Source organism: Xiphophorus maculatus, chromosome 5, assembly GCF_002775205.1.
Source record: "Xiphophorus maculatus strain JP 163 A chromosome 5, X_maculatus-5.0-male, whole genome shotgun sequence".
In the NCBI taxonomy this organism is placed as follows: domain Eukaryota; kingdom Metazoa; phylum Chordata; class Actinopteri; order Cyprinodontiformes; family Poeciliidae; genus Xiphophorus; species Xiphophorus maculatus.
In genome coordinates, this window is record NC_036447.1 from 29,292,465 (window position 1) to 29,343,866 (window position 51,402).

General features: G+C 40.0%; 3 protein-coding genes and 1 long non-coding RNA gene across 10 annotated transcripts; 2 read left to right on the plus strand and 2 right to left on the minus strand.

The window, feature by feature from the left end:
- Positions 1-285: 285 nt before the first annotated feature.
- Positions 286-12,648, minus strand: tmem154 (transmembrane protein 154). 3 transcript variants are annotated; one of them, XM_023333047.1, is made up of 8 exons: positions 12,476-12,648; positions 10,829-10,921; positions 9,069-9,107; positions 8,941-8,970; positions 8,615-8,746; positions 4,676-4,730; positions 4,381-4,457; positions 286-1,287 (listed from the first exon to the last, which is right to left on the minus strand). In XM_023333047.1, exons 1-8 carry the CDS (start codon positions 12,546-12,548, stop codon positions 1,283-1,285), a joined length of 504 nt encoding a protein of 167 aa, XP_023188815.1. In that variant the 5' UTR covers positions 12,549-12,648; the 3' UTR covers positions 286-1,282. The 3 variants fall into 3 exon arrangements, with proteins under 3 accessions (XP_023188815.1, XP_023188814.1, XP_023188816.1); XM_023333046.1 differs by having other exon boundaries at positions 8,615-8,785; XM_023333048.1 differs by lacking the exon at positions 8,941-8,970.
- A 4,327-nt stretch (positions 12,649-16,975) lies between these two features.
- tma16 (translation machinery associated 16 homolog) lies at positions 16,976-19,358 on the plus strand. The gene is made up of 7 exons (XM_014472648.2): positions 16,976-17,146; positions 17,231-17,334; positions 17,418-17,455; positions 17,578-17,662; positions 18,028-18,176; positions 18,272-18,314; positions 18,967-19,358. Exons 1-7 carry the CDS (start codon positions 16,991-16,993, stop codon positions 19,163-19,165), a joined length of 774 nt encoding a protein of 257 aa, XP_014328134.1. The 5' UTR covers positions 16,976-16,990; the 3' UTR covers positions 19,166-19,358.
- Positions 19,359-19,483: 125 nt separating this feature from the next.
- Positions 19,484-43,449, minus strand: march1 (membrane associated ring-CH-type finger 1). Of its 4 annotated transcripts, XM_023333044.1 has the most exons (8): positions 41,754-43,447; positions 32,921-32,971; positions 31,744-31,799; positions 28,811-29,626; positions 27,820-28,000; positions 26,006-26,150; positions 21,899-21,943; positions 19,484-21,804 (listed from the first exon to the last, which is right to left on the minus strand). In XM_023333044.1, the coding sequence occupies exons 1-8, from the start codon at positions 41,838-41,840 to the stop codon at positions 21,479-21,481; spliced, it is 1,707 nt and encodes a 568-aa protein (XP_023188812.1). In that variant the 5' UTR covers positions 41,841-43,447; the 3' UTR covers positions 19,484-21,478. The 4 variants fall into 4 exon arrangements, with proteins under 4 accessions (XP_023188812.1, XP_023188810.1, XP_023188813.1 ...); XM_023333042.1 differs by having other exon boundaries at positions 19,484-21,943; positions 41,754-43,449; XM_023333045.1 differs by lacking the exon at positions 21,899-21,943 and having other exon boundaries at positions 41,754-43,445.
- Positions 43,450-44,792: 1,343 nt separating this feature from the next.
- Positions 44,793-47,177, plus strand: LOC111608532. 2 transcript variants are annotated; one of them, XR_002752728.1, is made up of 4 exons: positions 44,793-45,071; positions 45,160-45,296; positions 46,783-46,870; positions 46,970-47,177. It is a non-coding gene; the product is annotated as an uncharacterized LOC111608532 (long non-coding RNA). The 2 variants fall into 2 exon arrangements; XR_002752727.1 differs by having other exon boundaries at positions 46,783-47,177.
- Positions 47,178-51,402: the final 4,225 nt, after the last annotated feature.

The following is a 51,402-nucleotide window of genomic DNA, read 5'->3' on the forward strand; positions in this document are numbered from 1 at the left end:
CTGTTCGTCCATCCATCCATCCATCCATCCATCCATCCATTGATAGATAGATAGGTTTGGATCATTATGGAGCCAGAGGAATCTATCCAATGGGATTATAGGAGGGTTTTGTTGTGGAGCTATAGCAAACTGAAGGTCATCTTGGGAGGGCAAAGAGCTAAAAGCACGAGCCAAACGATGTGGAACCAAAGCCAGACTCAGGCTTGTGGGATTTATGTCACGAAACTCTATATAATGAAAGATCCATCCAACCAATAGTCTGCATGAAGGACAGCACAGCACATCGTCTCTTCATCGGGACACTTTAATCATGGAACTGAAGAGCTTCACAAGCCAAACAAAGCTCCACACGTTTTATATTTACAGAAATGTCACAATAACACATTTTGGCAGTGAAATATTTACAGTGCGAGTTCACGTCCGACACTGCCTGAATCGGAAAGAACTCACATCTGCATCAGTGTTTACTCGTTCACATCCGACAACTTTTACAGGCAAAACCGGCGGGGAAGAAAATCTGTGAGAAGCATCAGGCGATCGGAGGAATTTAGTCCAGATATTCATCTGGTACCTCTTATCTGATCAACAGTCGCTGTTTAGCGGGCCGCTTCGGCGAAGTGGCCAATAATTTATCAAAAGCCTCGGAAGCCGGAGTCTCATCGCTTCGACGACTCAGAGACTTAGAATAAAAACGATCTCTGTGTAAATCCAGAGCTGTTCTGCAAACGATAACAAACAGATGTTCTCCGTCATGCCTGCCCACAGTCATTACAACCTGCAGCTGGAGGGAGTCATGTAACATTTGAGCAAGAGGAAAAGCCACCGGGGGAGCAGTGAGCAGTTGTCTGGAAGGGTTGGGGAAGGTTATTTTCCCATTACACGCCGAGCTGAACACACACAGACCAACTGTGTGAATCTAGAGACACCGAGGACACATTTGGTTGAGATTTTTTTTTTCATCCCCTGTGTTTTATGTGTAAAAGATCAGTTGAAATGTGCATTGAAACACTGTGCGTGGATCTGAATGAAACACATTGAACAAAGCGTAAGTAATGACATCGTTAGTAGCAGTTTATCTCCACCGAGGGACGACCAGGAGGCATTGCTCCATCCGAGCTCTGAGGTGCAGCTCCTTAGAGACGGACGCTTCGCTGCGCCGTGTCCAGCGCATCACTGTTGTCTCCTGACTGGAAATGAGCACCTCCGGATTGGGGAGAAACGGTCAAGAAAGAGTTAGAATATGAAAGATGGAAGCAAAGCACGGCCTGGGATGTGTCATCCTCTAACCTGTAATGGAGAAACAAAAGGAGCAAGAGTCAGACCTGGACTGAAAGGTTAAAAACAGGCATGTGGAGTTTAAATGAGCAACAAAAACACCCGCATCCATAAAAAAATTCCTGGTAATTCACATTGGAGGTTATTTGGTCATTGAATATCTGGGAATGGCTAAAATTAGCGATTACAACAGGCATGCACACTTGCAAGTGTGGTGCAACCTAACCCTGGAACGGTGCTGCTTTACTGGAAGCATAATGGCTAATTTTGAGTATTTGAATAATAGAGTATCTGGTGAAAGTACAAGTATCCAAGTACTCTGGTGACAAGTACAGCTTTCCTCTGACTACAGATCATTTCCACCCATCGGTTTGATGGAATTTTAGGAATAATTATGATAGAATTATGGGATATTATTAGATGAACAACTTTCTCTTAGATGGAGAGACAGGAAGCTCAGTCTGTGGCAGTGGCAGCTAGTAATGGTGCTTCAGGTGGCAGCTGCTGGAAGCTGACACAGCTTAGTAATGTCAGCATGTGAAAACTGCCATTTACTCCATCAAGTAAGAGCCAGTGAAAATAGTACAAGTCTTAATAACCAATTTGTGACCTCTTTATTTTTTGCTTTGGTTTTGCAGTGAACAGATTCTTCGTTTTCTTCCTGCTCAACACATTTTCGCTTCAGTTGGCGGTTCGGTTCCCATCGAGTGGAGGGAACAGGTTGAAACTCGACCAGTTTGACTCTGAAATACTCAAACGGAAATGTTTACCTCTGGTTTTTAGGATTGTCTGTTTATGAGGTTAGTGTTGGACTGAAGTGTTTCTTATTTTGAAAAAAATTCTCTTGCTTAACTTGCTTCGGGAGGGGAAAAAAAACACCTTAAAAGCAGGTTCAGCCACAGTTGATTTGCTTCTTTTGCTCCCTAATGTGAAGCTCTGTTTTGCATTTGCTCTGCATATTAGGGCCATTGTAGATAGAAAAAGAAGAGGAGTGAATTTCCACCAAAAATCCCAGAAATGTTTAGATTAATCTCAGAAAGTTTTGAGAAAAAATAAGGACATTTCCAACCTTGAAAAGTTGAAAATTTGCTACAAAAAAAACCAAACTTTCAATTTCAAAAGTCAAAAAAATGTCTTAGAAAATTCTGTTTTTTCCAGAATATTTCTGAGATTAATCTAAAAATTTGACTTACTCCTTTTTTTCCCCTTAGCTACAAGCAGTCGTAGTTTTGCTTGAGTATTTCCTGGGTACTGGGTATTTCCCAGGTTTGACCAACAGAGCACAGCTGCTGCAGAGGATGGCATCGCATTGTGCAACAGCGGCAACAGCATCACGTATACTTCTGTTTTGAGATCTGTTACATAACCCCGTGTGTGTACAAAGAGGCGGCTAACCTTTAGTCGGCTTTGGGAGCAAAAGCCTGGGAAAAAAAACAGCCTGTAAACGAGATTGGTCAACAGTCAGCCGACTGGACCTTGACCTCACTTCCCAGCGCTTCCAGTAAAGCAGCACCGTTCCAGGGTTAGGTTGCACCACACTTCCAAGTGTGCATGCCTGTCGTAATCGCTAGCAGATGTCAGGAGGGCTTGTGCTCCCAGACACAAGAGATGACGAAAGTGTCCACAGTTCGCTGGTCACAGCCAGGCCCAAAAGCAGCAGTGTGCATCACAACAAACACATCACAGTGACAGTGTGGGTTTATTGTGCCAGAACCTGCATGTTATTAATTCGCTGGGACATGGGGAGTGCTGCTAATAGTCGATATTTAGGGCTTCTGGGGCTGCAGCTTGTCGCTTCATTGATCATTTTTCACTCTGTGGCTGTTCTAAATAAACCGCTTTTCCATAAGGACTAGAGGAATTTGAAAATGTCCATAAATGCATTTTTATAATATCTATCCATATTCTCTATTATTTGGATTAGTAAATACATTGGAAGTCTCAAGTTTGACCATTCCTTCAGCTCTGTCCTTCAAGACGTCAGACTGTCTTTCAATGATTAACAGTTTCTCAGGCTTTTAGGGTATTTTTGTGTTTTTCCGTTCAGTTTTACTGCTTTTTAAAATCATTTTCAGTTAATTTTCAGAAAATCATTTCTTTTTTTACTATTTGTTCAGCTTTCTACCTCCGTCATTCAGAGATCAAGTAAATTTAGACTTTTAGGCATTCTCTTTTTGATTGGATTAGGCATTCTTTCCAGTTTTTTCAGTTAAAGCTGCAGTAGGGAACTTTTATGAAAATGTTGTGGTTTTTTAATTTTTTTTTACAACTGTAACATGGAAAGATAATCTATGACAACACACATGGAGTTCCTGTGTCTCCTCCTCGTGGTCCCTCTCTCACATTACACCCACATGCAGATGCTGAAGCTCGCAGCTCCGCCCCACGGAGAACCCCCCACCCCCCCGCCCCACCCCCCCCCTTAAGAATATGACATATAAAAAGACTGAAATAAAAACGGAGTTACAGAAATAAAACTCAAAATAAAATAAAATAAAACATCATTATGAAATAAATTAATGAATAAATAATAATAATAATAATAATAATAATAATAATAATATATAAATTCTGAGATAAACAAATAAAATAAGTACAACTGATTCCCATTAAAATATATTTTTAATATAATTTTTTTTTATGTCATAAATGTTTTTGCTTATATCTTTGATTTAGTGATCAAAACCAGGTCATTGTTTGTCATTTGCCTGCAACGCAATCACTTTATCACAGATTGATAAAGATATATAAACAGTTATTTATAAAGAACTAAATGTTTAACTGCATGTCCAAGTTGTTTTTGTTTTGTTTTTTTTACATGATCGCAGTTTTTACAGGTGGCAGATGCCTCGGAAAGCTGTGATCAGTTTTTACAGAGCAACACTGACCTCTGCTGGACAAACTATTTCATCACACAGAGCTGCCAGAGAGAAGCCAGGAAAATATTCCCCACCATAAACATTTCCTTCATGAAGTCCAGGTTTACATGGAGAAATAGTTAGGTGAGTAAATGTGGTGATTTATTTTTGACAGGAAACGCTTACAACTATAACCTCTCGTTTATTTATGACTCTTGTTACTGTAACAAAAATAGATGAAACCTACTGTTTTTCTCCATCCACTGGTCCAGTTCGTCCATTTCCAGTTCCAGCACAGATGGCACGTCTTCTTCGAACATTGGCCTGACACACACACGCACACACACACACACACGCGGTTTGCCTTCAGAAAACCTCGGAGGATTGCGAGAAACATTTCAGACGTTTATTCTGACCACAAGAGTAGCACACCAGCTAGGTTGCATTAACAGGAAATTACAGCACCAGGGTAACGTTTTTGCAGAACCGTGGACAGAAAAGATCTTTTTGCCTGATAGCCGACAGCAGACGGTTCAACTTACATAGGGACCTTCTCTGAGCTTGGTCCGTCTAAGTGTGGGTCTTCTTTTGTAAGCTCTGGAAGAGAGGCCAAAAAGATAAGGTCACTTTTAGCACAACAAAATAAAAAAACAAAAACAAAACAGAATTACTGTCACAAATCTAGAAAAGTTACACTTGTTTTGACTGATACCGTTTGTACGGTTTGATCATAACCTCTGGTTTGACTTTGGGGTAAACTGAAGGACTGAAATGAGCAAATATCAGGAAAGCCCTACATGTTAGTCTAGTTAATTAAAACTAACAAAATAATGACTGAAATGGAGAAAATAATTTGTTAACTGAAATAGAAACCAGCGATTGGTGGGGAAAGGCTAACAGGGACTATATGGTGCATTTGTAAAACTAGCTAAAACATACTGAAGTTGTAGATGCAATATCCTTCGTTTTTGTGTTCATTTCACATCAATTCGAAATGCTAAGAAATAGATTAATTCATTTCCCACCCACCCAATAATTGAATTCATTTTTAAAAAATGAATTCAATTCATTTTTGAATTGAATTGAGTATTCATTACCCATTTGATAATTACGTAATCACAACACAATATTTTGACCTTTTGAAAGTATTTTTGAATTACAAATGAACCAAAGTGTGAAAAAAACTATTTAACTAGTAATAACTAATACGAACTAGCAAACACACTCTAAAAACTAATGAAAGCTAACAGAATTACACAAAACAAAATAAAACTAAGCTACAATGAAGAGCCCAAAACTATAATAACCCTGGTTCTAAATGAACATGGCATGTTATTTTCAACAGGACTGTGGAAACTCAACACAATAACTATAGGTTGCATAAATCTGACCTCTGTGGAAGAGTGGTAGGAAGGTACAGAAGAAGCTGCTCTCCTCAAATATGAGACCAAAATGTAACTTTTTGTAAGACAGGAAGGTAACAATGCATGGAGGTGGCTGACCACACCATCCAGTGAAGCATGGCAGTGGCTGCATTATGCTGAGGTGCATTTCTTCATTTGAGATTGAAAAGCTAGTTAGAGTCAACAGGGAGACGTGAGACGCTAAAGCAGGGGTCTCAAACTCGCGGCCCGCGGGCCAACTGCGGCCCTCGGGACGATAGTTTGTGGCCCCCGCCTTAATATGAAAGTTTAACGTTAGTGCGGCCCGCAAGTTTGATATAATTGGCACTTTTCAGTGTTGTGTGCGGAGCTGAGTATATTGCTCTCGGGGGCGGGACATCGGCCGGGCCTATTTGCATTTTCTATTTGTCATTATTTGCATGCGGTACATGAGCAATTTCCGCGGCTGCTCCCGCTTCACGTGCTTCAGCATCCAGTCTAGACCCGGAAGTTGCTGATCAGTGTAACGTAATTAAGGTTAGGCGCTGTAACGCTTGGGTTGTGTTTAAGGGAGGAGAGGAGGCGGCAGATTCGTCAGGACGGTCAAAAACTCACAACCACACTGGTACTGGGAATTCCACAGTGTTGTCCTTTAATAAATACGCTCTTCACCAACCTTACAAAGCCGGTTGAACGGCTGCTATATTATCAGACATGAAAATTGAGCAGCGTCCAAACAACCCGTAACATTACTGAAAAGTTAGGGAGCTAACATGTCCGTCTAGCACGTTTCTCCCACGCTCTCTACAGAGAAGCCGTGGCGCATACTTCTGACATCATTAGCAATACTAGGGTATCTTAAAGAGACACTACACAATTACGGCTGTTACAGCGCCTGACTACGGCCAAATATGGTAATAGGCAATCAGAAAGGTTCGGCTGAGGAGACCGTGTGTGTGAATGCGGCCCAGCCTCACCCAGACTCTACCTACAGCGGCCCCCGGGTAAATTGAGTTTGAGACCCCTGCGCTAAAGCCAGGACAGTCCTCTAACGGAATCTGTTACAGCTGAATGTTGGGCGTAGAACATCAGTCCTGAACATCCAACCAGAGCCGCAGCAAAAGGTTCAGATCAAAACATTCATGTTTAAATCTCCTGGACCAAAGTCTAATGAAGATTTTTAACATTTGAAATGCACAGTTGTAGCTGAAGGAAGCTGTGGCTCTCCCTACATCACAGGGTTAAATACATATGCACACCACACTTTTCAGATTTTTGTTTGTAAAAAAAAAAAAAAAAAAAAAAAAAAAAATAGGATATGAACAGATATCCTGTCAACTCTGGTTACTGCTCAAAATGTCAATGTTGGTCTAAAGGCCTAAAATACACCCAGTTTCCTTAACAGTGACTCAGTTTGGATGCTCACTGTTAAAGTTTACAACATGACTAATAGAAGAAGGAACAAGTGCAGTTTGTTTGACAGAGTTCCTCTAAAATAGAACATGACAACAGAAGGTTTGCAAAATGGCCACTGAATGTAGCAGTTTTTAGTAAATGTTATTTATGTTTGGTGAAATCCAAACAGACGATTTCAGTGCAAACACGTCTCATGAGTTATTAGTGTTGGGTTTTTTTTTATGACAGTCTAGTTTTATTAAGTTGTGACTTTTTGTTTGTCTAATTCAGTTTGTTTTAAACAATTTTTTGTGTTTTTGATATTTATTAGTTGAATATTGGTTAATTTTAGTTTAGTTTTTAGTGTTTATAGTAATAGTTTTAGGTTTTTTATAGTTAATTTTCAGGTGGAGAATTTAAAAAGGTCAAAGTATTGTATTGTGATTGTGTAAACAACGATTGGACAATGAATACACAACAGAAGAAACCATTAAAAAAAAATTTATTTAATCATTGTTGAACAAGAAGCTGACTGGTGTTTTCTCTCAACTTTTCCGGTCGCCATTTTGCGGACTAGTGTTTGCGACACCAGGAGGATTATGGGATACCATAATTTACTGATAACTGACATGTTTTGGAGAAAAGTACAATTTCACATCAGTGGAAAGGCTAATTAATAGATTGATAAACACAAAATCTAAGGATATTATATCTATAAAAAGTATTTTGATTAATTTTATAATTGCATGATATGTTTTCTCTCTCATTAATTAACATTTTTATTTTTTTTACATTAACAAAAATATTTCCTCAATTTCAGTTTTCATGGTTTTGTGAGTTTTAGTTAACGACTACAATCTTATTACCAGCTCCAAAGCACGGTGGTGGAGGTGTGATGATTTGGGCTTGTTTGACAGCCAGACTGCTGGGGAAAATTGCTCTATTGTTATTGCTACAAACTATTTTGTAATAATAATAACAATAATAATAAATCATTTCATTTATAAAGCCCTTTATATCTTCAATTGAAATCCCAAGGTAGTCTAGACTGGCAGCTGAAACCTCCTTCAATGGCCTAATTAAATCCCAGACCTCAACCAGACCGAAAAGTGGTAGTGCAAACTTAAGAGCTGTAGATTTAAAAAAAATAATACAAAAATAAAGTGAGATAGAAAGACTGCAGTCGTTGCTGTAGGACGACCTAAGCTATTCGATCACCAGATTTTTCCGCTGTTTGATTTTGTTGCTTACTTACTAAAGTCAGCGTGGAATCTGTTAGGTCTGAATGATCTTTGAACCTGAGATCATTTTAGATATGCCTTCATGCATAAAACCGTCAGAAAGGGAGAAGATATTATGTCAGTTTCATCAGTTTTGCAGCAGCAGCTTAAATCTGTCGCCATATGAATGTCTGTGAGGCTGGCATAGATAAAAAATGGAAACCTACACTGATGCAAGGTTGGTTGCAAACACATGTACATACTGTTTCTTTTATCTTTTTTCCCCCTGCTTATAGTTAACGTCTGAATGCTTGAAACTGAGGTTAAATTCCTCGTTTGTGCACACACTGTTGGTAAATAAACTCTGATTCTGATGTTTTAGATGTTTTGAGAATTCAAAAACGTGAACATTCACTTGAACCATGGACAGAAAAGACTAAACGTTTAGTCTCTTTATTCTGGTTCCCCATCGCAGCAGACTCACCTTGGTTCCCCGCTTTTTTACTGCACCTGCACCAGACGACAACGCCAGCGATAATGATGGCACCAACGATTATGCCCGCCACAACCGCACCAATCAGGATGAATTGGTCAAGAGTTTCATCGCCGTTATTCCCTGATTGATCATTCATAAGCACAATTTCTGGTGAAGTATCTGCAGAAATGTGTCAGAGAAAAGACTGTAGGACCAGATTTGATCAAGACGTTTGAGGCATTTTAGCACTTTGACTTTGAGGTTAGTTTTATGCATCCATCCACCTAGAACCACAGACATAATCCATACGATGCAAAACAAATAGCTCGACTTACCAGGTTCACCTGAACCAGATCCTTCAGGAACTTCAGCAGTAAATAAATAAAACAAAAATAATTAAGTAAAAAGAAATTGGAATCACAAAGAATGATCTAATAAAACAGAGAAGGACCTGTGGATTTACCTTCCGGTTGTGCTGTGTTTGTGGTGTTGTCATTATTCCCTGAAACAGGCAGAATCAACAGAAATGTGCTTTTATCAGTACAGTATGTGTCACACTGGAAAACACTGACAAACTCTCAGTTTCAACTTGAGACCTTCCAAGATGGAGAAGGTGAAGAAACATGAGCTTAAAGGCCCAGTTAACCCTTCGCAGTGTTTGTGCACCGTGGAAAATGTGGCCCAGAAACATCCACAGACTAGGAAAGCAGAGGAAGACTTGAAGTGACTTCCTTCTAGTTTAGGATCACTTAAAAAGCTGACAGGTTGTGTTGGGTTCCCTGTTTGTTCTGATTAATGTAATTTTACTTTCATTAAAGGATAAAATATTAATATTAAAAAGCAAACAATAACCTCCTATAATTAGGGGATATTTTGTTGTTATATTGTTAATTTTCAATTTAAAAGATGCATTATTTTAATCATAGTCAGAACATCACTTAGATTAACAGACTAAATTATTGTGTTATTTTCCAACATGACTCTTCAGGATTCTTATCACCACAAGCAGAATTCCTGCACAAATTAACCAAATTTGGGGCCATTTTTATTTGTTTTGCATCTTTTCTGTTGTTATGTATCAAAACATGTATCAAAGATACAACATGGTTTTAGACTGGGCAGCTCAGCTCAGTGTTTTTCTACATATAGAAATATCCATTTGAAATTATGCATAAACACACACGCACTCACGCCCACCCGCACACCCACACACATGTTTGCGCAGCTATCTTTGTGGGGACTTTCCACTGACTTCCATTCATTTCTACAGCCTAAATCTTATCCTAACCCTATCCATTACATATCTAACCCTAACCAACCAAAACTCAATTCACACCTTAGTCCTAAATCTGACCCCTGACCCAAAAACAGCGTTTCCCCTTGTGGGGACCAGGCTTCAGTCCCCACAAGGAGCAGTGTGTCCCCACAACGTAGTATATGGCAGGAAAATGGTCCCCACAAGGTATTAGAAACAAACACGCACACACACACACACACACACACACACACACACACACACACACACGCATGCACGCACACACACACACACACACACACACACATATGCCCACCCCCACACGAAAATAGTGAAACTACCACAAAATAAAGAAGGAAATGCCTTTGGTGAGATGTAGTAGTGCTCCCAGCCACTAAATCTGAAACTGTCTGTACGACTGGTAGGAAGTGGAATATCTTGAAAATATATTTTTATATATAATTTTGCAAGAGTTTCTGTATTGAAGCACCTTGAGAATGCATTTATCCTCAATCTGACTGATCAAAACAAACTGATCCTCCACTTCTCTCTTTGTTTGTCTGTTTCTGTCAATAAGTCACAATATAAACTGAAATATTCAATAGGATGAGACTGAATTTAGCAACGTGAAATATATTCTCCTATAACTATAAGGTTCGGTTTTAGTCTTACCAGAGAAACGTTATATACTTTCCGATCTGTATTGTACATATATGTTGGATCTCTTAGTCAATTTTACATAATGCGATTTGAGACAGAAAAATCTGGGAAAATGTTAAATCTTTCTGAAGACCAATATTCCCAGCACTGCCAGCTTTACTGAACAAATTTTTCTTTAACATAAGATTGTCACTTATTAGAAACAATATTAGAATCAATGCACAAAGTTAAACAGTGAGACTAACAGCAAAATCTGTCTGCATACATTCAATCAGCATTATTGCTTGGATGCTATTCTTTTGTCTTACCTGGAATAGTTGGAGGAGTTGAAGTAAAAACCTGACTTCTTGCTGTACTGTTGCTGTTTTTTGTTTGACTTGACGTCTCTTCTCGACAAAATGCTGCAATGAAACATCTCACATTACTTCAAGCACACTAACATGAATACAAAAACACACTGACTCTTTTTAGTAACACTAGGAAGCATCCTACACATTTTTATGACACACTAATCTAAGAAATCCGATTCATGGAATTGTCCTAATTTATTCTTCTCATAACAGAAAATTCTCTGTAAATACTGTAACTCAGAAAGTCCCAATCTAAACTATGGTGTTCCACATTTAAGGTCCCTCACTTTTTGAAATGTTTATGTGTTACAGTTTGTTATGGAGATGCACCGATTCAATATTAATATCTGTATGGGTCCCAATAATGAATATAAACTTCTAGGCTGGGTATCAGTGACAAAGTGCCAGGTCCATAAGGACAAATCTGTTCAGTCTAATTCTATCCTTTGTGCTCTGAGCGACGTCTGAGCTCTGCTTTTCTGTATCGGATCGGTATCGGCCGACACTAAACCTCAGATATTGATATTGGTACAGGAAGTGAAAAAGTGGATTGGTGCGCCACTCGTTGGGTGGCGTCATCAGGAGACAGGGCATTCACCTCAGAACCACTGAGGGAATTTCAATTGTATTTTAGTTTTGTCCTTTGAGCTCAACAAAGGAAAAGCTGAAGTTTTAGTTATTGTGGCAGACATTCCAATCGATACCAAAAAAACTGGGAACATATTTGATGTAAAGATACAAACCATCATCAACATCATCTGAAGGAAATTGCCAGAGTGTGGCCAGTTCTCTCCTAGTCCACAGCAGAGACTTTAGTTCACCTTTTTGTTAACAGTATTGCTCTGCTTTCTGGTCTTACTAAAACAATTAGGCCGCTCCCCTGCGACCTTGGAAGAATAAGGAGTTTAGACTGTGGATGAAAGGATTTAAAGGGTTTTGCGAGATGTCATGAAAGCCACAGAGAGGATCCTGACTTCTTGGGGTTTAGGGCTTAGAACTGACTGTAATACTATGTGCCAACAACGGAAAAGTGTTACAGATGTTACTTGGGCATGTTAGCAACTGAAAAGAAAAACTGATGAACAAAACACCATCAACAATGAGTCACACAGGAACTCTGGACTTCCGTCTGAACAACCAGCTGCAACAAAAATATATATATAAAAAAGAGAGTTACCAAGTTCACTAATTAAACAGAATGAAGGTGGCGTTTCCAAACAGGAGCCATTCCCAAAAGATTTCCGCTTTCTTCGTTTAATCTGATCACCTAATTATCTGAGCAGTCGGTGAGTTGTGAAATTTGGGACAGAGGAGTCAGGCTGGGGCTTATCTCAGGACAGAGAAAGCAGATTCCACAACGAGTTTCTGGCATGAAGAAGATTACGAGAAAAGAAGACGAACCTGGAAGGAAAAAAAGCCTTGTGCTTTCCGATGGAAGACCGCTCAGACCTGGACTTTTCAGCTAAAACTGGAAAATCATGTGGCAATAAAGTCATGGAGGATCAGAGCAAAAAAAAAAAAAAAAAAAAAAAGGGAAAGCAGCATGGGAGTGGAGACAGACAATGACAGAGCTGTTTTCTGTGACGCGACGGTTTGTCGGCCTACCTGTCCCGGTCAGAGCGCTGAGCAGCAGCAGCAGCAGGAACAGAGCCGGGGTCTTCAGCCGGGGGGCCGTCATGTTATCAAGCAGAGACACACACTGCCATTCTGAGTCTGTTTCCTCCTGTCCTGCCACAGCATCACACTTCCTGATCTGACTTAACGTTTTTTTCCCTTTTTTTTTAAACCAAGCCACACGAAACACACCCACAGACTCACGCCGACTGCTCTCAGATCTGATGCAACAAGCAGAGTGTGTGCTTGTTGCTACAAGTCTGACGGCTCCTGATCTGCACAGCGATCACATTCCTGTTAGTCAGGTCGGCAACGGCACCAAGGCGGAGTGGTGGGGGGCAGAGAGAGTTAACTTTGAGGAAGGAAGAACTCCTTCCAGAAATCGCTCGGCGAATGGCAGCAGGTCAGGTGCCTCCTGTCAAAGAGCCGCAGTGAGGCGCCTCTCAATTCACAGTTGTGTCCTTCCTGCAGGGTCCAGGAAGAACGGCGCGCGGTGGATTAGCAACCACGCATCCGAGGGTCATGCCGCTGTGATTATCTCTGGGGTCGCTGGCCTACTTTCAATAAAAAGACAAGGCTCCACATGGTTTTCTTCAAGGCAGGACGGCGACGGAGACGGGGCGTGTTTGAACACGACTCCTGCAGCCAAGTCTTATCAGTCAAGCAGGCCTCATTTTTCTTTGCACAACAAAAAGTGGCATTGAGGAGCAGAACAGCTGGAGAATTTCCTCGGAAGGCTGGTTTTCACAAGAGCTGGGCGACGTCAAATGACTCTGTCGTGGTCCAGAATCGAGATGAAGACACGTCGGAGGAGCAGAGAGAAATGTCTCTATGGGAAGATGGGCAGCTCACACAGCGACAGCTGCATCAGGCTAAATACATGAGATGATCATGGGGAAGTTCATTTACTTCAGTAATTTAATTTTAAAACGCTACGCTCAAGTTAAAAAGATCCATTACCAATAGGGTCAGGCGTTTCATTCTGTTAATTGGGATCAACATGGCTGTTAACGCACTGAAACACAAAATCCTGTTTCTTAGAAAATTACATAAGAGCAATCAAGATGATTTTTGACAGTGAAATGTTGCGTTATGGCTGTTTTTTAACTAGTGCTGTCAATCTATTGAAAAATGTAATTGTGATTAATCGCACACTAGCAACATGATTAATCACTATGCCAAACTTTGTGAGCTCAAAATACAAATATGCATGAAGTTATAGGAATGGTGGCCTGGGCAAGCCCCGCCTTCTGCTCACTACAACCAATTAAAATGCAAGAAATTATCCGGTTTTTTTCTCAGATAATTTCAGGACTCCACAACAGCTAAGGGAAATTTACTTCACTACACATTAGTACATGTAGTAGCAAACTTGTTCAGGGGACAACTGACAGATGTTTAATTTTTTTAGTTCTTGGATGCCCCGCCCCTTTCTGATGCCGCCCTGGACAACTACCTATAACCAGCCCCGTTTTCAAAAAATGTTTTATTGTCTCAAACCAAACGTGTCTGAAGATTCTCAGGTTTCCACGTTTTTAGATTCGGGGATGTTTACAGGAAATCCTTTTGTAGCTCGACCTCATCCAGCTGAGCGACCGCAGTAAATCGTGCAGGTGAAACTTTGAGCTCATAGATGTGAACATGCAGGCTAGCAAGGCAACACAAGACAGTTGAAAAATGTTGTCTGAAAAATAATTGCTTCTTTTCTGTGTGTTGTTGTTTTTTTTTAGATCAACCTTGTATTGATTTTGAAGAGGGGGAAGAGGATATTTTCTCTGCTGTTTTTAACGTTTGTGCTATTTCTGTGACACTGGAAAGTTTTACTCATAGTTATTCTAGCCCAACAAGCTGCGTGTGTGTGTCTGGGCGCTCACCCACACGGTACGTTTTGACAGCACTGTCCATATTATGCACGAAGCACCGCCTGACATCATGCAAGCCCACAACGTGATTCCTATTAAGCCTTATCAGATGCTGGCAGATGAAGCTGAAGACATTTGATCAAACTTTGCATTTGTCACAGACTGCTGGTTGCAAATGGCCAAAAGATCCAAAGGCAAAGTTTTGTTTTTTGCTTTTTTTGCTTGTTTTCTGTGAGATGTCAGCCCAGCACTGGTTCATCGCTTGAGTTAAAGCCTTTTTATGCCAGAATAATTGGTTGATTTAGTAGAGTTGAGTGATCTAAGAAACCTTCCTTCATTAACGAGCCAACAGTGGATGGAAAATAATGCAAATGGAAGAAAAACTCATCAACTTTTACTACTTTTGGCTATTTATTGAAATGTATGTTAATTGCAAACATTTCAATTAACATACATTTAATTGAATGTATGTTCAAACAATTGAGCTTGAGAAGCTCAAGCTTCTCTTAAGCTATTGAGAGAAGCTTGAGGAAGGAATCCCTTATACTGACCAAACGTATGTAAACTTTTGAATTTTAGGAAAGTTGAAAAAAATAAATAAACAAAATAAAAATCCTAAAATATGTTCTCGACACATTTTCTGGCATTTAGCAAATAAAAATAAATTGAGAAATTCTAGCTACACTAAAACAAAAAAGGTTTGGTCTAACCTAACTTCAAACAGTGAGAAAGAAAGAATTTGTTTGTATCTTTTTATACATTGCATGTAAATATCTGCTTTTAACTAGATCTACGTCTTACATAAAAAAATAATAATGTTCTAAAGTTGCTGTTGGTTCTTTTTTCTAGACAAACTTTCAAGTGCTGATAGTGAAGTAAAGCAAACTGAAACAAGGTTTAACTCGTTGAAAGTTGAACTTTGTCCTCAGCCTGCAGTGACTGTTAAACAGGGACGAAAGATTTTACAGCAATTCGCTTCTTTCTAGATTTATTTTAAGAACTCTGACGCAGTTTTCTCTCTTTACCATCAAAAGTGTAGGAGGAGTCTGACTTGTCTACACTGGTCTCTGGGAACAAGTCGGAGCTTGACTGATGTACATTTCTATTTAAATCGACATGTTTTGTTTTTCAACAAGCTCTTTTTTGATTTGCCAATTTTAGAACATGTCACAATCTGACCTGGGAGTGAATTGGAAGTTTCACACTGAACACTGACAATTACACAAATGAGATAAAGCAAAGAACCAGTCAATGTAGGTCCACAACAGGTTTCCAGACATTTGCCTTAAAAAGGAAAGATGTAGAATTAATTTCCTAACTTTTTGAGTTGTCTTTTCTATTTTGTTGGTCTAAAAAACATTTTTATACCAACAGAAAACACTTTAACTATTTAACCAAGGTTAGTAGGCTGTGCCACTTTCCATTCATTTTAAGATGAAAGCAAAACATTCATTTTCTAATCCATTGAAAATGATCTTAATTGGTCATTGAAAAATAATGTAATCCCAACAAATGACATAGAACGTCTCCATCTCCATCATCTTTGCCTAATGACTACTGGAAAGAAGCACCAGCCTCCCTCGCAACTTTAGATAATGGATTTATCTAAATATGAATATAAACCTGTCAACTACAAACATTAAATTTGTCAACTACAAACATTACTCTTAGATTGTAGATCCCATTAAAATACATTCAAACTCAGTTTATACTTGCTTTAAATGACATCAGGTGTGATGTTGATGAACACATGAGGTCAAGAGTGCAGTCTGCATTTTGTTTGTCTCTTTCTTGTGAATGTTTTGTTGCTGTTTCTTGTGTACATATGCAATGCTGCTTTAGGCTGCTAAACGAAAAACTGACCACTTGTCCTCATTCTTCTACTTTATTCTTCTACTGCTCTCCAATTTGCATTGCTTGCGGTTATTTCAATGTATAATTTAATGTTTCACTCTGTATTTTTCTCCCCGTAGAAGCTGTTGGGTCTGGCATTCTACTTTCTGCAGAGGGATGCCGGCTGATAATGTTGCCAAGCACTAAATGTTCTCCCTCTCCTGCTATTAACTTTTTACTTTTCATTAACATGGAAAGCACACCTGGTTCAGCCGTTTCTTCTTTGTGTCTCTGCTCTGTCTTCTCAACCTGCAGTTGGTGTTGGCAGACAGCAGCTCATTCTGAGCCAGGTCCTGGTTCTGCTGGAGGTTTCTTCTTGTTAAAGTTTTTCCTCTCAACTGTCGCTACGTGCTCTTCTAATGCAATCCCTTAGGCTTCCCTAGATAGAAACATTTTAGCTAATTTAAATAGTAAACCAAACTTGATGCACTGATTAACAATGTTCAATTAAAAATGTCTGTATGATTGTGTTGAACTGAATTAAACTGAATTATTTTTATGGTTATTTTGATCTCTGTCATCCATTTACAATTTATCTACTACATCGCCTACTAAATACAGGAAAGAGAATATACCAAATTTATAAAATAATGAATCAATGAATAAACGCTTTGTACTCACACTGAATTATACAAATAGGAGAGAGTGTGTCCACCCTGCTGTAAAACCCAAATAAAAATATGCGGTTTAATTTCGTATCCACTGTTATTTTTGAGTTAGTGTTTAATTAACAAAATGTATTGTTAAGAAGATGACCAGGTTTGTATTGAACCAAGTGATCCGGAACTCGAGAAAAAAATCGCAGCAAGCAAATTTTCTTCCGGGACGTATTTCAGTGAAGGACCATTTCCGTTTCCTGTTCACTTGTCAACACAAGCTCCACGCGCGTACTCCTGAGAGCGAGATGGTAAGGCAGCGTGAGTCTGCAGTGTGTTGACAGCAGCCGCGGCTAGAAGGACGGAGAACTGATGGTTGTTTCTGTGTTCCTCAGCCGAAGGCCCAGAAGAGCAAAGCTGCGGACAAAGTCGTCCATCCGTTCAGCAGGAAGGCCGCTTACCTGAACCGGGAGGACGTCCGGCTGAAGAGGAAGGAGAGGCCAGTCCATGAGAACCAGAACCGGCGCTGCTTCCAGCTGTTTGGACCGCTTTAAGCTAATTGGCGTTTCTTTCATGTTACAGGATGAAGAGTGAAAAAGCAACACGCCTGAGCAACATAGGCGAGTTTGTGGTTCTACAGTATTTATAATAAAAAATAAATAACTATAAGAATAGTAATAATCATTGTCGTTGTGAAGGTAAAGGCCTGTGAGCTCACGGTTCTGCTTGTTGTAAATCACAGGTGAGAAGCTGCTGTGGTTTCAGAGTCAACTGGATCCTAACAAGACGAGTTACACCAAGAGAGATGCCTGTGAGGTTGTTGAAAGGTACCAGACCCGGTTCTGCTGGCTCTTCCCAGACCTTTAATTCAGTTCAAAAATACTTAATTGATCCCAAAGGGAAATTAAATGTTGTAACTCATTAACTCCAAATCCTTCAAAATCTTTTTTGTAGATGGTTATTAACTGATATTATGCATCTATTGTGAGATAAGTATTGGTTTCTTGTCCAACCATCTATAACTGTTATATCTGGATAAGTAGTTGTAGACCGTGGAGAACCTTCCATGATTTAAATGTGTCCAAGTTTGAAGGATTTCATAGAAATGTTGGGTTTAAGTCAGAGCAGCAGAACCAGAGTTACCAGCACTGCCGTATTTATAGGGCTGATTATGTTTGTCTGGATTGTTCAGGTACCTCCACAGATTCGACTCGGAGCTCGAGCAGATCGAGTTGGTGAACGGGATCAAGGGTCGTCAGGGTCGTCTCCACGGAGCCAGAGAAGCGGCCATCAAACAGAGCGTAGAGCGAGAGCGGGCGCAGTTTGAGGGCGCTGGGTTGGGTGAGTCACTGCCGGAGACACAAAGCAGCTGTGCACATTGATAATTCCGGTCAGATTCCATCTTTCCTTGTTGTTTTTGTTTGTTTGTTTTTCAGAGATCCCAGACATCATCAACACCAAGCATCTGAAATCATTCAGGTCAGATTTTGAGGCACACTAATTAGACCTAACTGATCCATTCCAAGTCCAGTTTTGATTTGCCGGATCGTAATGAAACACACAGTCGTGTCCTAGACTCAACCCTTCTGACCCAAACCCTTACCATCACAAAAGAGGACATTGGTTAACGATTAACGATAACACTGGTTTGAGACCAATTGCGAGTGACGTATTGGTAAGGATATAATAAGCAAGTTCACCTTCTCAAAGACCAGTAAACTTTAATTAAGAACACTTAACACTGAAACTGGATATTTTAAATGTTCAAAATAAAACAACCAAAAACAATAAAATGGGAAACAAACACTTAGTTCAGTGAATATTCTATATTCTGAATATTCTACCAGATGTATTATCTATTTATATTGATAATGTGTAATATTGAAATATATATTAGTTTATTGTCCAGCCCTAAGTGTATGTATATATTCAAGCCTTAATGTGTAATTTTGCCTAGTCCACACATAATCTGATCAAATTCACAACCCTTGTTCCTAGAAACGGCAATAATAATAAAAAAAGGTACAAAACATGTTGAAAATACGATAAGATTTTCATTAAGACTCTTTATAACATGTCTCTCAGGTATAGGGAAAAAAAACTAAATATATATTTTTTTTATTTTCTTCAGAGATTGGACTGGAGATCTGAAGAAACTTCCAAACATAAAAATGCGAAACGTTTCAAGCAAAGTTTTGGACACAAAGGCTGAGACGGAGGAAAAAGAGGAGGTGGAGCATGATAATGATGATGAAGATGATGATAGAAGAGATGAAGATGATGAAGAAGAGGCGCTGGATGACAACATGGAGATGCCAGAGTCTCACTAACACCTCAGTCTGACTGGATCACGCTGCTCTGCCACGACTGTCCACAAGATGGTGCTAGACCTTCAGATTCAGCCACACCAAACCTTTTCCGTTGGGTTTAATAACAGCAGCAGATTTTTGGATGTTCTACATTCATCGTTTATTGCACAGACAAAAAAAAAAAAAAAGGTTTTGCATGTAACGGCGTCTTCAATCAGAGCTATGAACAGACTGTGGATTGAAGACATAAACACGCTCTGACCCCTGAACTGTGACCTGTGACACTGGAAATCACATCTGTAGAAAATTTTAGAAAATTAAACATTTATCCCTTTTCAAGGTTTAGACAAACACGGCTGCAATCTAACAAAAAAACACCAACAGATGGCAACTGTAAAACCTCTAATCATTGACATTGAAATCACTGACTGCAGAGTAAGAACCACAAACGACAACAAAACTGCCCTAATACATTTAAAAAGGTCACATATTTAGATTCAGACTGGAATTAAGACTAAATGCTTTAATAATTACAAGTCTTTGGTGTCTGAAGACCTGAGTGTTTGAAGGTGTCAGTGTGCTTCCAGTCATGGACAAAGTCTCATATGAACCGCTCTGTGGAGCATCTGGGTTTTATTTAGTAGTGTCAGATAAAAGGGAGGCTACATTAAAATACATCCAGAACTTTATTTTATGTTTGTGTATCAAATAAAATCCTGTTGAAATGAAAGAACTTTGTGGCTGTAATGACAGAATGTTAAATATCTGTAAAAGTCCTGTTCTTCTACAACTCCAGAGTCCTTCACACACTGATGGTGGGGAGCTAGCTTGTAGCCACATCTGCCCCGGGGCAGTTTGACAGGAGGGATTTTCAGGGGCACGAATACTTCTGCAATGTAGACAAAACCAGTTAGTGGGTCTGATCAGTGTGTAAATGTGACGGTTAGAGGTGGCGGCTGAGAGGATTTGAACTAATGTACGTTTCTACATCATCATCTGCTGGATATTTCGACGATATGGCTGAAAAACATAAGTGTTTCATATCAGTCTATTGATAATTACTGATTAGTTTTTTGTTTTAGATATTTAAAATCCTGCCAAACGTCTGGTGTGACTGTTCCTGTTTTATCCACAGTTTTTTCTCCATGCTGATTTTTATTTTTTAAGAAGTTATGAGACACTGTGGCAAAACCTGACACTCCTGCTGCGCAAGTTACTGAACAGGTTGTTGCTAGGTAACCAATGAGTGAGTGAGTCAGTTGACGCCACTAGCCTTCAGTATGGGTTTTCTCCCAGCACTGATTTTCCTCCAGTAGATTTTCTACCAGGCCAATCAGAAACAGCAGGAGGAGTCGACAACGATGACGTTGATTTTCTGCACTGTTTTAGATTTGCCTGTTGTTTTAGCAATGGCAGTGTGGGAAGTGAACGAAGTCGATCAGAGTGTGCTTTGGTCTCGCTTCCAAATATCGAATTATCAAATGACAGCCATCTTGTTTAGCTCTGCCCTTCTCTCTTTGCAGCGGAGGACGATTGTTTACAGTGCAGCCAATTTTCAGGAAGCTTCATAGCTTCCCAGCTAGGAAGCCAGCGCATTACATATGTCACGGAGAAATGTTGGCATTTGGGTAAAGTTTAAAACTTCACCTGATTCCATGCCTCCAGGAAGCAATCGTTTCTCAACAGCTGAGAATCTGGACTGTACGAAGCAAACAGCGTAGAATGAGGGGCTGGTTGTTACCTGGCCACCTGATGCCAGCAACTTTGCTTTGCTAGCCTTGAGCAGCTAAACCTTTGCCTACATCTTCCAGAATGCTGTGGAGTTCAGTGAATATTCTCAATATTTAATTTTCTATCAGTTGCATTATCCATTGACATTGATCATGTGTCTATCGTATTATATATTGTCTGGTATATGTGGGATGTGTGAAGCTTTATATGTGAACTCGGTCTTCAGTTTGCTAGGCGTATTTGAAGCACACTGACCTCTGGTTGAACCCATCCTCAGGAGTTTCAACTACATCATTTCTATCAGTGCAGGTTTAGAAAGTGCATACTTATAACATGGCATCAACCAGGCCATTAAACCACGTCTTTTCTCTTCAGTCCCCCTCTTATTGTCTCCCTTTTCTTACTGGTCTCTTGCGTTTTGTCCCTCCACATCATGCCAGCTGTCCTGGACGGGATCAGTACTTGGACTCATCTGCTGCATCTCAAAGACCAGTTATCGCTGCGGCTGAGTAGAAAGTACCACCTGAGTCTTGAATCACGCCTTGCTCTCTCGCCTGCCTCTCTGAACAGAGCAGAGCGTGGTCCGGCATGCAGGAGCATCGGTCAGACGGGGTTTGGGTCCGGAGCCACCGCAGCCTCCACGGACAAGTCCGAGTCCATGTCCTGAGCAGGAGCAGGAGCCTGAGCCGGAGCGACGGGAACCTCCACAGCTCCGTGCTTCCCGTTGGACATGGCGCCGGGCCGGGCCTGAGGTGGGTGGTGCAGGTTCTTCTCCGGGCAGTTCTGCACCGTGATGATGCGGTTGAAGGCCTTGAGGCGGCGCCACAGCTGCAGGTAAACTTTGCACTGGATGTACATGAAGATGAGGCCGCCCGTGAAGCCGATGGCCACCACGATCAGCTTGGTCCAGAAGGGCCACTCCAGCACACCTGTGGAGGCAGAGAACCCCCCAACCCGCAGTCAGCCGGGCTCCAAGGGGAGCGCTGGAGGACGGGGGGAGAGTGTGTGCGCAGAGCTGCTTACCCTGAGCTGAATAGTACTTTAGAAGAGAAACTCTCCGTAACTCATCTGCAATCAAGAGCGGGAGTAATTTCTCTGCTGGTCTGAAGCTATGATTGAAAGCTGCAGTATGTAACTTTCATAAAAAATATATATATTTATTTTTATATATTTGTTGAAACTGTCAATATGTTGTGACAGTATGGTGTGAGACATACATAAAATCAAGTTCCTCAGCTTTCTCCCAGTGCCAACAAGAAACAACTAATCAGTGCCCAGAGGTGAGTCTTAGCGCTGCCAATCAAGCCTACGTGCTTGCTGCTCAACCTCCATCTCTTTCCAATTTTGCTGTCTGCTGCCATACAGCTTCCCCTCTTCAGCAGAGCCCATAGGGAATGCTAAGGTTAGTTAGCATGGCCACCGATTTAGCAGCACCTTCATGAGGATGACTGATAGCAATAAGACCCTCCCCTTGGCTCTGATTGGTTGTTTTTGGTTGGAAATGCTGCATTCTTTTGGTTAACAATAACAGCTCAGGGAGAAGGAGGAGGAGCTCAATTCTTTCACAGATTATATCTTGTCTCATATTATACTCTGACATAGTGATAGTTTTACCATTTGTTTCTTTATAAAAGTTAAGTACTGCAGCTTTAAAGTCATTTCTAAACATATAAGCCGTGTTTAATATCTATGTTTTAGTCATCTAAAATATGACGACAGCACACAACACAACAAAGCACTGAGAGTCTTGTTTTTGTTTTCAACGTGAAAAAACAAGACGGAGTCAAACAGACTGAACTTCTGTGGTGTTACTTTCATCAACCTGCTAAAGGATAGATAAATTCAGAAAATGCTCAGATAGAGAGGATCTAGAACTTCACCTTTTTGTTAAGGTTTCCACAAACTGTTCTTCTTTTCTTAAAATCAAACTAAACGACACTTCCTGCCTACTTCTTTACAGCATTTCATTTCAGCTGAAGTCAGGGGGACTTCATCTGCTCCAATCCGGTGAAACAGTTGCAGTTCCTTTTAACAAACACCAGATGGTGCTGCACAATATTTCTAGAAAGGCTGTCATTTGTGTGTTCACAGTTCCTAATTGGTCGAAAGATCTTAGACCGACATCAGGCCTCATCATATTTGCGCAGGTGTGACTTTATCACGTTTTCTCTAATCTACAAATGATCAAAAAATCTCCAAATCTTTTAAAAGATGTTGCTAAAAGTTCTCTAGGAACGCCTGACGAGGCCGTGGCGCAATAATATCTGGCTGATAATCATGATTGAGTGCAGCCAGCATTTTGCTCATAAAATGATGAATTTGACAGCACTCAATAGATTGACCAATACTCTGAAGAATGAGAACATCAAAGGAACTCAGGGAAGACATAAAAAATATAATTTTCCTCAGATTCTTCCAAAATAATCAGTTCAAAGAGCTGTGCTTAATAAAACTAATCAGTCTACCCCGGCCCGGAAGAATATGTGAAATGCCATTAAATAGAAATGGCTGGAACAACCGTGTCCCTGGTAACAGTAGCTGCTTTTTCATTGACCATCTAATAGCACAAGTTGAGATTTTGAAAATACATTTGCTCAATGGAAACGCGCCAATTTAAAAAAAATTCTCGTTTTTCAATCAAATGTTTTCACGCAGTGGTTTTTCAGCTAGATTGAAATCGGTTGTCCCGCAAATCCGCAATAGAGACATTTTATTTGTAGCAGAAGAGTCACATGATCAACAACCGGATGTTGCCACTGGCGAAAACCACGAAGAAGACGACAACAGGAAGTATGAGGACGATGACACAGCGTGTTTTTAAATGACTTATCACGTGAGCAAACCTATTCACGTGTGATTTTAATTGTGTTTCCTATTTAATAGAAACACCGCAATTACGAAATTGTTTTGTTTTTGTTTTTTTTTTACATCAGGGGAAGATGGACAAAGTTTTGTGCACATTTCTTTGTAATGAGAACGCAGCTAGTGAAGCCAGCGAGCTGGTTTGAGCTGCTCTTTTTCCAGGAATGATTAAACAACAAAGTACAAAACCACTAGAGGCGCACGGAAACACCCAGAAGCCCAATGAGCGCCGACATGTTTGTGCTTTAACCCTCAGACGTCCTGAACGTCCTCAGTGACAGACTCAAGCAGCACGCTGCGATGACTTGCAGCTGTTATTGACTTTTTAAAAACTGGTTACAGGTTTTACCACATTAGTGGAAAACTCATATAATGTTGACACAAGTGAAACCATCCTCCCATCCTCAACTTCTCCTTCCACAGTCAGGAGGAGAAATTTAACACCCAAACCAGTTTGCAAGCGTTTGAAAGCTGCTACATGCTCGCAGTCAGGTGGTTGGGAGTGTTTGTGATTATTTTTAGTCAGCGAGGAAGTGGGAAGCTTTCTGTTGCCTTCTGATTATCATGAAAGTCTGAATCTTGACTTTTGAGTTTTTTTGGGGGGGGGGGGTTGACAACAGAACAGCAATTCTCCATGTCTTGCAGTTTTCCTTCATTTGAATTTTCAAATAATATATTTTTCCAAAATTATTACTGAATTTTATCTTTCTCAAAAACTTTGAAGTAAATCAACAGGATTGAAATGAGCTGAGTCAATGCAATTTAATTTTCAAAATGTAACTTTTATGCTAACAGGTAAATATTCTATACATCTCCTTTCTGTGTTTGGCTGTAAAAAGGTCTGATGGGTCTGATTTTGATTAAACAACAAAACGTCAGCTCATTTTCAGGGTTGGGCACGCTTAAAAAGTTATTTTTATACAATTTCCAGGCTTGAAAAAAAAAATTTAATTGAGTTTGAAACACACAGGAGGTTTCTTCTTTAACTATTCAGAAAATAGACAAAATTGACACCTGACCTTGTGAGAGGGAGACAAACCGCCTTCAGGAAATCTCTTCTAAACTCTTGATGCATTCTAGAAAACTCTCTTATCTTTTACACTTTTGTCCAGATTGATGTTTCAAAGGAACACCACCACAGTAGTTTCTCAGTGCCAGTAAAAAGCTGGTTTTATATAGTTAAAGAATGGATAAATGTGTCCAAACCTTTTACTGGCTCTACAAACTAAACACCACAATCACAATTTTTACTAAATTAGAAAAAAAATGAGCAATGATTCATAGACAACATTTTTAAAGTCATGCAGTCAGAGTCAGACAGGTGAAGAGTTTAAAGGTACCCTGTGATGTTTCCTCATGACGACACTAAATTATCCAAAACTTCCTCCAAACTAAACTGACTTTAAACTCTATGTGCAGTAAATATGATGAAAACTAAAAGTAAATACTAAGAAGGATATTAATCCACACACAGCTGCGAAAACAACGGCGCTCTTTCGTCAGCATTTAAATAAATCGACCCAAAAGGATGATTGGCATAAATGAAGGTAAAAGGTCATAAAGTCAATATACTTTATTTGTATAGCGCTTTTCTAGACACTTAGTCATATTTTTACCTAATTTTAATCTAGAATTTTAAGATAAATAATTGCACTTCCATGTTAAAATGCATATAAACATGTTTGGAGTATATTAATATATGCATTCTTTAGGTTAGCTACATCAGCCAATATCTAGATGTAAGACTGAGACTTTTTATGGGCGGCTAGTCAGTGGACAGCTTGACCTTCTTTAGATATTTTAGAGCTGGGAGGGAAAACATACAGGACTAGATTATGATGCATCATATTATCCTTCATTTGATCTGTACGACACATTTCATGAGCTAAATAAAGCTTTGCCTGGTTGATGCTTAAGGATGACCTTCAGAATGTCAAGCTGTGCAATCTTTGCTATTTCTCAAAAATTAAACTCCAGAAATGGAAACAAATTTCTTTGCTTTTAGGCTGTGATGACAAAGTTTTTAATGATCTAGACTAAACTATTGCTTTGCCAAGAACGCCGACCGTTCAAGAGTTCATCCCTTGAATCTCAAGAGTCGTTTGATATCTGGGTGGTTCCAAGAAAACTATAAAGAAATGACTCCAAACATTTGTAGTGTTCACCTATTATTTTTGTATTTCTTTTAAACGAGGAACGTGGGGAAACAGCACAGGGTCCTGCTGAGGGTTTGTGTTTCAGCCTGAGGGCAGACGGGAGCGTACTGACCGTTCTTCCCCAGTCGGATCTCGTCCGTGGTTCTCTTGACCAGAATGTAGACAGACCACAACATACACACTATAGCTATGAGGTGAAACAAAACCGAACAGAAGATCTTCCTCCTCTCGCTCTTCGTCATGTGCAGCTTCTCCCACTGGAACACAGACAGAGACGCAGACAGAGACGCAGACAGAGACACAGACAGAGACGCAGACAGAGACGCAGACAGAGACACAGACAGAGACGCAGACAGAGACAGAGACGCAGACAGAGACGCAGACACAGACAGAGACGCAGACAGAGACAGAGACACAGACAGAGACGCAGACAGAGACAGAGACGCAGACAGAGACGCAGACAGAGACACAGACAGAGACACAGACAGAGACGCAGACAGAGACGCAGACAGAGACACAGACAGAGACACAGACAGAGACGTGGTGAGAGAGCTGCCACTTAGAACTAAAGTGTTAGAGTCAGTGATGTGATGGAGTGAAGTACAAATACTTAGTTACTTACTGTACTTATGTACATTGTTCGTGTATCTGTACTTTTCTTAAGTAGGTTTCATCGTGACTTGTCCTCCATTACATTTTACATTAAATATCTGTACTTTCTATTCCACTATAACGTGCTGCGTTACATTCATATCATATTGTGTGTTTTTTAATTGTTTATTTATTTGAAAGTATAAAATTAATTATTCGAGTTAGCCAGTTAAAAACAAACAAACAAAAAAAACAAAACAAGTTTTGAAACTGAAACTGGTATGAGGAAATTAAAATATTGTTTGTATTTCTGTAGCTGTGGAGTTGATGACAAGCTGGAGGTCAAATGTCAGTAGAAATGATTAAAGCAAGTTTTACTTGAACCACATCGGTTTTCTTTGTTTTAAATAAAAACATTGAAAGATATAATCGTTCCTCTTTCTTAGTTAGCTTAATGGCGTTTAACGCTGCAGGTTGTCCCTGAAATTATGGTGCACAGAATCACAAATCCAAGTGTGAATTATGTAACAAAGAGTAAACACAATGAAAATATTAATTGTTCGTTAAAATGCAACAACACTCTTAATGTAGTAAAGGAAAAATACATACAGCAGACACACTTAATGATACAAGACCGTTACATTTCACTGCAAAAGCAAAATCTTACGAAGTATTTTTGGTTCAGTTTCTAGAGTAAATATCTCAATACACTTGAAATAAGACAAAACTAAAATACAAGTTACTATTCAGAAAGACATAGGAGTCAATAATTCCTTAACATTGATGAGAAATGATCTGTTCCATTAGCAGATTATTTCACTTACAGCACAAGATTTTTCTCATGTTATAAGTGAAATAATCTGCCAGTGGAACCAGAACCTTTTCATTGATATTAAGGAATTATTGACTTAAAAAAGCTCCTGTATCTTGCTGAAAAGTTACTTAGAAGTTAGTTTAATCTCCTTGCAAGTAGATGAGGTATTTGCACTGGAAACTAGAATTATACCAAAAATACATGGTAGGATTTTTGTGTTTTTGCAGTGTAGGGGATACATGTAACAAGTAGCTACCACTACTTTTAATACTTCACTATTTTTAACAGCATCTACTTACTTACTTTTACTCAAGTAAAAAAAATGAGTCTAGTAGTTTTACTTTCACTGAAGAACATTTTTGTCCATTTATTTGTACTTTTACTGAAGCTCAGTGTTTGGGTATTCACTGGTCAGAGCTGAGTTCTCAGGAGGCTCGATGAGTGGGTGTGTGTGTGTGTGCGTGCGTGCGTGCGTGCGTGCGTGCGTGTGTCTGCGTGTGCGTGTGTGTTTGTGAGCTCACCTTGCTCAGAGGTTTGAGCTTGGTTTCCATGATGAAGTCGAACTTGCAGAGCTCACAGCAGCGCGTGTCGGACGACTTGATCCACTGGTTGAGGCAGCCCTGGTGAACGAAGCTCAGGCTGCCGGTGCAGCGGCAGGGCGTGATCAGTGGACAGTCCTCGTCCCCCTCACAGTGGCAGATCCTATGCAGAAACACACATGACACACACACACACATCATGAGAGGGAAACACAAGGCCCCTCAAAAGTGTTCATGTCCCTGAAACCGCTTCACATTTTGTCAACTTATAACAGACTGATGAAGTGTTTGATGAAGAATGCATTTCATTGGTCTTCTTTTTTTTTTTTTGACAAACCAACAAAAAATAAGAAATAAAAGGTAAATGAAGCATGCTTAAACATTTTTAAACAATAAAAAGAAAAGTGTCCGCCAGGAGGTTGTTCTTCTCGGAGGGTAACTTTTCAAAGGCAGCTTTCGCAGCTCTGAACTTTGACTAGGACATTCTAGCGTATCAAAGCGTCATCTGAATCCACGCTGCTCTAGCTCTCCCTGACTGTCCAGCCTGAGGTTGAACATCTGACCCGGCCTCAAGTCTTTTGTGGATTTTTTTGTCCATCCCTGCCCTATATTCAGCTCCTTCCTTCCATCCATCATCAGCAGCAGCAGCATGATGCTGCCACCAGCTTGTTTCACTGGAGCTAGGGAATGTTCAGGGAGATGTGCAGCCTCTCTCTGAACAGGGGAGCCATTTTGGGTTTTTTTCAATAAATCAGATGTGTAGGTGAATAAGAGCACAATTTGAATAAATGTCTGTAGGTTTTGAGCTGTGGAGTTCTGCAGAGTCACTGTTACTTTGTTACATAAAATAAAACAGTTCTATGAGAACATCAGGAATGGAGGTGAATGATGTTGGGGGGTGTGAATACTTTTAACAAGCAGCTGTTTAGTGTTTTTGTACAGTCGTCAGTCGTCTTCCTGTTCACACACTAACCTGCAGACCTCCAGCTCAGAGTCGTCTGAACCGGGTCCGGCTGTGCCCCCGTGACCCTCCCCGGCCCCGCAGTGGTTCTGGGGGATGGGCACCGACATGTTCCCGTCTCCAGACCCCCTCTCCTGGTATCTCTTGGTGATCAGTTGCTCGCCGTCCTCCGCCAGCGAGGAGCTGTCTCTGGAACTCCGGGACCGGCAGCTCTTCTTCTCCCCCTCTCTGCTTCGGGACCTTTGGTTCCGGGAGACGGGGCTCTTCGCTGAGCCCCTGGTGCTGTGTCTCTTCTTGAGGCCGCCGCTGTCCTCCACCCGGGGCTGGTTCTCCTTCTCCTCGTCCGAGTCCACCGACTGCAGCTCCATGGCCTCGCCCTTGTCCTGCTGCGCTCCGCGGCCGCCTGCGGCGTCCCTCTCTCGGCTGCTGACGCTGCGGCGCCGCGCTCGTCGGGCTTTCTCTTTGCTCCAGCTGCGGGCTTCCCGCCCAGCCTCGTCCTCGGTGGAGGAGTCGGACTGCGCCGCGCCGGAGCGCCTGAGGCGGGGAGGAAGCTCCTTGCGGTTCCTGAAGGAGCGCTCCCGCTTCTCGCCCAGCTCGCTGCGGTCGGAGCTGAGGCTGCGGTCGCTCTGCTCCTGTTTGCCGCTCGGGTCCACGCAGTCGAAGGTGGAGCAGCTGCTCCTCTTGCGGCGGTGCCGTCTCTTCTTCTTCTGGGCCTGGGCCGACGCGCTCAGGGCCGTGCCGGTGACTGTCATGGCAGAGGGATTGGGTTTGTGCTTGCTGGGCTTGCGGGACTCAGAAATATCATCTAAGCGGGTCGGCTGGCCAGAGCTAAGCACACAAACACACAGATGAAGATGGACATGAACAAACACGAAAACAGCAGATGGAACAGAATGGGGGGGGGGGGGGGGGGGCAACGTTATGAATTGAATGTGCAAAACATAAAAAATAAATGCACAGCGAACATCACTGCAGGAAACAAGAAATAAAATATTCAGCAGATTTTTGAGAAATTGATTACTTTGATGCTGGCACTTGATAAAATGTAATGTTTTTTTTTTATTTTACATTTATTAAGAGGTTACTGTATGAGGTTTATATTATGAAAGGCACTTTGAACTACCTTGATGCTGAAATGTGCTACATAAATACACTTGGATTTATTGATTGATATGCATCTGTAGAATTTCTCCCTTAAATCAAAACAGAGGAGAAAATGTAAGAGGAGACGCTACTGAAGCCAAGCAGCAACGTTGCTGCCCTGCAGAGCTTCAGAAACTTGTTGCATCTTTTATTTTCTCTCATTTATCTAATTACAGCCACAAACCTCAATGCATTTTACTGGGATTTTATGCGACCGACAAACACAAAGCATTACTTCATTAAAAAGAGGAAGGAAAATAGAGGGTTATTACAAATAACTACCTGATAATAAAATAACGCAATAAAGACAAAACTAACTTACAAGTAACCTTTCAGCAAAATGTGAGTTTAAGTCAATAATTTCTTAATGTCGATTAAAAACACTAGTTCCACAGGCAGAATATTTAAATTATAATATGGGAAAATTGTCTTGTTATTAGTTAAACAAACCTGCCAGAGGAACTAATTCTGCTTCACCAATATTAAGGAATTACTGACTTAAAACAAGCTCCCATTTCTTGCTGAAAATTTACTTGTAAGTTAGTTTTGTCTTAATTCAAGTGTATTAAGACAAAACTATGATCTTTGCACCAGAAACCAGACCAAAATACTTGGCAAGATCTTATGTTCTTGGAGTGGACTGAACAGTTTCTATTTACATCTTGAAGAAAAGCATCCCCACAGCATGATGCCGCCACCACCGTGGATTACTTTGATGATGTTGTGTTCAGCCACATGCTCTGTTTGCCCAGCCTGCAGGTTTCGTTGGAGCCTTGAATTCTCAATTTGAGGCTGGTTGTCCAACTAATGTTCAGATTTATACTGAGGTTAAATTAAACACACACGGATGTCATATGTGATTGTTAAATTTCATGCAACTGAGTGCAAGTCACATTTTTCAGCTTTCATTGTTCTTTTGTGAAACCTATTTTTCCTCCCGTTTCACATCCATCGACCACTTTGTGTTGGTCAGTCACATAAAGTCAAGCAACAATACATCGAATGGAAAGGAAATGCTAAAAGAAGTTAATAGCGTTGCAAAAAAAACCTGTAGATATAACAAGTGCAAGTCAGACAAAAAGAAAAGGTTGTACTATTCACTTATAACATCAAAAGAATAACTAATTCATTTATTATTTCTGGTTTCAAGCAGAAAAAATTTGCGTCGTGCATAAATTAGCATCTGAAAATCTTGATTTGGGGAGAAAACTTAATGCAACAAAACTTTATTTGAGGTACGACGATACACACCAAACCACTGAACCAGGAAAATCCAGTTTTATGTAAAAAAAAAGGAAAAAAAAAGACATTTTTAGTCCATTCTTTGAAAAAGATGTACAAACAAATTACAATAATTTTAATTGGTGCAAATAAAACCTGATGTTCCTGCAGAAACGTTTGTCTTCTGTTCTGATAGCTGATGACACGTTGTCACAGTCTTTCCATATTCACTTTTTGAAAACAAATGCTAAAATCCTGAGCTGTTCCTGGGCGGGATGCATGTTGTTCCTCCGCTCCAAGCAGTAGAACTTACTGTACGTGCTCAAAACCAGAAGGAGAATCTCTGATATGGATAATGAATAATTATGAAGTGAGAAGAGGGCGGGACATAAAGGTTCAAACACGCATTTCCTGTTTTCCCCAAAGGGACCACAAACTATCACCACCACAAGCTCTCATTTTCCCTTTCCTCATTCCATACCGATCCCGACTCCATATCATATAATGACTCCATTTATTTTTGCATTTTCAGATGCAGAGCCCTTCCTTCCTCTGCAGTAGCAGACAGCCGTCCGTCTTACCTGCAGATGTCCTGAGCAGACGGGGTTGTTGATGCTCTTGAAGCTGTGTTGCTGACCTGAAAGGGATAAGAATAAAAATAAAGCTTTTATTTTATGCTTATTTTCTTCTCCAACAGTCTGTTCTAAATTCATATTATCAATGCACCAAAAATATTATTTTTATTATTTTATTAATTTACTACTAATCTTCTCATCTGAAATCAGAGCACTAATCCAACTGGTTGGACCCAGCTTTAAGCATGCTCAACGTTGTCACTTGTTAAGCATGGTGGTGGTAGCATCATGCTGAGGGTCTGGTTCTTTGACATGTAGGTGTTTCAAAGAAAGGGAATGAAGTCATAAAAAGACGTTTAGACTGCCTTCAAATGAAATGAAAACACAGATAAAAGCTGACAAACAGTGAACTTCTGAAATGACTCTAATCTTAACGTATCATAATTTTGTGAGCTGTGCTTAAAATCCAGGTCCAGTCCAGGAATCCAGTCAGTTTAAAGGGCCGGTACCAATTCTAATAGGAAGAGTGGCAACATGTATAGCCAGGGTGTTGCTGTTGGCAACAAAAAAGCCTGAGGTCGAGGTACATCGACCCCTAATGCGTACGGGATCGTTTACGTATGTGGGCCTGTATGCATACTTCTGAGCCTGTAACTTAAGACTGGCTCAGGCTGTGCTTGTATTTAACATGTGGCTGCTTTTTCACTCATGTACCACGTCATGACACGCTGCTCCTTTTTGTCTTAGGCAGCAGTAAAGGTTGCAACCTGAAACCTCTCTTCCCAGCAGACAAAAATGTCTCTACACAACAGGAAAAACTAGATCTATACCTGAAAGTTTCACTGCTGCCATTTTAAAAGATTAGCAGAGTCTGACTCACTGTTAGAAAATATAAAAGGATGGAGGGGGGGGGGGGGGGGGGGGGTGACTCAGTGTTCTTCAGCTGTATTATGTGATTTTATGCAACACCTTTGGATTTGTGACAGTGTGTCACAGAGATGTTAGTAGCTTCTTTCAAATTTGATACAAAAATAATTTATTAAAGAACAACAAAGTGTCTCCTCAGAGCCATTCAGCAAAGTCTGCTAGATTATTAGCCGACATCAGATGGGGCCTTGACACAGGCAGGTAGACATTATGACGTCTTTAACCGATAAGGCTTTATTATTTGCACATTTATTACCTTGGAAATGCTGCTGGACCGACTGCCAGAGCGCCCAGGAGCTTTCCTTCCCTGCAAAGAAGGCAAACGTAACTCTGAGTAATAAACATAAAACAATATTGTTCCTCATAATGTTGCTGGCCCAGACGGAGCTCGACTCACACGGTTCCAGAACGGAAACAATCACCATCAGTTCTAAACTACCCAGGCAATCAGTGATGTTTTCTACGGAAGCCGGGAAAGTCATTTTTTCCGTGGCTTATGTTAATTACCCATTTTCTCGAGATAGCGAGTTGATTTCCCAAATGTTTTTTTCCAGATAAGTTAATTTCCAGATGTTTTTTTCTCCATACAACGAGCTAACTTCCCATTGTCTCAAGATAAGTTCATTTTCCTACGGTTTTCTAGATATAGCGAGTTATTTTCCGGTTTTCTGTATGTATCATTTCCTGATAGTTTTCTTGAGATACCGGGTTAACCAGGTCTAAGTTCCAAATATTCACCTGGATATTTTTTTTTGTTGTTGCTTATTTTAAATTGTACGAAGTTCTTTTAATGTCCTGTGAGTAAATATATTTGCCCATTTCTCCACAACAACAGGAACTTTTCAATTTACCGTCTACAGTCTAAAACAATCTATTAAAAATTAGGATCAAACTGAAGAAAACGTGCTACTTACAACGGCGGGAGTCAAATTACCGTAATAACCCAATATTGGCTGGAAAGCGCAACGTGTCCCCTTTCAGAAACCGTTGGAGTTTTTCAGATTACGTTGGCTTGGAAAAGCAAACACACACACACACACACCAATCAGCAATGGATGAATGGTGTGTGTGTGTGTGTGTGTGTATCTATTCTTGCAAGGACTGCTCTAAGTTGCTTTTTATATTGACAGCATGTTATATTTTATTTTTATTTTGTCTACAATTGCTACTCAGTGGTGGATGTTGTGTGTCTTGTCTCTATGTTGCTGTAACTGCGAAATAATTTCCCTGCTGGGATGAATAAAGTAATTCTATTCTATTCTATTCTATTCTATTCTATTCTATTCTATGTGTGTGTTAAATGTGATTTCATCCCTCTGACGTTGTCTCGTGCATTTGAAGGATAACTCGTCATCAGAAAAAAAAAGCGGAGTCGTCTGCTCTCGGCTTCATGCCTGTAAAAATATTAATTTCAAACCAGATGACGTAACTCCACCTGATTTTACAACCAAAACAAAGTTTAACCTTTAAAACTAGTTTGATCAGAAAAAATGAAATCAAAATGTGTGACGCATTAACACCAGCTTGCAAACAAGATAATCTTATAGTAATTGCTCCCAAAAATGAAAAAGTGGATAAAAAAAACAAACTAATGTTCAACCTGACCGCCTTTTCGCACCTCCTGTTTCTGCGGCGTTGCCTGATCCTGCTGTAGTTACAGTTTTAAAATCCAACATCAGAGGTCACAGGTCACATGTCCTCACAATTTCACCGTGATCCGCGCTAAAGCCACGAATCCTATTAGCCGTTTTTGTCCAGCTCCAGGGGCACCACGCTGTTCATCAGGGGGTTGCTATTTAAAGGCAACTTAAGGACGTTTACCCCGAACAGCGATCGCTCAGGCCTTGAACTACACCATCGCCTGATCAGCCGTGGCCTCGGCTCCTCACTGCAGGAGTTAACGGTTCAGGATTTAGGCGATTACTTTCACAGACTGGGTCTGCTCCGTGCTGGATCAGTAGAAAAATATTTATAGCACTCAGCCACGGAGAAAAGTCAGGACACCCTCTGCTAGTTGTTTGGTTTTCTTAAACATATCCATTTTCTGGTTTTTAAACGGGTTCAAAAACATATTCCACCCTACTATCATTTATTAAACTCACCTGAAGCCAAAGAAGACAGGTTTGAGTTTTGATTCAAAATCATTTTTCAGCTCCACTAACAGCAAAAATACATTTATATAAAACATGAATGTAAAGAAACGTTTTCTACAGTTATGTTGTCATTTTTAACTCCCAGAGCAGATTAGCTGAACAGAAATCGCAGAGTTTGTGTCCAGAATTTGGAGCGTTGTTTAGAACAGCCAATCAGAGGGCATAATGAAGTGAGGTGGAAATCATTGAAAAATGCTGTCTGGATTTGTTCAGGTCATTTTTGAGTGAAATAAAATTTGAGTTAATGATGTGAAACATTTAAATCTGCAGTAGACAACTTTATATGAAACATATGTGTTTACATATTAATCACCATGCCACAGATAATCTGGAAAAAAAGGGGAAAGAAAGAGGACCTCTACCTTTTCCCAGACTCCCACTGGGCCTCTGGGCTCTGATTGGAAGCAACCAATCAGAGCTCAGAGGCGGGTCTTAGTGCTGCCAATCATGCCTCCCATCTCCTTGTTCTCTGCTACGATACAACTTCTTCCTCTCAGCAGTCTGCCATGAATGCTCAAGCTAGTTAGAGTAGCTTGAGCTATGAGTAACAATTTTGTTACAACTCCTGTGAAGTTGTTTCTCTGCCATTAACACATTTAGCAGCGTACACAAGTTGATTGACAGCGCCAAGTCCCTCCTCCTGTCTTTGGTGGTTTCATGGCTATTTCATCAGACCAATCTTTTCCTGGATAATCTGTCTCATACTGTCCTGACATAGTGATTGTTATTTATGTAAAAAAGAAATAAATAATAAAAGTTAAGTACTGCAGTAAATCTAAACAAAAGCCCAGAAGAATTGAGTGACCTGGATTCATGGGTGATGTAGTGATTCTAAAACCACTGTGGGCTTCTGAGAACTTAGAACACAGATCAATGAGTCACATCTGCTCAGAAACAAACCACAGTAAACAGGTTACTGCCCCACATATCACCATGTTACACCCACACAGGGCAGTCATGTTGGCTTTGGAAAAATTCTTGAGGTTTTCTACAGAATGAAAACCAACAAGATCCTGAGGATATGACTAAAAACATTATTGTTGTTTTGCCTTTTGTGGCAGAAAGAAATATATATTTAGTGGGAAAAAAACTAACGTTAAAAACCCAGACTGCTTTATAAACGACAGGATAAAAGTTGCAGTTTTTTTATGCAAGTGCTTTTCTAGAACACAAATGCATCTACAATTTACAATAACTTTTCAGAACTTTGATCCAATAAATCAGAGAGAAAAAACTAATAGCAAACTGGTGTTTTGAAAGTTTCCTATGGTGACGTATATCAATCAGGGAAAATCACTGAAACAAACAGGACACACTCCCTCGCCATGCTCTAAGCTGATCAAAGGATTTTCTGATAGCCAGCCGCCTTTAAACCATTCGTCCCGTTAGGAGTGAGAGCGAGCGTTGCTGTCAACAGACACCTCCATGTGTCAGAGGTTTGCACTTCTATTGGTTCATCAGTCAGAGATCAGTTTCCCCTGATGAGTCAGAAGAAAAGTTCACCTGTTTCTCCACTCAACCGCGACTCTAATTTCCAGTTCGGTTCCACGTTGGTGGAAATGTTCAACGCTTTCATTCACGAAGGTATGAATTGTTGCTGTGGTTTACTGACAGAAGACTGGCAGCCGCTTTCTTCTGCACAACCAACCCACTGATATAGTAATGCATATCACAAGATTTACCATATATACACCAATGATACATCATTTGTATTTAATCAGTTACAAATTGGATCAAAACTGAACTTTCCTTCCGGAAGAAAAGCCGTGATCAAATACTGAGAAGAACTTTGACAAAGTAAAAAGAAGAAAAACTCACTCACTGTAACAGAGAAGTGTTGCAATGTGTTACAAGTTTCCTTTTTAAAATGTAATATGTTTTTTTGTTTTTTTGCAGCTCTGCTGTTTTTTTGGACACAAAAGTATTAAGATGTTTGCTCATTAGTCAGAATTATCATCCGCAAGAAAACTGTAGAAAGTTTTGTAACAGCCTGAGACCAGAGCGGCCTCTGAGTGCTAAGATAAAGATCTGCTTCTTGGGGTTTTGTTTCATGATCTGCACCTTATAGGACAATTATTCTGCCCTTCGAGTTTCAGATCATACTTGTTTGTAAAAAAAAATAACAGAAAATAACTGAGGGGTCTCACACATTTTTTAGCTCATACCTGATGGGTGTGATATCAACATTTTAAAGTTATAGAAGCACCGCAGAGACTGGAGGTTCTCCAGATGCAAAGACTCATCATGTGACCATTGCCCCTCCCCATCTGTTGCTGGGACTGTCTATTAGCTGGCTCAGAGGAGGAAAATGCACTTTTTTGCTCATCAGAAATCCAACTTCAGCTGTTTGGAAAACATTTGCGTCTGCCGCAGCCGCCTCGTAAAGCAGACTGTATATCAGAGTGGGATTCTCTGCATAAAAGGAAAAGCGATGTATTCTAATATATGAGCTGCAGTTGCTGGCTGCCTGAGTGGAGGAGCACAAATGAATAACTGGTTAACATCTTGGTAAACTTTTATTACTCCATCAAAATGTTAGAATATTGTGATATATTCACTTAAAAGTTACCAAATTTAGTGAGTAATATTTTTTCCCCTTTTGTGTTTAAGATAAAGAAAACAATTCAGAAGATATTAGAATTATTCTAACCGTGGAGGGAAGAACTTATTTTTAAATAAAAAGCAGTTAAGTTGTAACTCCTGCAGATCAGAAACATCAAGCTGAATTATTTTCACCAGCACAGGCCTGTCATTGTTTTCTCCTACTCTGCTGTAATGTCATGTTTTTCTGCTGGTTTACCGTTTTAATGTCCTTCCCATCATGTAAAGCACTTTGAACTGCCTTGCTGCTGAAAATGTGCAATACAAATAAAACCGTCTTGCCTTGAAAACTTGGGGGAGGGAGGAAATGCTTTTTTACCCCCAATTTCTCTAAGTGCCCAAAGTTTCTTGGTAATAACAAACTTCCTTCAAAATAAAAGTTAATCCAAGAAGTAGCATGAAGATAAATATCCACATTTCTACATAAAAGCTCTAAAAACCCCTTCTGCTCGCTTACTCTTAGCCTGTCACCAGAAGTTATTGTGAAAAAAATAATATTGTTGTTTTGAGACCATTTTCAAGTAATATAATGGTAATGGGGATAATAATGCAAGAACACACTCTCAAAGATCAATAAACTTTAAATTCTAATGAACATTTATCACTGGAACTGGCATTTTAAATATCCAAAATAAACAAAACAACAGAAACAACAAATGAAATGAATTATATAAACAAAACTGTCCTTCCAAAAAAAAAAAAAAAATAAGTGCTTGTTAAAACCAAAACCCCAGACTGAAAACTTTTGTCATCTACTTTTTAGTAGAAAAAGAAAAAACCAACAGATCATGTAAATAGAAATAAATTTCTAATGCAATTGATTGATTTATTGAATATTGCAACAGGCCCAGCTTACTCTACACATTTCTGCAGTCAATAGATACGTACAGTACTCAAAGCTTCCAGCACTATAGATGCACAATGGAAGTAAACACCAGCAGGCGACCATTACAGAACAATTCAAGAAAAAAAAAAATCATGTTAAAAAAACTAAACTAAAAACCTCACCACCTCATCTTGTTTGAAAAACCCATTGAAAAACAGAACTGCAGAAGAATAATCATTTCAGAGTAGACGTGTTCCTCTTACCCGAGTCTCTGCTCCTCTGAACACTTGAGTGTGAGGCACAGAGAGGAATTTACAGTCTGTGTGTGGACATGTGCTGGTTAGCGCTGAGGGGGATTAGGTGCTGTGGCGTGGACCGACGGATAAATTCTGGTTCCACCTCCAGCCGCATTTAGATGGGCACCCGGGAAGCCCCGTTTGTATTTGTGCAGCATGTTTGAATGAGCTTTAGCTTTAAGGAATTATGAATGTTTGGAAAAAGAAGAATCCTTAGCAGTGGAGCTACAATCTGCTGCCTTTTTAACAGGTGCAGATCTTCATAGTTTAAAGTTGCAGTTTGGGGCGTGCCGTGGTGACGGGGACAGCGTGACCCATGTTTGGAGGCCTTAAGTCCTCGACGCGACCGTCGCGGGTTCGACTCCCGGACCCGGCGACATTTGCCGCATGTCTTCCCCTCCTTTCCTGTCAGCCTACTTTTAAAAAATAAGGAACACTAGAGCCCACAAACTTGCCACTGTTAATCCGCTGTCATCGGTGGTCATGCTAACTAGCCTTAACATTGATGGCAGGCTATGTTGTGGTGAACCAGCTGTAGCTTAGCACAAAGCTAGTGGGAGGGGGTGAGCACAAGGGTGATTGACAGCGCTAAGACTCTCCTTCTGGCTCTGATTGGTTGTTTCTGACTGAGTGGCGTACTTCTCCAGTTAGTACTGGGAGCACTGGGAGAAAGCAGAGGAGCTGGATCTTTTCACAAATGCCATGAAATAATAATAATTTTAACAAATATGTTTCAAAAAACCTATTTTTAAAATAAAAGTTACATATTGCAGGTTTTAGTAGAAAGAACCATAAGTCCTAAAAAGTAATATGTAATGTAATAGATATAAATAAAATATAAATAACACAGTGGCTTCAAGGCTTTTACCATGGCAACTGGAGATACTCTTTGCACAAATAATAGCGCGTAAGCTGATAAAATGAAAACACTCCCAACATTAAAATCAGGACATGCAAGGGTGAGACCTTTAACATTTCTGAAGTACATGGAAACTTTATAGATTCTGACAAGGCAATCAGAATATGTAATTAACCAAAATATGCACAAGGCTTGATGTACAATATAAATAAACATCATTTAACACAAAGCAATTGAAAAAAAACAAAAGACAGTTTCCATACTGTCCAAACTTTCAATATTAGCTGGGCTTTTAATGTTTCACAGATTTAAGTTAGAAGCAGAAAGCCTGTGACTGTTTCAGAATGGCCTGTAGAGAATGATGAAATTATTTTTATATTTGTAAAACCGAAGTCTATGTATGTGACACATCTAGGCTGGCTGACTGTAATTATTTACAACCAAGATTCACTAAAATATCAACATTTCATAAATGGAGAATGAGATTTATACCGACGGGCAACAGATCGGATTGTTCCAGTGTATTGTATTTTCCACCCACATGGCACCTTTTCATAGCAGAGTAACTTTGTTACCTTTATTTGTTATAAAAATGATCTATACATCAAATATGGTTTAATAGACATTTTACGTTGTAATTTAGTGCCTTGAAATTTGGCCTCTGTCTCTTTAAAAGCTTCTGCTCCTCCTGAAACTCCCCCTTTAGGAAGACATCGCAACATGGCTGCTCTATTAGCACTGGTAAAAACGTTGTTTTTACCAGTGTTGCTCTGAGAAGTAGCTCTTAAAAAGAGCTCAGTTCCACCAAATGCTGCTATTTGCTGCTGGCTAGTCTGAAGGAGCTGAGTAGCGGCTCTGAGAGGCAGAAGCTTGGAAAGCGCAGCTCAGAGGAGAAATTTCATCTCCAAGGCAGCATCAGGTTCCTCCAAGTGTTTTGCACACCTGAATGGTTGCCATAGAGATTAAAAGATTTCTCAAACATGCATGAAAGAATCAAGGCAAAACTCCAGGTATGTGTTTGATGAAGGAATAACTTTATAACATGGTGTAAAGCTCAAAATAGTACATTTTAGATAACGCTGTCCCTTTAAATGATGCAGCATAAATGAGATAAAAATGGATAAGAATAATAAGCTAAATATTTTGTCTCAGATGAAATAGAGTAAAAGGTGACTGTGGCCATGGGGAGTTAATATTTTTACTAGTTTCTATTATCTTCAGTTTCTTCTTCTAAAAATCATAAATCACCAAAATATTATTCAGTGATCCAATAATCATATGACTTTAGCTCATGCTAAGCTATGCCAACTCTCTGTCTGCTCTCATTCATTTGCCTCAGTGTGCTCAGTGCTTGAAGTTGCCGTCATTGGAGGGAGTTTCAGTTTACTGTGTGATTCAGGTCATAACTGATTGCAGATGTAACAGGATTTCATGTTTTCGTAGAATATGTTTCATTTTTTATTTTCTTGCAAAATATATTTTCGCTAAAACACAAGAAACAATACAGCAGCAGCTTAAGCAAACCGGACAAACCTAAGCAAGAACTCAGCTGGTGATGTCATTGGTCCACTTTTTCTAACTCTAAATTGGCAACCAATAGGATCAGCCGCCTGCTGTTGGAGGGAAAGCGAGAGCTAAAACCTGGGAACCAGGACTGGAAGTTATTTTTGGTCTATTGTTGTCTGCGAATTGTCTTAGCCAGTTTAAAAATACATTTTAATCTTTGACTATTTGACCTGCTTGAACACAAAAGTACACAGAAGTAGGTTGGGATTTGCATCAGCAGTTATGAAAGCCCTAAATAATTTTTAGCAGTTTTGCTATCCAACAGTCAGACGTACCTTACTTCTGCGCTGTGACATGTGACAAATCATGTTTGTGACATGTCAAAGCTGCAGAACGAAAACACATCAAGCCACCCTGCACTCTGATCTTGACACTAATTAACCACATCACCGTGTGTATCAGGAGTGCCATCAGCAGAGCGTTAAAAACACAAACATTCCAGGAACTCTGTGACCTCAGGTTTCCGCTGTGCTGCCACACAAAATCACTTTGTAGCTTCATGCATTTTTAATGACACGAGGTTTCTTCAAGCAGAGTACTGTGACACTCTGGGACTACTTTGCTTCGAGTTGTGATGGGGCCGCTGCCGTCTTAAGACTGCGAAGGTTTCCATGCATCTCCATCACACAAGAGAGTAAAAAGTAGTCAGAAGGAAAAAAAATAAATAAATCAAACATGCTGAACATGTTTTAGATTCCTGCCACCAGGAAGTCCAGATGACTGAAATGTGAGTGGACCTCAACTGTTTCTGTGAGTTCTGCTGGTGTTGGGGCGGGTCAGGATCTCACCTCGTTCTTTTCTTTGGAGCGAGAGGCACTCTTTCCGTTGCCAGCCGTCTCTCTCGCCGGGACCACAGTTATCTGCTGTACCGGCATGCTGCTGTTTCCAGGCAACGCTCCGGTGCTACTCCCGCAGCGTTCCCAGCATTCCCATCACGGATCGCCTCCCCGCTCCTGGACCAGAGGCTGCTGTTTGGAGAAAACCAGACGCCGGCAGCCGGATTGCGCTCCCTTATCAGCCCAATCCGGATCATCGGAGGGATGGAGACAAAACGGGATCAGGTCACCGAGGCAACACGGAGACAGTTCTGAGGATGGTGGGGTGTGAGGTCGTCATGGCGACTGGGGAACTACTCAACAGTGTGCGCCGTTCGCTCCCCTTCCTCCACAACCCCGTCCACTTCCAGTAAAGTGGTAAACAAGACAGCAGGGATGGCGTGTGGTGTTGTGGCGCGCGCGTCTGTGAGCAGTCTGTGGCCGTGAGGAGGAGGAGGCGGGGCTAAGGACTCTGTCGTGCTTCCTGTATAACAGGCATAAGGTTCACAAGGATTAAGGCTTAGACTAACCCCAATCTGCTCCTCTGACCAGTGGTGGAGGTAATAAGCTTACACAACTTGTTCACATGGACAGCAGTCTCACACACACACCCTCCCCCCCACACACACAGACTGCTCAGACTCCCTGCGGTGCAGCAATATGCTGACAGACATTAAACACCTTCTCCCTCCTCCAGGTTAGAGAGAGGAATACAGGCACATCCAACTGGACACAAAGTGAAAAATTAACCCAATCAGAGAGTGCTGCTGAAGTGTGTGAGGATGATGAAGGATGATGAAGGGTGGATCCATCTTTGCGACTGCCTCAGGTCATGAGGATTGTGACTGACATAATAGGAATGTGGGAGAGTTAAAGGGATGGCTGACACAGCAGTGTCATGTGGTGCGGTGGTGAGGCAGAGGCAACAGACAACAGACCCAGGTCGAGATGAATAGATAGTTTTTAATGAAAATCAAAATCCAAAAGACCAGGCAGCGACAAAGAGTCTCTGGGGCCGCCCGGAGGCGGCGACAACTAGGAGCACTGAGAGGCGGGGGCTCGAGAGGAGCACTAAGAGTCTCGGGAGGAGCACTAAGGGGCGGAGACTCGGAACTGGCACTAGGGAAACACCCACTAACTGGGGCCGATAACCCACTAACTGGGGATGGGAGCGGAAGTGGTCCGGAGCGGACTGTTGGAGCCAGCAGCGGAGGAAGTCCAGAGAGGCGCCTGGGAGCCGGCAGCGGAGGAAGGGATAATAAACACACAGAAAAACACGGAACATGACAAGCAGTGGTCCCGGGGTTGGGAGGCTTTCACTGTCCCAAAAATAAACAGATGTAAACATTTTCACAGTTTGACTTTTACAAATATTACTAGTTCTGAGTAAACCCAGGGTTCTCAAACTTCATGTTCAAACATCCAAACTGGATATCGAGGAAAAGGTCCAGAACAACTGGTGATGAGCAAATTACTTCTATTATTTTCTTACGACCCGCTGATCAAATGTATGTTTTTTAATGGTGAGAACTGCTAAGTTTTTGACCTTAAGCTGCTCTAATGTCTGACAGTGAACTGAAATGTAATTGATTAAAAGGGGAAGTATCATGTAAAATTGACTGAGCTTTACATCATATTATAATGATCAAAACAAAAACATATCTGGAGTGTTGGTTTGATTCTTTGACGCATGCTTGAGAAATCCTTTAAACTCCATGGCAACCGGTCAGCTGTTCAACATGACTGGGTAGCTCCGCCTACGAGGACAAAGCTCCTCCTTAGAGCTGCAGCTTCCAAGCTTCCCGATCACAGAGCAGCCCCCCCACTCAGATCCTTCAGCCTAGCCAACAGCAATTAGCAAACACCTGCTGTAACTGTGCATACTGAGCTCGTTATAAGTGTTGCTTCTCAGTGCAAAGCTGGTAAAATGTTGTTATAGGGCTAACTGAGGGCGTTGTGATGACTTCCTGAAAGCGGAGTTTCAGAAAGACTTTAAAAAAACGGAGTACCAATTTCAAGGTTTTAAATTATGAAGTCAAATTTCTTATAAGTCATACTTCATATATGTAGCACTTTTATAACAACTGAAGTTAACAGTTATGTGATTGTGTTATAAATTGGCACTAGGTGTCTGTGAAACATTGTTCCTTTAAGACATTTCTGTTTCACCTTGATCAACTTAATCACTTTTTATTCGCTTACTGCAAATTCAGAGTAAAAACCACTTGGTGCTTCTGATTTCCTGAACTAAACCATTTCACCTCCATTGAGTCAGACTTTATTGTATCTTAAAGAGGTTTTAATTATGAGTACTCTGCGCCTAAAGCAAGTCTTGCGGAGTTTTTCTTTTTTTTTCAGTTTTATTTCTCAGTTTCTGTTCTTTTCTTGCAATTGTATTATGATGTGTTTCTAAAAATACAAGATAATAATAATAATAATAATCACATGGCGCAAAACAGCATCTGGAACTGATGACTTTAAGACATACGAAGTAAAGAAAGTTAAAGTTTTTCTGGAATCATCTCATTTGTGCTAAAACTTTACTTTCCCATCTTTTGGCTCTTTTTTTTTTTTTTACAGAAGAAATTGAAACAAATTGTCTTTGTGACAGGCTGCTGATAATAAAGTACTAAAGATCTTTTTTTTATTATTATTATTTTAACTGGTTTTCTGTGTGTGTGTGTGTATTCTCAACATTAGTGACTCTCTTCAGACTTGCAACCTTTTTTCTGTCAGTGATCTCCAGGTCAAAAGCCCTCAGACCCTGCAGCGCATGCATACAGACACACGTCGATGTGCAGAGAGACGCAAAATTACAAAACCCCAGGAAGAGAAAAAGAGAAGTCTGTGTCGACTCACTGTGGTTTAATGCTAAAAAAGCAAACCCGTCAAAACCTGTGGTCACTGATCGCACAAACGCGCTTTGGTGCAAATCCTCTCACCACATCAGCAGCAGCTTGCAGGGCGACTGGACCTTAAACTTTAAAAGAACAAAAAAAAACCCCAAACAAACTGATTTTACTTTTGCTTTAAGATTCTCAAAACTCCCAGCATTGAGTGAGAACTCAGCTTTGAGTTCAATCGTCCGTTTTAACACATCGTCACAGCGAGTCACAGCTCCCCATAAATAATTAAGAGTTAATACGATGCCACTTAAACTTGACACCTTTTGATGTCAGAGCTCTTCACACCCTTTGCAGCAGCGTCAGAGAAAGGAGGGGAAAAAGAGGAACGCAAGGCAGAGAGTGCAGCCGCTTTGTGATCGGCTGATTCTCCCCCGTGACACAGCAGGTAAGTGTTTGACTCTGATTAATGTGATGGTGGGACCTCACCTTTGTGCAGCGCTGCTGATTTCAGTGTCGTTACTGTGAACACACAGCCGGGGAGGAGGCGACTCCGGCTCCATGGCCTCCCTGTTCACCCAACTCGAGGTGTGGACCATCATGTTCTCCATCCTGGTTTTTGCGCTCTTCACACTTGCTGGGATGATCAGCGAGGAATGTCCGCACACTGAAGGTGAGGCTGCAGGGAAACACGTTTTTTCCCCAAACCCCCCAAAATATCCATACCCTGGCAGATTTAGATTTAATCTAAATTCAACCAAGAATTTAGTTTTTTTTTTATATATATAGGAAATTAGATAAGCAGGTTTAAAAAAATAAATATATAGCAATGTACAGCAGCAATATTGAAAAGAAACGTTTTTAAATGTGTCATAATTTCCATATTGTTTAAATAAAAAAAAAAAATCAGATAGAGAAGAATTTATATGGAAACCTGTTTCTTGGCATCAAAGCAGCCAAACCCTTTTCATGTATCTATTTAATTTATCTTAGCTGATGAATTTTCAGGTCATTTTACATTACATTTAAATTACTTAAGAGAAATGTGAATATATGTGTTGTTGTGCAACATTTGGTTTGGTTTGACTATAAATTACTAATAAGTGCTGCAGGCCAATAAGAGAATCTACGACGTGTCTGTTTCAAATGGTTAATCTTTTTGGTCTTTCAGTCAGCAGCAAATGTAGATCAGATGTTCATGGTTTGACACTGGAGCTTATGCTACGTGCAGCACTAAAATGCTGATGCGTTTTATCGTTTTCTGATGGGATAGTTTGAAAAGTTGAAGATTTGCTGAAAAAAAAAAATCTAACATTTTGAGCTTAATCTCAGAAATGTTCAAGAAAAAATACGGTAATTTCTAGGTCTGAAAAGTCTAGAAAAACCTCCAGAACTTTGAATTTGATCTCAAGAATTTATTAGAAAAACTTGGAAATTTCTGAGTTTGAAAACTTGACAATTTCCCAGGAAAAAAAAAAATCGAGTTTGAGATTTAAAAAAATAAATTCTAGAAAAAACATGGACATTTGTGAGTACTTTTAAAATAGAATTTTCCACAAAAAAAAAAAAAAGTTCTAGAAAATTGTTTTTGGTAGAATTTTCCTTCTGCCATTGTCTACAGTGGCCTAATAATCCGTCGTAGTGAAAAGTTTAGAATAAATTACAGCCACAACACTGCGTCTCAATGCTGCAGCTGTACAGAATACAACACACCTGCTGCTGCCGCCGCTGCCCAATAAATGTGCATTTATTCACATCTGTTGCAGTGAATAAATGCAATAAATTAGCATTTATTAGCATAAATGTTTCATTGCAGTGAGGGCAATCAAACATTTTTCTCTGCCCATGCCTCATTTAATAAATGACAGAAAACAATTACAGCGTTAATTGTTTGACTGCACTCACAAACAACAGAACTGTGAATATGAATATATCCTTGCATTGTTTGAAACCCAGATGCAAAATAACATTTAGTCAAACTATTTTAAAATGGATATAAATGAATTTTTATCTTAAAATCCTTAAATTTACTGCGACATAATATATATATATATATATATATTTTTTAATTGTTTACATTTTTGATTTTAATTTTTTTGACTTTTCAAGGAGAGCAAACAAGATCAAAAAGGCCTTTTTTCTTATTATTATTTTTGCAGAAACTACTGATAGATCCCAGAGTCAGGAGATGTCAGTGTGACTCATCTGCTAATGCTCAGCTCGTGAGAAAAACTCAGCCTGTTCCTGGTGTGTGGCCGTGAATCCTTATCAGTTTATAAAAGCGGGCCTGCAGGCCGACCTATGAACGTGTGTGTGTGCGTGTGTGTGTGTGTGCTTTGTTTGCAGTCCCAGTGTAACCTGCTTCTTCCAGGATGAGGCACAAAGGAGTGGCCAAATTGTTCAACTAAAAAATGCAATAAAGAGACACCTGCTGAAACAAAGTGGCTCACAACAGCATCACCTGGCCGCTCGCCCTGCAGGATGTCCAGAGACAGCACCGGGAGATTCCTCTGTGAACTTTGAACCTGGAAAACAGACCGTGTGTCTCTCCCATCGGTAAGTCCAACAACAACAAACTAACGATTCTTATCTATTTGTGAAAAAACTGGATATGTCTTCGGCTTACGGAGGTTGTAAAACAAATTCATGTCTGTAGCAAAGGGTGTGCTGGTCGGACCGGTTTGCCGTCATGTTGGACTCGTTCACGTTGGACATTAAAGAGCCGAACCTGTTTGCAAACAGGCTTTAACCTGATTATACCTAACAGTTTGAATGAGTTCAGGGATCAAATATTTATGCAGCAGGTACAGTTCCAGTGGCCTCCTTTTTCTTGAAGTTGACTTTGGCTTTTTGTTAAATGTTTGAAGCGTGTCACTTGGTCAACTTCCCAGTTCACTACAGACTTCGAAGCAGAGGCGTTGAACTGAAGGTTTAGGCTGCTGAGAAGTTCTGACCTTGAAATGTGTCACTTAGTGCAGAAAATCTGCTAAAAGTTGACACAAAATGTGTTTTCCTTTTATTAAAGCAGATTATTCCTTCAGTTCTGGCTCGACTCTAACACCACAACATTATTCTGTTACTGCACTTTGTCTAACTTTACTACAATGAGGTAATGAGATGTAAATACGCTGTAAATGTTTATGGATAGATGAAGGTTTTAATGAGCAAGAGAGGTTTTAAAATCTTGCTTTTCAGACCAGGAGTGACTATTTCTGTCAAACAGTGCACACAATACACCGTGTTTCTGAAATTAGACCTCGATGAACTACAGAGAATTCTTTCAGGCCCTCTGGTGGAGGAAAGTGAGTAGTGCAGTTTGAAAAAGCACCATGTCACGCACAGTAATTGCCAAATGTTTAACCAAAACTTCATTTTCTCATAGTTCATATTGTTTATTCAAATTAACGTGAAGAGCATCTTTGTAAAAATGTTATTAAAATATCTGATTTATTACAATATGTAATTTTCAAGTCAAGTTTTTTAGTATAAAACATTTTAGCTACATGGCAGTTCAAAGTTCAATACATGATAAAAGCATAAAGATTAACTGCAACCATCACCTCATTTCAGCTTCTATCATATCATAAGCACAGCTGGAACTCTATTAGAGTCCAGATAAAATAACTCAATCTGATTTAAAGGGGCATTCTGTAAAATCGACTTTTTTAAGCATTACATCATGTTATATTATTCCCACAACAAAAACATACCTGGAGTGTTGCCCTGGTTCTTCCATGCATGTTTGAGAAACCCTTTAATCTCCCATGGCAACCACTCAAAACACCTGGTTGGACTTAGATCTGCCTTCCAGACGCAGCTCCTCCTCAGAGCTGCAGTTTCCAAGCTTCCGTTTCACAGAGCAGCTCTCCCCCGAGACTCACTCAGCTCCTTCAGACTAGCCACCAGCAATTAGCAGATACCTGGTGGAAGTACACATTTGCTGAGCTCATTGCAGGAGCTACATCTCAGTACAAAGCTGTTAAAAACGTTGCTAAAGGGTTAATAGAGGATCCATGTTGTGATAACTTCCTGATAGTGGAGTTTCAGAAAGAGCGGGAGTTTTTTTTTAAAGAGACCGAGACCCAATTTACAGGCATTCATTTATGAATTCAATTTTATTTTAACAGTTAGTTCATTGTGCTATAAAATAGCACCATGTGTCTGATGAATACTTAATACCGCCCCCTTAAAAGTAGTAAAATCTTCCTGGTTCTCTGAGCAACACTTTATATTATTATTATATCACTTAATATTATTATTATTATTAATTCTGTATCTTATTGTGAGCTTTGATTCGGTTTCACCTCATGCTTTGTTTAGGCAGCTGTGCAGATGGAAGTGCCATTCTCTGGCTTTGAGATCACCTTCATCATCTTAGCCTTCGTCATCTTCTCCCTGTTCAGTCTGGCTTCGGTCTGCATCCAGAAAGAGGAAGGCCCAACAGGTAAGCATCGATAAATACCGCCACAACAAATGTAAACCTGTCTAATGCAAGTTATGACTACCCTCTTTCAGAAGATGCTGCATATGAAGACAAGAAATTACAACAACTAGTGAAGAAGAAGCAGAGAGAGATCACCAAACAGGCTGGACAGAAGGCTTAAAGCTGGAGCTGAACTGGGACTGGAGATCATACTTCCTGCTTCTCTGTGTTTTATGGTAAAGTTAGCAATTTGTCTTTGCCCAATGAACTATAAACTCCCCTCATTAAAGGGGCAGTGTTATGTAAAATCAACTTCTTGGAGATTTGCATCATGTTATTTTCTAATCAAGAACATACCTGGAGCCTTGATTCGTTCATGGATGTTTGAGAAAACCTTTAATCTCCCGTGGCAACCACTGAGCTGGGCAACATGTCGGTGTGGACCTAGCAACGCCTCCTTGTAGTTGAAGTTTCCAAGGTTCTGCCTCACCCACTCAGCTCCTTCAGACTAGTGGCCCAATGGACAATGCAAGGCTAAAGGAACACAAATGACCGCAACACAGAAGAAGAATTGTTTATGGAGCCTAATTAAAGTGAATAATGACCAATAAAGAGAACAGATGGGGAAAAAAATGGAAATGTATTCATTTTGAGAAGGCAAAAATGCACCCAAAATTATATATAGCTCAATTTATCAGCAATGGAGGGAATAGCAGTTGAAAGCATTTGTCAAAGAAAATTTTAAATTTGTGAAATAAATCTTCAGAGTACTTGCTACGCAATTAAGAAAATCCAAAATAATAAAATTTCCAAAAATTCTAAATTATAAATGTTTGACTGTTTTGTACAGTCTATGATTTTAGTTCAAAAAGTCTGTTCACAACTTTGTTTCAGAATGATTTGTGGTTTTATTTGTTTTCAACGTTCCTGCTGGTTCCCTGTATTTTTTAAAGTTCACATGTGTTTTCCCAGGACAACAGGGAATAAAGAAGAACAGCGTGGCAGTGGTTCAGTTAGGTTTGGCTCAATTTTCATTTGAAGGTAGATTTTTAAAAATGCCTGACCCTTAAATGGTCAGAACAATAAACAACACTTCAAATCCAATCTCTAATTTAAATGAACTGACTGGTAAACACTAATAAAATAAAACACACATTTTAAAATAACTAAGCAACCAGTTAAGAAATCATGAGGCTTTCAATGCAGTATTCGTTAGGAAAACTCATTCATTTAACTGCGCAGCTACGTTAAAAAATATGCTACTTCCGGTTAGCATATTTATCACAAAATGAGATCAAAAATAAAAACTGAAACCCAAAATCAATTAGGCAAAATAGCCGAATAGAAGAGCACATCTTTTCACATTAATCAGTGTGCACAATGTCAAGGTCCAGTGTAAATATAATGGTTAAATTGATCCACTATTATTGAAATCTGAAAACAAACCTGTTCAAAACGGAGTGACAGCAGCGCCGCAAGAAAATATTTCAAACAGCTAACCTAAAATAATTAACTAATTAATTAATAACATAAATGGGGACGATACAAAGCTAACCGCTTAGTGAAATGTAAAGTTATATGTGGCAATGGATATGAAGAGTAATCAATGTAATGCCAAATCCAGCAGCCACAGCAGAAGCCAGACGCCAAAGATGCAAACGGCCCTTTATCAGATAACTAAATGTTCTTCCGACAAGCAGTGACAGCCAATCCGAGAAGACATTTCATGTGACATTTGGCGGTTTCTTTTTTTTATTTTTTATTTTTTTAAATGTATTTCAGTAATATGGGTTACATACGCATATGTGCAAAAGTGTTAATTGAGGAGCCATGACTTCCTGAAGGCAGTTTCTTTTTCCTCTTCTTCTTCTTCTTTTTTTTCTTCTTCTTGAGATTCATTCGCGGTTTGTCAAAAACCTCCTTACCGCCACCAACCGGTAAGGAGTGTAGACGAAGGAGGAGTTTCAGAAGAGCAGGAGTTTCTTAAAGAGACAAAGTCCCAATTTTCAGGCAATAAATTAAGTCATATTTGATATAACATTTCTATAACACTAGAAGTTAACATAGTAACTTGATTGTGTTATTAATGACACCAAGTGCCTGAAAAACACATTATGCTTCCCCTTTTCTTCTTTAGATTTTCATGTTATTAATTCATCAGGATTCCAAAACCATGTTGACAATCCAATACAGCATGACAGCACTACCTTATGTTGTTTGATAAGAAAGACAAACGCTGTGCAAAAGTCTTGTGTCACTCTTAATTTGGTTTTATTTACCTTCCAGCCAGTCTGGCCTTCTTGTAATGTTTTGGTTTTGATCAACTGTCTTCCAGACTTTCTGGAGGGTTTTAGAG

Coding starts and splice junctions, on each gene's coding strand:
- tmem154 (XM_023333046.1), bottom strand. CDS start 12,548: ATGACGGCCCCCCGGCTGAAGACCCCGGCTCTGTTCCTGCTGCTGCTG. Junction 8,786..8,940: donor ATCTGGTTCAGGTGAACCTG/GTAAGTCGAGCT, acceptor ACATTTCTGCAG/ATACTTCACCAGAAATTGTG. Junction 4,731..8,614: donor TAAAAAAGCGGGGAACCAAG/GTGAGTCTGCTG, acceptor CCTCTCTTCCAG/AGCTTACAAAAGAAGACCCA.
- tma16 (XM_014472648.2), top strand. CDS start 16,991: ATGACCAGGTTTGTATTGAACCAAGTGATCCGGAACTCGAGAAAAAAA. Junction 17,456..17,577: donor AACACGCCTGAGCAACATAG/GCGAGTTTGTGG, acceptor TGTAAATCACAG/GTGAGAAGCTGCTGTGGTTT. Junction 18,177..18,271: donor GTTTGAGGGCGCTGGGTTGG/GTGAGTCACTGC, acceptor TTTGTTTTTCAG/AGATCCCAGACATCATCAAC.
- march1 (XM_023333042.1), bottom strand. CDS start 41,840: ATGCCGGTACAGCAGATAACTGTGGTCCCGGCGAGAGAGACGGCTGGC. Junction 32,972..41,753: donor GCTCCAAAGAAAAGAACGAG/GTGAGATCCTGA, acceptor CCTTCTTTGCAG/GGAAGGAAAGCTCCTGGGCG. Junction 21,944..26,005: donor GATCCGACTGGGGAAGAACG/GTCAGTACGCTC, acceptor TCTTGATTGCAG/ATGAGTTACGGAGAGTTTCT.